The 52,139-nt window shown below is 40.0% G+C and overlaps 2 protein-coding genes across 5 annotated transcripts; one reads left to right on the top strand and one right to left on the bottom strand.

The window, feature by feature from the left end:
- Positions 1 to 9,695: 9,695 nt before the first annotated feature.
- Positions 9,696 to 11,901, top strand: TCEAL8 (transcription elongation factor A (SII)-like 8). 3 transcript variants are annotated; one of them, XM_011954417.1, is made up of 3 exons: positions 9,696 to 9,811; positions 10,208 to 10,280; positions 10,878 to 11,901. In XM_011954417.1, the coding sequence occupies exon 3, from the start codon at positions 10,916 to 10,918 to the stop codon at positions 11,267 to 11,269; it is 354 nt and encodes a 117-aa protein (XP_011809807.1). In that variant the 5' UTR covers positions 9,696 to 9,811; positions 10,208 to 10,280; positions 10,878 to 10,915; the 3' UTR covers positions 11,270 to 11,901. The 3 variants fall into 3 exon arrangements, with proteins under 3 accessions (XP_011809807.1, XP_011809808.1, XP_011809809.1); XM_011954418.1 differs by lacking the exon at positions 10,208 to 10,280; XM_011954419.1 differs by lacking the exons at positions 9,696 to 9,811; positions 10,208 to 10,280 and adding an exon at positions 10,460 to 10,500.
- Positions 11,902 to 48,990: 37,089 nt separating this feature from the next.
- BEX4 (brain expressed, X-linked 4) lies at positions 48,991 to 51,057 on the bottom strand. Of its 2 annotated transcripts, none has more exons than XM_011954421.1 (2): positions 50,911 to 51,057; positions 48,991 to 50,014 (listed from the first exon to the last, which is right to left on the bottom strand). In XM_011954421.1, the coding sequence occupies exon 2, from the start codon at positions 50,007 to 50,009 to the stop codon at positions 49,647 to 49,649; it is 363 nt and encodes a 120-aa protein (XP_011809811.1). In that variant the 5' UTR covers positions 50,010 to 50,014; positions 50,911 to 51,057; the 3' UTR covers positions 48,991 to 49,646. The 2 variants fall into 2 exon arrangements, with proteins under 2 accessions (XP_011809811.1, XP_011809810.1); XM_011954420.1 differs by lacking the exon at positions 50,911 to 51,057 and adding an exon at positions 50,398 to 50,481.
- Between the last annotated feature and the right edge of the window lie 1,082 nt (positions 51,058 to 52,139).

Here is a 52,139-nt window from a genome sequence, read left to right as displayed (position 1 = left end):
GCGCTGGGAGTTGGAGACTGGAGCTGTTCCTATTGGGCCATCTTGCTCCGCCCCCGTCAAATTCTTTTAAAAAAATTCCAGTTGGGATTCTGATAGGGATTGCATTGAATCTATAGATCAATAAATTTAGTGTATTCCTTATTATTATCTATATGCAAGACCATACAATTTCCAAACAGATATCATTTTTCTTCTTTCTTTCCCATCTGGATTTTTAAAAATTTCCCACTACTTTTATTAGTACAGTAATCTAAGTTCCAGTCCATGAAGTAAGGCAAGAAAAAACAAATAAAAAACATACAAATGGGAAAAGAAGAAATAAAACCGGGTTCACAGACAACATGATTATCTATGTAGAAAATCCTAAAGAATTCTTGAAAAATTCTAGAACTCTTAGGTGAGTTTAGCAAGGCTACGGGATATGAGGTCAACCTGTCAATTTTATCCCTATATACAAAAAATGAAAAATTAGAATTAAAAAAATTTTAAATGCCATTTACAATAGCACCAAAAAATGGATCACTTAGGTATAATTCTATCTAAGTGTGTGCAGGACCTATTTACTGAAAACAATAAAACACTGATAAAAAGAAATTAAAGAAGACATTTTAAGAGGGAAACATTGTGTTTATAGATTGGAGGAGTCAGCATTATTAAAAAGTCAGTGCTTCTCAATTTGGTGTATATTCCAATGAAAATCAGAGCAAGTATTTTTTTTAATTAATTTTTATTTATTTTATTTTATTTTACTTTAAATTCCAGGATACATGTGCAGAAGGTACAGGTTTGTTACATAGGTATACATGTGCCATGGTGGTCTACATCACCTATCAACATACGTCATTTAGGTTTTAAGCCCCGCATGCATCACTATTTGCCCTAATGCTCTCCCTCCCCTTGCCTCCACCCTACAATTGGCCCCAGTGTGTGTTGTTCCCCTCCCTGTGTCCATGTGTTCTAATTGTTCAACTCCCACTTATGAGTGAGAACATGTGGTGTTTGGTTTTCTGTTCCTGTGTTAGTTTGCTGAGGATGATGGCTTCCAGCTTCATCCACGTCCCTGTAAAGGACATGGTTTCATTCTTTTTTATGGCTGTACAGTATTCCCTGGTGTGTATGTGCCACATTTTATTTATCCAGTCTATCATTGATGAGTAGTTGGATTGGTTCCATGTGTTTGCTATTGTAAATAGTGCTGCAATGAACATATGTGTTCCTGTGTTGTTACAATAGAATGATTTATATTCCTTTGGGTATATACCCAGTAATGGGATTAGAGCAAGCATTTTTGTAGATATCAACAAGTTAGTTGCAAAATTGAAATGAAATGTCAAAGGAAATAGAATAACCAAAACATACAGAAAAAGAAGGACAAAATTGGAGGACACACACTAACCAATTTCAATACTTTCTATAAAGCTACATTAAGCAAGATGGTTTGCAAACAGAAAAATAATAGGTACATGGGTCAATGAAACAAGACAGCTCAGAAATAAACCCATACAAATACAGTCTACTAATATTTGACAAATGCACAAGGGTAATTCAATAAAGAAAGAATTGTCTTTTCAACAAATGACACTGAAACAACTAAACATCTGTCTGCAAAAAAAAAAAAAAATGAACCTTATCTCATACATAATATCTTGCACAAAAATTAAGTCAAATATATCAAAGACCTAAATGTAAAATGCAAAATTATAACATGTCTAGAAGAAAATATTGGAGAAAATCTATATGATCTTAGGTGTGGTGATGAGTTTTTTGATGTAATACCAAAAGCTAACAACTTTAAAAACTGGATATCATAAAAATTAAGAACTTTTGCTCCATGAAAGACACTGTTATGAGAATGAAAATACAAGCCACTCACTAGAAGAAAATATTTGCACATCACATATGTGATAAAAGATTTTTATCCAGAAGAAATAAATGACTCTTAAAACCCAATAAAAGAAAAGCGAACCCAAAAAAAGGGTATGGGAAGTAAAGATATGAACAGAGACTTCATTAAAGTATATATTCAGACAACAAATATGCATGTGAAAAGATGCTTAGCATCGTGAGTAATGAGGGAAATACATATTAAAACCACAGACAGATACTACTGTACACTTAGGATGCTATAAAGTGAACAAACAAATGAAAATCCTCAAATGAAAAAATAACAAATTCTAGTGAGGCTGTGGAACAAAAGAAATTCTCATTCATTGCTCTTTGGAATGCAAAATGTTACAGCCAGTTTAAAGATCATTTTGACAATTTGTTATAAAGTTATACATACAATTGCCATACAATCCAGCAATGCCACTTCAAGGTATTTACCCAAGTGAAATTAAAATGTATGTTCATACAAAAACCTGTACTGAAATGTTCATAGCAGCTTTATTCATAATTTCTCAAAACTGGAAATATCCCAGGTGTTCTATAGCTGGTGAAAATATAAACAAATTGTGGTGTATCTGTAGAATGGAATACTATTCAGTAATTAAGAGGAACAAACTACTGATTCAAATATGCATCTCAAATGTATATTGCTAAGTGAAAGAAGCCAGATTCAAAAGGATGTGTATTGTACAATTTCATTTACATGACATTATGAAAAGGCTAATTTATAGGGATGCAAAACAGAGGCTGTCAGGGGTAGAGTTGGGAAGATGGGTTGACTACAAAAGCACCACACAAGGGAAATTTCAGGATACTAAAACTCTTCTGTATAGATACTATGGTGGTAGATGCATGACTTTGTGAATGTGTTGAATTCCACAGAACCGCCAAAACATGAAAGGTGACTTTTGCTTTATGTCAATTAAAAATGTAGGGGGAACCCAAAATGGAAAGCATACTGTGGCACATGAATCTCACTGTATCACAGATGTATGACATAACTTCATTAAAAAGGGTGTGGGAAAAAGGAGCTGATCTAATTTGCTTTGGAAACCACTGTTTTGACTGCATACTGTAAAGCTCAAGAAAAAACTGTACATAATGTTGTATTCTGGTTGGGAATTTTATTTTTCATGGGGTACATGATAGCCATTTTAAACTACTTTATACACTAGAATTAAATAAGTAAATAAATGACAGACAAGAAGAACCAGGTTTCTCACTGCCAGAGATAGAAGGTGAAAATAAGCAAGAGATGATAAAGCTAAATGAATACTTGTGGTAATGGATTAGAGTCAATGTGTCAGTATGAGCTTATATATGTGTATATATAATTAATATATGTGCAAGTATGTGTGTATAAACTGTTTAGTATACAGGTACACATGTATCTACTTGTTCTATCAACTGAGAAGTCCTAGAATCAATGACACCCCAATAGTAACTAGCACAATCAATGCCCAGATCTTAATTACTAAATATGATTATCCAATTAAAGTAACTAAGACTCCCTGGATAAATGGTTGATCATGGGGCTGGGAAAAGGAAGATAAAAGATGAATCTGGTACATCTTTCAGTGCCAGAAAGCAAGGAGACAGAAAAACGATGAAAGAAAGCCCACCTGAAAGAGCTCCCAATGGCCAAGGCTCAAACAATTTGAACAGCAATAGCAATAACAAATGATAGTATTGGATTATAGCCCAAAGAATTTTTACAAATCCGTGAGTCATACTGACAGAAAGAAATAATTGTATCAATAAATAAAGGGGGCGGGGGAGAATGGGAAAATCTTCTTACAGGGTAATTTGAAATATTCAATGTAAAAGGAATGAGGGATATTTTAAAAAATCACCATCAGCACATCATAGCAGTAATTGCTGCAGGCAAAATTCACAGTATATTTGCGTAGTCTTAAATTATCTGCCCCCAAATATTTATTGATTACTGTAGTTGTTTTCAAGCATGTATTCACAAATTCATTGACACTCCTCTCTCCAGGAGGTAGAGTTTAATTCCCCACCTTTTTACTATGGGTTACAGTTAGAAACTAGCTTCTAACAAATAAGAGTAGTATGAAAAGGGAAAAATAGTAACTTTACAAGTGGAGAAACCCAGAAGGGAACCTTAACCAAATGATCAAAGTTAACATCACCAGTGACAATTCGTTCTAATATCATATAATCCTGACATTAGATGAAAAGGGCACTTTACCTCTGTAGTATTCTTTCTCAAAATCAAAAATCCCAATCTAATCATAAGAAAATATCAGAAAACCCAAACTGCGGAACATTTTACAAAATACCTGACTCTTAAAGTGTGTCAAGGTAATGAAAAACAAGGAAAGACTAAGAAACTGGCACAGGGTAGACTAAATAGACATGTTAGCTAAATGCAACATTGTTTCCTGAATTGAATCCTGGAACAGAAAAAGGACATTAGTAGAAAACCTGGTGAATGAATCATTTTTATTTAATAGCAGTGCATAAACAGTAACTTCTTAGTTTTTATAAATGTATCATAATTACTAGGCAAAGTTGGGTGTAAGGTATATGGAAATTGCGGCATTCCTTATAGCTAAAGTTATTTCAAAATGAAACGTTCAAAAAACAGACCAGACTTTTTTTTCCTTCTCTTTGGGTGCCTTTGGTACAGACTGAATCTTAAGAACTCAAAATAAAACTCTAAATGAAAGAAAGTGACCTAATAGTTGAGGAAATAAGTGAACATGAACATGTCATTAAAGAAACTTATTATCTAGTGAGAAAGGGGGGTTTGACAGATCACAATTGACAGCAATTTCTAGAAAAAAATGAAACAATTCCATATTTATATCAAAAATTGGAACTACTTACTAAACTAGCTGTATACATATATATGTATGTGCTATATGTATATATGCATGGAACTATTCTCTAAATATTTTTCTGCCACTTTTTTCACTAAAAAATATAGCTTTAATAAAATTTCATGTCACTACATGTGCATAATTTTACTCCTTTTTATATCTGAAAAATTTCCACACTATAATTTATTTAACAATTCCCATACTAATGGAAATTTTAATTTTTTCCACCAACGTGACATTTCCACATTGGAATGGTTTACAAAGTTGAACCAGATATAGTTTTTGTCCTTGTGGCACTTCAAGACTAGTGAGGGATACACAGTAGAAAGCCAACAAAACAGGGTGGAAGTATTAGGATGGGTAAATACGGGGTCTAAAGAGTCATGTGGCACTGGCAACTAATGCAGAATCAAGAGGTCAGCAAAGCTTTCTTTGCATTATAAATTGAATTTTTAGAAGCACCTGATCTGCAGCAACAGCACACTCTCCCCCACAACTGTGCTTCTGCCACAGGAAAGAGTTGCCTGGCCAGCGAGATGTGCTTCTTCACCAACCCAGCATGATCCTCCACATAGATGCAGACCTCAAGCCTTAAGAAAAGCAATCTCAAAAATCTTGCTGAGGTGGATCTTGAGCATGCTGTTACATATTAAAAGTCTAAGCAGTCAGGCATGATGGTCAGGCCTGTGATTCCAGCACTTTGGGAGGCCGAGCGTGAGGATGGCTTGAGCCCAGCAGGTTAAGGCTGCAGCGAGTTGTTATGCCACTGCATTCCAGCTTGGGCAACAGAGGGAAAATCTGTCTCAGAAAAATAAGCAAACCCACTCAGGGATATTTGAAATGGCAGTAGTTACAACGCAGCACTTTAGGTTCATAGCAATTCATAAGTATTATGCTCTGGATAACTAGAAACTTCTTGCCACAATCATCTACAATGTATGCAGCATTTAGCTGTGAGTTCAGGCAGTGTGCAGAATCATGTGGAAAAGATCGTAAGTATCATAAAAGCTGTGCTTCAAGTTATATTCACTTACCTAAATGTGGCCAATGACTTTTCTGGATATTTTGCAGAATTTGTGAAATGTATTGTTGCCAAACTTGAAAAACATACCATTATGTCAGGGAATGTGGTGATGGGGGATAGCAGAAGAGTTTCTTCTTTCTGGAGCACAATCTAAGTAGAAATAAGCCCAGGCTCTGTGTGTACCAGTTGCACCAAAACATGGCTACCCTTGGTTGTGCCAAGTGATGGAATGTAGTGAATCTGCTTTCATTCTGAAGGGGCAAATCATCTCAGATGGAGGCTGCTGGAGTGCACACCTTAGGATCTGGTAGCTAAAGCTTTGGATCTGGGGAAGATTTTGCCATGTAAGGAGTGATACTTTCAAGCCATACAGATCATGCTAAAGAAGTGATAGATAAGAATGGTCAGCTCAAGTTCTATGGGATGAGCCTTGAAACAGCAATGAAAAACATATGCAGGAGGAGTTGGTAAATATAGAGTATCAGAACACAAGACTATGGAAGAAACATAGAAAACTCTATTCTGGATACTATGGTCTTATATAAGAGCTTTCTGGATACTCAAATGGTAAAATGCTGACTGCTTTCTCCTCCTCTCACATAACCTGGAGGACTTTGGACTTTGGAACTATTTCTAGTGCTCTCTTGGTGCACAAAAACAGGACATTGATTGGCTCAGAGGCCCAGGGTTTCTACTCTCCAGAACTCATACCCTTATTGTTAAAATTAATGTGTACACCTTTTTCTTTCCTTTTTAAAAAGATACAGTTTTTACTTCAGTAGAATGCTATTTTCAAAAATTTACTTATATTTAAAATCTACTCTGATTGACTTAATTTCAAAGGTAGCTGAGTGTTATATTGACACACTGAAATTGCGCAGGAACAAGGATGAAGGTGAAGGCCTGTATCACCTGACTCTTTGTCAGGTGTGTACCAGTGAGCTAACTAATCTCTACTGTGAGTATTTAGGAAGACAAGGTCAATAACCTTTGCCAATAGCTCCATAAACATGGTATTAGTATTGCTGTGGCTATGTGTAAAGCAGAATAAGTAAAAGAGAGTACAATAAAACTTCTGCTTCAATTTTGTGCAGGCAAAATGAAGTTTGTCTGTGAGCCAAATGGCAAATAGCTCTTTCTGAGACCCTGAGATGCCTGAGAGACCCAGTGTTTAACAGTACTAGAACCACCAAAGAAGCATAATAGCTGGAGCCTGATCCTTCCTCCCTACCCTCAACTCACATCTGACCATCTTCCTGGTTAGATACCCTCCACTCCCAACACACACACACACATGGAAAGGCACAAGGTAACCTTTGTTAAGGGTTACATGAAAGGTGCAGATCTCATGTGCAGCAATGACAGAGGAGGGAGAGATCACTTCCAGCTTCAGAGGCTGGATGATTAGGTCTTGGCCTCTAAGAACAAGCAGGACCAGGATCTAGGAGGAAGAGGAGGGCAATCAGGAAGAAGAAAATGGCAAACAATGACAAAGAGAAAAGTATAAGGCATGCTTGGGCACAGTGACTAAGGGTTTAATATTATTATTTCTTAAATTTTTAATTTGATCTCACCGTTTCTGTAGACACTGAAGTAAGGGTTTATTTTGGATGGGGCAGAGAAGGAGATGATGAGGCTAGAAACATGTCCTGAGGCTCAATTCTGATGGAGGCTGAATGTCAAGATAAGGAGTGTAGGATTTATGTGGTGAGAGGCTGAATGTCAAGATAAGGAGTGTAGGATTTATGTGGTGAGTGGTGGGGTTACCATCCAGGGTCACTGAGCAGGAGAATGACCATTGAAAGCAGGGACAAGGTAATGTATAAGGTGGATTAAAGCAAGAGAGGGAGGCACTGGAGGTAGGAAGTCCAGAAGTGAAGCAATAAGGGGCTAAATCTGTACATGGATGTTTATAGCAGTTCTTTTCATAATTGCTTAGAGCTGGGTACAACTCAAATGTCCTTCAGCAGGTGAATGAATAAGCAAACTGTGGAATAGCTAAATAACAGAATACTACTCAGCAGAAAGAGAAGAATAAACTATTGATACATGCAACAACTTAAATGAATGTTCAGGGCATTATGCTGAGTGAAAGAAGCCAATCCCAAAAGAAGCCAGTGCACAGAAATTTGAAAATGAAATCATTTACATAATATTGTGAATAAGACAAAAGTATAGTAATGGGGAATATATTAGTGGTTGCCAGAGTTTAGAGAAGGCAGTAAAATAGGACTACGAGAGACAGCATGCAGGAGTTTCTGGGGGTGATTGAACTGTAATCTGATTGCAGTGGTGGTTAAACAAATCTATACATTGGTTAAACTTCATAGAAGTGTACACACACACAAAGTCCATTTTGCTGCTGATAATTTTTCTTTTAAAAGATCAGAGTTGTTCCTCACTAAATTGGTTACATTTAAAAGAGTGGAAACATTTGGTGACAGGTAATGATTAAATCTTTATAATTTGCTAGTTATACTTATATTAAAAAGCTCTCTCTCAAACAATAGAACATTTATCCCTCAAGTGTGGAAGAAATTTGTCATGCTTCAACTATGAATCATTAAGTCCAAAAAATATTTATTTTTTCCAACCCTTCCTTTCTCTTCTCCGGTGGGTGTTATTGTTGACTGAGGTATCCTGCTGTGACCACCCTAGACAAAAGACCCCCTCTGCCTTCTTCTGACTCTCCAGCTGGCTCCATTGGCCAGAATGCCACTCCAGGCACCACCATCCTTCCAAGTACCAGTGGATTCTGAGTTGCAGGGATATCAGTTTCCTGTTTAATATTAGTTTTTACAGCAAGGTTGTTCTCTTTGCTTTCTAATCATAACAATTATGCATGCCAATAGTTCTTTTAATGGGACACAGTGGATGATACCAGACTATCTCAAGAGTGCCATGAATGAATGAAAATGCCACGCAAAGAAGCCTCATGCCTGATGGTGAGATACAGGGAACTCTTTCTTTTCTGAGTGTTTCATGAGTATATATTTCCCAACAACAAAATGTTTTCCAAGAAACATATTTCTTTGAGTTCCAAAATAATTTTACTCAGTGGAAAGCAAGCTTTTCTGTGGACTTATCTGATTAACAAGATACTGAATCCTACAGAGGAAATGGGGAGGAAGTCTGTCTGAAGCCTCCAAGTGAAACCTTAGTGGATGCTACCAGCGGTCATCAATGAAAAAGATCAGACATCGAACACTTGATAACTTGAGTTCTGCCAGAAATAGAAAGAGTAGTAGATTACCTATACAAAATTGCCAACAAGAGAAAACTGGGCCTCCTTCCACACATTAATTTGGGAGTCAATTTTTTAAGTGCCATTTGGTAAGATTTTAAAAAATTCTAACACATCAATATGTTATGAATACTGTCATTTCATTTCCAGCCATTAGAAAACTTTTCCAAAGTCTTACACATTGATATAACTAATTTATCCTCCATATTAAGTGTTACATATTGCTTATGAGGCATCCGTTTTCTGATGCCATTTTTAAAAGTACGCTGATTGCTGAAAACATAGAACACAACAGAAAGCTATTCAAGAGGGCTAGTCAAATCCTCCACTTTCAACCTTAGATTCTTTTCCAGCCCCGCTTCCCGATCTACCACCTTTGTCCATTTCAATGCTGGATAGGATTCCAGGGGAAATGGTGGACTGTAGGGGTCTTGGAGGAGGGGAGGTGGGAGTATTGGGAGCAGGAGAAAGAGATGATTCCCCAAAGAAGGAGAAATGATCGATTACCCCTAAAAGGCTGATCCTCCTGGTAATCTGAGAAAGGCGAATAAATACTCCAGGGAGAAGATAACAGTTTATTGTCTCTGATTGGCAAATACGAAAAAAGATTGACAGTATCAAGTGGAGGGAACGCAGCGGGCGGGCTGCAGTGTTAATGGGAGGGGTAACTGGGGACTCGAGCTCAGTGATGACGCGACTCTCACGTGACCAGGAGTCGACGTGTGCAGAAGTCCTTATAGTCCAGGGCCTGTTTCCCTGTAGCAGCTCCCTATTGCTGAAGAAGGAGAAAAGTGCCCAAGATCCTTTCAGGTTAGTATAAAGGTGGGCGCTGACCTGGAGACCCTGGGGTCGAGGAGGCCGAGAGCAGAAAGCAAGCGGGGCCGGCACTGCTTTCCTCACTGCTGTTCCGCCAAACTCCCATTTTGTGCAGGAAATTTGGGGCTGTTTGGTGGGGGATGGCGGGTGGAGAGAGAGAAGGGTAGTTAATTAAGGGTCCTGAGAGAGAGGCATAGAAACTGTTTGGAAGAAACTTGCTTTTCCTACTCCCTGCTTGCAGAAAAACGGTGGGCACGGATGAGGGCGGGGTTGCCATAAAAGGAGGGCGAGGATGAGTGGGAAACTTTACACCAACAAGGCCTAGAATCATGAAAGAGACCCGTGATCCAGGTACTAGCCTGCTCACCAAACACTCCCATCTGTCTGCAGGATATTTGGTTTTTTGGGCGCGACACAAATCGAGGTGAGGGAAGAGAGAGGAAAATCCCCTGAATCCCTGCAGGTCAGTTTTTGTAAAGGTGCAATTGCTTCGTGTCTCTTTGGGTGGGGGTGGAAGTGTGAGTGACACCAAAGCACATCCCGGGGTCGCAACAGCCCCTCCCCATCCGGATTAAGCGCCAGAGGCCGGTGCCGAGCCTGCAGCGGAAATGAGGCGGGGGAGGGGGAGGTTTAAGAGACGCTGAACTGGGAGGGGAGACCAGAGACTGGACCAACCCTCTCAGGTGAGAGGCTGGAGGTTGAGAGAGCTTGAGAGAGCTTGGGAAAGTCTGAAGGGCGGGAGTGTTGGAGACCAGAGGCGGGAGAAGGGTTAATTGCTTCCGTACTGCTCCCATTTCAGTATTAGGAGAGGCTTGTAGCAGGGCCTGCTGGGAAGATGGTGGGCAGGAGCAGGAGGAGAAAGATGGAGCTGGAACGAAAGGGGGCGGGAAGGGAGGTGGAGTCAGGGGAGTTCTGAGCCTGAGGATCCAGCTTTCTCTAGTTGGAAAACTTTTGACAATTAGGGTACTGAGTCAGAAAAGGCCAGTCGCTAGGGGACCCCGTACTCTGGCTGCTGGTCTGTTTGCCTGGAATCTAGTAGTTTTGTTTCCTTGTTTTCTAGGATTAATTTATTCAAAAAGGAAATTAAAAATACTCAATATGCAAAAGTCTTGTGAAGAAAATGAGGGAAAACCACAGAACATGCCAAAGGCCGAGGAAGATCGCCCTTTGGAGGATGTACCAGAGGAGGCAGAAGGAAATCCTCAACCTTCCGAAGAAGGTATAAACCAGGAGGCAGAAGGAAACCCCAGAGGAGAGCCGAATCAGCCTGGCCAGGGATTTAAAGAGGACACACCCGTTAGGCATTTGAACCCTGAAGAAATGATAAGAGGAGTAGATGAGCTTGAAAGGCTTAGGGAAGAGATAAGAAGAGTAAGAAACAAGTTTGTAATGATGCATTGGAAGCAAAGACATTCACGCAGCCGTCCTTATCCTGTGTGCTTTAGGCCTTGAATTCATTTTTGCCTAATATTAAAATCTGGCCCCAGCTTTCTTTCTGTTAGCATTTTCTGATGTATCTTTGACCTCCATTTTCCTTTTAATAATCTGATGAAATTTTGTTTTAGATAGTTTGTTTCTTGGTACCAGCATCTCATTGGATTTTGGATTTTGACCCATTTTCCAGGTCTATTTTTCAATTGGAAACTTTCACACATTTGCATGGGAATGTGTTCATTCCATGTTGTAAAGTAAAACATAACAGGTTATGGCAAAGCAGCATATTTAATATCAGCTCACATATATAGGATAAAATTCCAAACTTTGTGTGCGTGTGTGTATACATACATCCATATAACATATATCAAAAACTTAACCAAGCTTATTTCTGTGTGGTGTGAAATTTTGTTTTCTTCTTTTTATTCTTTTTGCTTATATTATATGTGCTTTTTAATGAACACGTGTCTCACACACAAAAAGAATTAAGGATTTTTTTTACAAGTAAGAGTCAAATAATTTGCAACCAGCTTATGAGGGCAACGGGGGCATCCAAACTCTTGATGAAAGAACAATAAAAAAGAAATGTAAACCTCAAATTACCTCTGGATCTCTTAGCCAGAGGAATAAACTGGCAATTATTACAGATACACACGTTTAAGACTCAGTCTTTTCATGGGGAAAATATTTGCTTCACGGGGCTGCAGTGGGGAACAAATGAGGCAGTAACAGCTGTGCTCAGTGGGATCTCGTTCCCATCCATGCATACGGAATCCCAACCCACTATAGAAGCACCAATATTTAAGGGAGGGCCTGGCATGACGTGATTTGTACTCAGGAACAAGTCCTGTAGGCAGAGGTGGGGGCTTCCCTATCAGTCCTCTGCTAGTGAACCCTGTCTCCTCCCTTGGGTCCTGCCATGCCTGCCCAACATTGCTGCCTCTTCTGCTGAGTGCTGTGCTCTCTGCTGGCCCCACTCCTGCTGATGCACTGCAGTCCTTGGGGGCCAAAACTCCACCGAGTTCCCTGGAGTCCTCAGTAGGTTGAACTCTCACTGTCTTCTAAAGCTTCTCTCTGCTTTATAGTGATACTTAACACAGGTGGGACTTCTCTAGGGTTGCTTGGGCCACAATGTCCTTCGGAGCCCTTAGCAAAACAACCCCTTCTGTTTTCAATCACAAGACCCTTCCTCTCCACAGGAGTCAGATGTGATGACTCCATTTGGGATTTGGACTGGGGTATAAGTTTGAGTCAAAGACATCATGTTGTAATCACAGTTTTTGCTCTAAGTCTAAGGAATGAGGATTTGTCCTCTTGGGATGATCTCTTCCTGAAGGCTCCTGGGCAGGCCTTACTAGTTCAGAAGACTGTTGGGGAACATATATAAATTGCACAAAGTGATGCAGGGAACAGATCTAAGGAACAGTCCCCTTAATTCCATCTCTTCTCCTGTTGACCTGTGGTTAAAAAAAACTTTCAAAGTCGGTAAGAACCTTATAAATATACTTGAAGTAGAATACTATTATATAAATATTAGAGATTATATTTCCCCTGTAGAACAAGCAAAGACTACCTCTTCCTCTTGGTATCCCACATATGGATACTTGTAGGTGTTTAACTGGCACATTGTGTTTTAATATTTAATTGATTTTTTGATTGCTACTAAGAGCTAGCAGGTTTGTCCAAATCAGATTACTCGCTGAATAATCTACAAGTATTTTTATTTCTCTAGAGTTATGACAAGCAATTCCAAGAAGAAACAGGGTAGAGAATAGATTGTACTCTAAATGTTTTATTATCAAAGTATCTCACATAATCACCTGCATCAGAATCTGCTGGGGAGTATCTTGAAAATGCTGATGTCTGGGCCCCACATAAGGCCCACTGACCCACATTTTCTGGAGGTAGGCTGTAAAATTGTAGCTTGCAAACTCCTGCAGGTGATAATGATACGGATTGAAGAATGAGAACCACTAGTAATACAATATGCTTTTCATTATTACAAATATTAAGTACATAATAATTGGCAGGAAATCTTGGTGAATGCTTGCTGACATTCAGGAAATAGAAGGCCTATATAAGCATTTATTGTTTTAAGTATGAATTTTTAAAGGAAAAGATGGACACATCTATACAAAAAATGTATAAGGTTCCTGTTAACAAAGAAAGACAACATAAAAAGCTATGGGGAGGAATGTAACATAAGATGCCTTTTTATTGAGTGAACACCATGTTTAGCCATGCATTGCCTCCTCCCAGTATGAGTAAAATGTATCAGAAATAAATTCAAAATTATCTTTTAGTAATCATCTCAAAAAAACAATTGAGCCAACCCTGCACCCTTGGCTTTCTTCTGTTTTTATTTTTTCACTATATGATGTCATTTTCAGGGAATCTTCATGTCTCCAGACCATTCTTCAAGGTGATGGCAGCCTGATAGGTACTGGTCGAACTGGAATTCTAACTGGAGTGAGATAAAGTTCCAGGTTCACCAGAACCAGTTTTACGAGAGGATAAATCCTCCCCCCAGCCCTCAGAGGATGGTGCTCAGACAGGATGTTAAAGGGTTGGCCCGAGCAACACTTCTGACTTTGTCCCTCCACTCCAGTCTGCAGCAGGTACTAGGCTCTCCTAAGGCTAACGGCCAGGCTATCCTGAACAGACATATGTGGAGGAGGATTACTGTCCTATTTCAGGTCAGAGCACTTTGCCTTTCCCTCCTTCTCCCTTTCTCTTCTGGGGAACATTTTGTAGGGGAAAAGAAAAAGCTCCATAACTTCCCAGTTGAAAACATTGGTTGGGATAATCTTTGAGCAAGCAGATGTCTGAACAGGTCTGACCAGGTAACTTGGGGTTGAAGCAGAAGGGTCTGACCCTTCTCTCAGAGTCCAGTGAAGTAGCCCACAAGACAACTGGGGCAAAAACAGAGTTAGACAGCACACAAAACCTCACCATCCCTCTCCCACCCACCTTGCGCAGACTCCCAGAAGGGCCTCGATGTGCACTGGTCTGTTTGGTTGGTTCTGCAAGGACTTTAGCTCTGTGTCTTCCTGGTGCAGTGCATCTGATGCCTGAGCCAGCTCAGGCCCTGAAGCACAGGAGACACCACGTAAAGGGAACTTTCAAAGACATGCGGTCTAATAACTCAGGAGAAAACAGGTGTCCCCTCCTCTCTGAAAACCCACTTGTACTGCAGGCCCAGCTCACAACTTGGGGTTCAGGACAGTCAAACTGCGAATTGGTGTGAAGATGCCTTTTTAAGGCATTGATCATGCAGAAAGTAATCCAACTGTGAGCCTTGCTCTTTAGGTCTGTCATTTGAGGAAACATTATGAAATTTCTGACAGCCTAAAGGATTGTTTGAACAATAAGACAAAGATGAAATTCAAATCCTTGGGTTTAGGAAGGAAAAAAGTGATTTAAGTATATGGCCGTAGTGTCAGATAAACCTGGGTTCCAGTTTGGGCTCTTCTCCTTATTGGTATGTGACCTTGTATAAATTGTTTATCCTCTTTCTTGGAGGATAACTACCTTCTTGGAGACCTGGCCATTCATGGGGTCCCCAGACATAAGACTCTTAGATCAAACAGAAAATGTCCTCTCTACCACCATCATTGCTGTCAACATCATTATCATCATCATCATCATCATCATCCAGGGATGGTATTGAGTAAATATTCAATGGATTCTGGTTGGGGACAGGTCACATACTGAGAAGATTTGACATAATCAGTTACTTTGCCCTGGAAGTCCATCATCTAAAAAGGTGGACCCAATATAATAGGAAAAGAATGGGATTTCCTGCTCATAAGAAGTGTGAGGTCAAATTGGTACATTCATCTATAAAATGGGTATGACCATATATAACCTACAAGACTGTATTGTGAGAAATAATGCAGAAAACTGTATGAAATGCCTGGCATATAATAGGACTTCAGAGAATGTTAGATCTGCAGTAATCATTATTATCAGTGTCATCATCATCATCATTATCATCAGATGATGTTAAGATAATATTCAAATAGGAACTGAGAAAGTCTGTGCTTTCTTGACCCCATGCCACCCTTCTAAAGCAAAAGCCTAATCTCATTCGTTTCATCCAACCTCCTTTCTTGCATAAAAGAAGCAACTTTTGTATAAGCTAAATATAATAATGGTCATTCATTTGGAATTGAAAAACAATAATTGAATTCTATAAACATTTACATTATTTATGCACTCTGATGCTGTTTCTTTATTGCAGGATGAGAAAAAAATTCCTCCACATTTCCATTTTATTTAGTTACCTGCCAGAAAAATTTCAAATCGTGAGGAAAAATCTTAACTATCATGAATTGCAAAATATAATATAGAAATATATCATTAACATGGAAAAAACCTGCTTCAGAACACACACACACGCACACACAGTTTAAGGATAAATATCAAAATACTTGAAGTGGATATTTCTAGATGGCACTATTATGGGAAATTTGTAGTTTCATCTTCATCCTCTGTATTTTCAGTTTTATTTTTTTCAAGGAGCGTGTGGAGCTTTTACAATTAGAAAAAAAGTCATAAAGTTGAAAACAGTATAATTCCGTTTCTCCTTTTGCTTTAGCTGATACAGGGGCTGTTGGCTCTTCCAATTCGTCATTTGCTACCTGTTTCATCTTACTTCTAAGAATAACCTGGTAAAATGTTAGATTTCTGTGGGTCCCGGCTTGCCACTTTTCCTTGTCAACTAAATTAATGCTGTAGTTCTGTCTTTGGTCACATGGTGGCAATTCATAACTACTTTCTAAATATTCTCCAATAAATGTATGTTAATTTTCAAAAATATACAGTAGTAATAAACATAAATTTCAAAGACCATTATGAAACTGATTTCCAGTACCGCTTTAAAAATATGTAAGTGTAGAGAAATAATGGAAGGCTATGCCTTCAGTTGCATTTTCTTGAGGCTCCCAAGTTCACATTTCATTTATTTACTCATTCAACAAATATTTACTGGAAGCCTACAATGTGTAAAACTGTGCAAGCCAAAATCCATTCATGCATCGTAAACTTTTCTCCTTAAACCTCTATATTCGGCCCGGCGCGATGGCTCAAGCCTGTAATCCCAGCACTTTGGGAGGCCGAGGCGGGCGGATCACGAGGTCAGGAGATCGAGACCATCCTGGCTAACACGGTGAAACCCAGTCTCTACTAAAAAAAATACAAAAAACTAGCCGGGCGAGGTAGCGGGCGGCTGTAGTCCCAGCTACTCGGGAAGCTGAGGCAGGAGAATGGCGTGAACCAGGGAGGCGGAGCTTGCAGTGAGCTGAGATCTGGCCACTGCACTCCAGCCTGGGCGACAGAGCGCCAGACTCCGTCTCAAAAACAAACAAACAACAACAACAACAACAAACAAAAAAGAAACCCTCTATATTCAACTGCCTGCCCAAATTGACCACTTGGACCAAGATAAATATTATCCAGCCATATGGACATGACCCTGTATGGACACATACACAGCTCTTCTAGCCAATCTATCCCTTAAAACTGGAGGTTCACCATGTAAAGTGGAGGCAGTATGAAAAGGCAGGGAAAGCCTGGGATTGAGAGTCAGGAAAATCTGTTGATATAGCCATTTTCTTACTTCAGAACTCTTGTAATTGATCAACAGGATTCTTGGTAACCCAGAAAGTAGATTAATAACATGGCTTATTATACATGGTTTTAAAATACAAGACATACCTATATTATCTAGGATTGAGAGTAAAAATCTCTATTATGCATTTCACAACCATTGATGTAGATGATTTCCAAGGCCTGCTTCTTGTAGTTTTGACATTTATTGAGCTCCTGCTAACTGCTTTGGCCTTTGACTAGGTCTTGAAACATAGTGTACAAAACAAAGTTTCTGCCTTCATGATGCTTGTATTCCAATTTATACTCTTTTAAAAAATGAGGTAAAATTCACATACAGGGAAATGCACAGATCTTAAGTGTGCAATTATATACAATTAACTGTGTAAAATAGAATATTTCTAATCACTCCAGGAAGTTTTCTGCCCCTCTTCCCAGCCACTTTTTCTCCAGTAACCACTTAGGTTATTTCTACAAATTTTTCTGTTGTAGAACTTCAGATAATTGGAATCACACAGTATGTATTCATTTGTGTCAGCATCTTTCACTCAATATAATGTTTTTAAGATTCATCCTTATAATTTTATGTATTAGTTGTTTATTCTTTCAAAAAATTATTGTTGTATAGTACTGCATAGTGTGAATATACAAAATTTGGTATATCTATTCAAGATGTTATTGGACATATGAGTTGTATCCATTTTTGCCTATTATAAATATAACCACTGTGAGCATTCTTGTGAAAGCTTGTTTGTGAATATATGTTTTCATTTCTCTTGGGAAATACTTAGGAGTGGAATTTCTGCATTATAGAAAAGGTAAACATTTAATTTGATATGAAATTGCTAAACAGTTTTCCAAAGTGGTTGTATCATTTCATACTACCAATGTATGAGAATTTCAGTTGTTTAACATCCTCAGCAAAATGTCAATGTCATGAAAGAAAGATGGATAGAGAACTGTTCTAGATTAAAAGACATACCAACTACACGTAGTGTTTGAATAAGGATTGTAGGTTATATAATGGTATTATATCAATTTTAAATTTTATGAATGTGATAATTGTATTGTTGTTTAGGAGAGTGTCCTTGTTGTCAGGAGATAAAATGCTGGAGTATTTTGATGATGTCTACATCATCTACAGTTGGTTTTCAAATAGTTCAGCAACGTTAAATATATATATTATATATTATATGTTATATATATATAGAGAGAGAAAGATAAAGCAATTGGCAAAATATGAACTGGCAAACACAATCTAGATGAAGAAATTGAAAGTATATTTCAATTTACTTTATTATCCTTGAAACATTCTGTAGGTCTGAATTGTTTTCAAAACAAAACTTTGATGGGGAGGGAGGCAATGATATCTGTCAGCCTTCCAGAAGAAAAGGTGGTTGAATGAGAACAAGCATAAGATTGACAAATTAGGTCATATGAAATCGTGAAAGGATAGTTTGCTGTAACACCTTTATAGAGTAACAAAAAGAGACAGCAGGTTGATACCTGCTTCTGGTGGTAGTTTAAGAAATCATTCTATAGGCCGGCTTATTGAAACAGACTACCACATGTCATCAAGACTTTTTGTAAGAATTAAAATAGCAGTATTTATATATTATAGATATGATCTTATTCCTGTGGGAAGAAGAGAGTTGGAGAGCTTGAGAATATCTTAATATCAATTTAGGTAGACTGGAAGCAACCATAAAGAGTTATGACAAAAAAGATAATGTTCTAGTAAGAAAAACCTAGTTTATTGTATCAGACTTTGACGTGGAAAGACAATGTGTGAGCTGCTTTGCCAGCAACGAGAACATATATTGATATATTGGTCACAGGGACCAAGGCTGGCCTTGTCCCATTCAACCACCGTCTATTATGGGATGAAAACAGTGATCTGCAGCTCCAGAACAAGTGTTCAGAAAGAGAGTGGAAGGAAACTTAAGAATGATAGGAATGGACTATCAGGTGGTGTGAGGATGTAGGAAGGATGGGAATAGAGCAAAACTCCAAAGTAAAAGTAACATAATCTGTATTTACACAAGGACCAGAGGTGAAACTGGATTCAGACTAAAAATGTATCAGGGATATAGTATAGTAATCCCTCAGGACATAAAGTTGTTTCCCAAGAGCTATATTTTTCCTCCAAACTTCTAAACATTCCACAAGTGGAGTTCATCTCCAAAAACAGCTGATATAAGAATACATGAAAGTATTCTCCACAAGTCACTTTTTGTCTTGCAGAAGTCTACTTTTGCAGAATGAGGATTTTGCAAAGAAATATCAATTTCATAGTGTTGTTTTAAGGATTATTGAATGTGATATCTTTTCATATGGCATTCTGGAGTCATTCTTTTATGTGATGGGACAATACTTCAGGTAAGGACACCAGGAAGGAGCTGTTGCAGTAGTTTATGGGAGGTAAAAACAACAGGTCTTGGTGGTTGATTGGATGTGAACACTAAGAAAGTCTGGCATGGGGAACTAGTTGAATCTTGGTGTCATTAATATAGATAGAGACCCAAAGTGAGATTTGAGGTGCAGTGAGAGAAATGAAAGAGAAGATTATATTTACTTCAAAGTGAGATATTTGTGTGTCAAAGTTCAAAATAAGTTGGATAAAATATTATGGAGCTCAAAAGAGAGATATATGCTGGAGATGCAGATTTGGGAGTCAACGCTTAATATGATACTGAAAACCATAAGATATTTGAACATTGTGGTAGGCTAATGATGTCCCCCAAAGATATCCACGTCCTAATCCTTGGACTAGGTTAATTTTATCTTATGTGGTAAAAGGGACTTTGCAGATGTGATTAAGTTAAAGATCTTGAGATGGGGAGATTACTCTGGTGGGCCCTATATACAATCACAAGCGTCCCTTATAGAGAGAGGCAGAGGGAGATTTCACTTCAGAAGTAAAAAACCCAATACGATAATGGAAGCAGAACTTATAGTAATGAAACCACAAGCCAAAAAATGCTGGCAGAACCAAAGCTGGAAGAAGAAAGGTACAGAAGGAACCAGCCCTGCCAACACCTTGAATTTAGCCTTGTAAGACTCAATTTACAGTTCTGTCTTCCAGAACTGTAAAACAACAAATTTCTGTTGTTTTAAGCCACCAAATTTATGGTCATTTGTTACAGCAGCAATAGAAACCTAATACAAACATCTTGAGAAAGAAGAAAAGGTCTATGAAAGAATACCTGAAGGATACTGATATTTCAGTTGGGTTACAATATAGTTTATTGGCTATGACCACATGCAGTGGTGTCAAAGAGATCTGTATTCAAATTCAACTCTATACTCACTAGCTATGTGACTTTGTACAAGTTATTTAAGTAATATATTGAGTTTTTCTATCTGTAAAATTGGGATAATAATAGCATATACCTCAAGGGACTTTTGTCAGGATTAAAGGCTAATATACAATTAATGCACTTTGTACATAGCAAGTGATTCATAAGTGGTTGCTTTGGAGATGCAAGTGTGTTAGCATGATTTACAGCTGATAATCCCTGTGTAGTTAATAAACGTTTTTAATGTGGCAATAAACCAACACTGAATGCTATTCTTTTAGAGAAGTTGTATTGAATTATCCATCTCAGTTCAGCAATGTAAGAGACTACATGAAGGCTTGGGACCAAAGCCTGCATTGTTAAAAATAATGCATCTGGGCTGGGCGCGGTGGCTCACGCCTGTAATCCTAGCACTTTGGGAGGCCGAGGTGGGTGGATCACGAGGTCAAGAGATCAAGACCATCCTGGCCAACATGTTGAAACCCCGTCTCTACTAAAAATACAAAAATTAGCTGGGTGTGGCGCTCCTGTAGTCCCAGCTACTTGGGAGGCTGAAGTAGGATAATCGCTTGAACTGGGAGGCAGAGGTTACAGTGAGCCAAGATCACGCCACTGCACTCCAGCCTGGTGACAGAGCAAGACTCCATCTCAAATAAATAAATAAATAAATAAATAAAAAACAATGCATCTGGCCAGGCATGGTGGCTCATGCCTGTAATCCCAGAGCTTTGGGAGGCCAAGGCGGGTGGATCTTTTGTGGTCAGGAGTTCGAGACCAGCCTGGCCAGCATAGCGAAACCCCATCTCTACTAAAAATACAAAAAAAAAAAAAAAAAGGAAAAAGAAAATTAGCCGGGTGTGGTGACACATGCCTGTAATCCCAGCTACTTGAGGGGCTGAGGCAGGAGAATCACTTAAGTCTGGGAGGTGTGGAGGTTGCCAGAGCCAAGATCACATCACTGCACTCCAGCCTGGGTGGTAGTGGGAGACTCTGTCTCAAATAAATAAATGAATAAATAAATAAAGCATCTATGTGAACTGCTCTCTCTCTCTCTCTCTCTCTCTCTCTCTCTCTATCTCTGTGTGTGTGTGTGTGTGTGTTGCATTTATACTTTTGGGACCAAACAGGCCAAAATGCAGCTTGTTGAGGATTTGAGACAGTAGTAAAATATTTTTCTACTTTGATAGTTACTTTATATCTGTGAGAACAATGCCACATTCTCTATTAAGGTCTTTCTCCTTTCTCCTCTCCTTAGAATTTTCAGGTAACATTTACATTGAAATGGTTACATGGTTACATTAACGATAAATTATCTCTTCCTAAGAGCATAAACTTGAACTGTTTTTCAAAACTCTTGCTTCTAACTAAAGTTTCTAAAGTAAAATATACAACAATGACCAAGAAGTGTGAAAGGAGTAATGCAAAAATTGAATCTGGAGCTAGTGGAATGTTAAATAAAGGCCTTAAGAAAAACCTTTTCCCCTCCCAAATGAAAGTAGCTTTATTATATTTATGATTTTTAAAGAAACTATGTAGGAAAATATTGAGAATTACTGAAAATTGCACTATAGATCCCTGACACTGTGCATGACAAAAACAAGGAAGTTGGTGGGCACTGGTGGCTTGGGGTGGGGTGAGGAGGAAGAGTGGTGATAGGAGGGACAGGTAACAAGAAGCAAGTCCTGGTGGGTAGGGTGTAGGAGGATTGGTTGGATAGGGGGTGCAGACCTTCATTAATAACCAGAGAAGGGCAAATGCCAACCTTCATCAGTGATGTCATTTGTGGCCCCTCAAGATTGGCAAAGACCAGAGTGACAGGGTGGTGTGCACTGAGGCACTGTTCACAGAGGGGTGGAGGTGGGTCTCTCTGTGTGTATGGTGAGAGTGTGGTGGGGGTTTCTGTTGCACTGCCTGCCAGCCTAGAGGTGGAGTGCGGGGGTTGGGAGATTAAACTCTGCCGTTACTTGAGACCCTCACGTGACCAGAAGCCAAGGTGTGAGTAAATTCCTCTTATTCAGGTCTCTTTTATTTTTGCAGCACTCCTCTTTTCTGTTGAGACAGGCTAGTGTCTGGCCCAGAAGATGAGGGGGGAGAAAGACATTTTCCCAGAATGGAGCAGGTCTGTGTGAGCAACTGGACTTGGAGCTGTGTGTCAGTGGTGGTGGTGTAAGGGGGTACATGTGAAAGGGAAGGAAGGCAAAAACTGAAGCAGGTACAGGTCTGTTTGCTTTGACACCTCTTCAATATTTTGAAACAGATATGATATGCCTTGGGATGGAGGGAAGGGTTGGAGAAAGAGGGCCAGGAGGAAACACATAGACCTGGGGGTAGCTTGTAAATAATTCACTTCTTTTACACCCTGCCTGCAAAGGAGTGCTGCATAAGCACCAAGATGAGGAGTATTGAGATGAAAGGGGAAGGACGTAAAAGAAATGGTGGTTATGTAGGGGGTGCAGATGTGGGCAAATGGATACTAAGAAATCGTTGAAACTATTTCCCTTAATCCAATGTGGTGGGCATTTTAGAGCAGGAGATGGGGATGAAACAGGGGTGGGAAGAGGAGCTTTGAGACTTGAAGGGGTTAGGTGTCCAGTCTTCAAAGAGGCCCTTGTCTAGTATACTGGTCCATCCACCAAGCACTTCAGTACCACTATCTTTCTTCTGTCTGCAGGTCCAAATGCCTATTAGGCTCAAGAAAGGAAAGGGGAATAGGAAACTGACTGGGGTTTGGGCAGGTCACTATGTGCCATGCTCTGGACTAGAACCTCTGAGGGTTGGGGGTGAAAGGATGGAAATGGCCCAGGCCAGAACATAACTAGGAGGAGACATTGCTCCTACTTACGTTTCATCCAGTCCAGGGAGAGGCTGGTAGAATGATCTAGAGGAAAAATTGTTGAGAGAGACTGAGAGAATATGTATGTGTTCCTTAGGTATGGGAGAAGGGCAAAAACCTGGAGGGAATAGAGGAGTAAATTAGAGCAAAGGTGAGACCTTTGCACTCATCCCCCTGATTCGGGAAAACACATGGGTACTGGAATGAACAGCACACATTCAGTATTTCATCTCTTTTTTCTCCAAGGAGTAATTGCAGTCAAAGAGGAAAAGGGAAAAACAACTTTCAACATGGAAAATTCCCACCAGGAAAATGAAGAAAGGGTTCATAATGTAGAGGAAGAGCTACATTTGGAAGAAATTGAAGGCCAGGAAGCTAGAGGAAATAATCACCAGGAACAAGCACCACCTGCCCAGGAAGATGGAGACAGGCATGTCCCATAGGCATGTCAATAACAATGAAGGGAGAGAGAGGAGGAGGAGGAGGAGGAGAAAAGGAAGAGGGGGGAGGGAGACGGGGAGGAAGAGAAAGAGGAGGAGAAGAAAAGTGGCCAGAACAGATTTTTAAAAATTAAGAAATAAATTTAGAGTAATGCATTGGATGAAAAGACAGTCCAGGAAGTGGCCTTATCCCATTTAGTGCTTTTTGTCTTTAATTATTTTTTCTTATATTTTTAGGGCTTCACTTTTATTTTAGGTTGCATTTTCTAGTCATACTTTTGCTCAGTTTTGTGTTTTTAACCTTTTGATGATATTGGTTTTAGATGTTTTTGTTGTCACCAGTATCTCACTAGATTTTGCTTTATGGTTTTATATGCAAGTCTGCATTTTAATACGGGATTTTTCCATTTGCATAGAAAAAGTTCACATATGTATACACAAGTACACAGACACACACACATATATATGATATCCCAATTTAAAATAGGTATATTTATATGTTACATGTGTGCATAGAAAAAATTTTTCTATGTACGTGAATAAATGTACGTGATAAGATGTACGTGAAAAGCTTAATAATATTGGTTTCTCTTTAAGGGGCAGATTTATGGAAAATTTTCTGTTTTGAATATCTGTATTCTTTCATTTTTTCAAAAGAATATGTTTAACTTGTGTCACAAAATTAACAAAGAGTCTAAAAAGATAAAAATGAAAGTAGGTCAGTTGGCTTATAAAGGCAATAGAGAACACTTCAATATATACTTGAAAACAACTTTGAAAAGGATAAATTTCAAGTGATGTTTGAATCTCTAGGCTAGAAGTACAAACCAGGTTAATTTTGCACATACATTCACTTCACAATCAGTCTTTTATGTACTGTATGGGGAAAATATTCCATAGAACTGCTGAGTAGATCAAGTGAAGTAATGAGTATGAAATGAATATGAGCTGTTTGATTAGCTCCCTTCTCCCAACCTCAGTACATGCAGAGTCTCAATTCCCTTCAGATTTCCTTCAGTTATTACTAGGGGTAGAAGTCAAGATATATGCTTAGGAACAAGTTCAGACAGCAGAGGTGAGTAAACACTTTTTCATTCCTCTGGTACTATACACCATCCAATCCCACCTCCCGACTTACCTAAGGAACTACCATGTGCTACTTGGCAATGTTGCAGATTTATTGGAGTCTTCAAGATGGCACAAATTTTACTGATTTATCTGGAGGCTCTGGTGGGCCAAAGAAGTAAGGAATGTATTTCTTTCCACTTTGACAATATATTTACCCAGATAGGTACTGTCCCAATGTTTCTTGGGACCTGATGTATTACCAAAAACCAAAAAAAAAAAAGTCATTTTTACGTACAGGGCCCTCCTTTCCATAATGAATGCATTGGGGGTAGGCGAATAGAGAAGATGATACAGATACATTGAGCAACAGACACCCACCACGCTGTAGTAAGGATTGCTCCTACCCTGACACTCTGACATACATAGCCTTATTTGCCTGTTTCCTTAGAAATCATCTCATATATACATATGTGTGTGTGTGTGTGTGTGTGTGTACTCTTACATTTTAAGAACCACTAGCCTAAAATAATGCCTGGTAATTGGTAGGCACTCAGTAAGTTTGTTGAATAAATGAATAAAATAAATTAATTTTAACAACAACCCTTTGAAATATATCACAATTACTTTTTACAAATAAAGGCAGCTGGAGGACAAAGAAGTTAAGTGAATTGTGCTAGGCAATAATTGAACCCAAGTTGCCTAAATCTAAAGTCACACTTCTTAACAACTATGTCCTGTTGCACCCTCAGTGCCAAATCAGTGGCTTTTACCATTAGAATATTAGAAAAGGTTTTAGCACACATCAGTATTTGATTTTGTTTTTACAGTTAACATGTTCAAATTTTCTTTTTTGCCATAATCATGTGCTAATATTATAATCTGAAAATACCATACCAAGTATTACAAATGCCTTAAAAATAATATCGTAATGCATGTTAAACTACACATAAACAATGCAATGCAATATTTACAGCATGTATTACAGATTTTGGTTATAACCTTACTATTTCAGCAGCTCTTACAACTAAAGAGTAAAATGGACAAGGGATATGAACAGGACATTTAAATAAGGGAAACATAAAGGGCCAGTAAACAAATAGAAACTAACAATGAAAGAAATACAAATGGAAACAAACAAAATTCTTCCTTTGCCTCTCAAATCAGAAAGAATTTAAAAGACTGATAAGATTCTGTGTTTGTCTGGGTTTCGGTAAACAGCATTATTGTATGCTGCTGGTGAAAGTTTTGCATTGCCACCAGCAATGAATGAGAGTTCCTCTTGTTCCACATCCTCACCAGCATCTGCAATTGTGGAAGATTGTTTTTATTTGATCCATTCTTATAGGTCTGTGCTGATAACTAATTGTAGTTTTAATATGAATTTCCCTAATGACTAACAATATTAAACGTGTTTTCATTTATGCTTATTTGCAATCTGTATATCTTTTTTGGTTAAAGTGACTGTTCAGATATTTTGACAATTTTTTAATTGGTTTGTTTTATATCGGTCAAGTTTTATGAGTTTTTTATATATCCAGGACACAAGTCGTTTATTAAATATGTAATCTGCAAACACTATTGCCAGTGTGTCTTATCTTAACAGTGTCACTTATAAAACAAAAGCTTTTAATTTTCCTAAAGTCCAATTTGTCTTTGTTTTTCTTTTATGGATAATGCTTTTGGTGTTATACCTGAACCCATATTGTCAAAGCCAAGATCACACAGTTTTTCTACATTCTCTTCTAGAAGTTACAACATTGTTTATGTTTTACATTTACAGTTTCTGTTTTTAATTTATACTTAACACATTTACATTTCAATATGTGATGCATTTTTAGTTAATTTTTCTGTAAGCTGTGAGGCATGTATTGAAGTTTGTATTTTGGACTTGCATCGTTGTTTCACTTGATTCCTTCTTTTCAAATCTGTATTTCTTGGGATTTTACATAGACAATCATGTCATCTGCAAATAAAAAAAATTACTTTTAGTTTCCAATTTGTATGCCTTTTATTTCTTTTTTTCCCTTTGTTGCACTGGATGAGACTTCTGTTATGATGTTGAATAAGAGTGCTCAGAATGGATACCTTTGCCGTGTTTCCAGTCACGGGGGAAAGGATTTGGTCTCTTACCATTAAATATTATGTCAGCTTGAGGATTTTTTTGTAGAAGCATCTCACCAGGTTGAAGAAGTTTACTTCTACTCACAGTTTGCTGAGAGTTGTTGTCATTAATAAAAGTTGAATTTTGTCAAAAGACTTCTCTGCATCGATGACTATGCTCATGTGGTTTTTCTTCTTTAGACTAGATTGTATTGATCGATTTTCAACTATTGAACTGGCTTTCATTCCTGGGATAAATCCCACTTGGTTGTGGTAAATTATTCCTTTTATATATTGACAAATTCAGTCTGGTAATATGAGGGATGTGGTGGTTAATATTGAGTATCAACTTGACTGGATTGGAGGATGAAAAGTATTGTTTCTGGGTGTGTCTCTGAGGATGTTGCCAAAGGATATTAACATTTGAGTCAGTGGACTAGGAGAGGCAGACCCACCCTCAATCTGGGTGGACACTATTTAATCAGCTGCCAGTGCATATAGGATAAAAGCAGGCAGAGGAAGGCGGAAGGACTAGACTAGCTAAGTCTTCTGGCCTCCATGTTTCTCCCATGTTGAATGCTTTCTGCCCTCGAACACCTGACTCCAAGTTCTTCAGCTTTTGGACTCTTGGACCTACACCAGTGGTTTGCCAGGGGCTCTTGGGCCTTAGGCCACAGACTGAAGGCTGCACTGTTGGCTTCTCTACTTTTGAGGTTTTGGGACTCGGACTGGCTTCCTTGCTCCTCAGCTTGCCGAAGGCCTATTGTGGGACTTCTCGTGATCTTGTGAGTCAATACTCAGTAAACTCCCTTGGCCAGGCGCGGCGGCTCACGCCTGTAATCCCAGCACTTTGGGAGGCCGAGGTGGGCAGATCACAAGGTCAGGAGTTCGAGACAAGCCTGGCCAACACGGTGTAACCCTGTTTCTACTAAAAATACAAAAATTAGCCAGGTGTAGTGGCATGCACCTGTAATCCCAGCTACTCGGGAGGCTGAGGCAGAAGAATCGCTTGAACCCGGGAGGTGGAGGTTTCAGTGAGCCGAGATAGTGCCACTGCACTCCAGCCTGGGCAACAGAATGAGACTCTGTTTCAAAAAAATAAATAATAAATAATAAACTCCCTTTCATATATGCATATATCCTGTTAGTCCTGTCCCTTAGAGAACCCTGACTAATACAAGGGATATTTGTCTTAGTTTTCTTTATTTGCACTATATTTGTCTTCACTGGTGTCAGGGTAATGTTAGGGCTGTAAAATGAGTTGGGAAGTATTTCCTCTTCATCTGTATTGGTTTTGTATTGCTGCCATAAGAAATTACTACAAGCTTAACATATTAAACAATACAAATATATTATCTTACAATTATCTAGGTCAGAACAACATAGGTCTCACCAGGAAGAGACCAAGATGTCTCATTTCTTTCTGGGGGCTCTAGGGAAACATCTATTCCTTCTTCACTGAAGTTGTTGGCAAAATTCAAATCCTTGTGTTTGTAGAACTGAGATCTCTGTTTTGTTGGGCAAATCAACAACATAGATGTTGTAAATATCTGACAGACTTTAAAGCTAAGAGCCATTCCCAGTTTCCAAAGGCTAACCCACATTTCTTGGCTTATGACCCTCTTCCTCCATCTCCAAAGCCACAATGGCTGGTTAGGTCCTCACATTTTGAATTTTTCCTCCTCCTTCCTTCATCTTATCTCTCTAATCAATCTGGGAAATGCTCTCTGCTTTTAAGAATTAGATTGGGTCCACCTGGATAATCCAGGAAACTCTCCTCAACTCAAGTTTCAAACCCTTAATCAAATCAGCACAAAATCCATTCTGCAATGTAGTGTAGAGTTTGCAGAAATTAGATGCGGATCTATTAGAAATTAAATGTGGACCAAAGGAACATTATTCTGCTACCACATACTCTATTTTCTGGAAGAGTATACACAATTAGTGCTATTTCTTCTTTAAATGTTAGTTTGCATTTGCCAGTGAAACAATGTGGGCCTTGAGTTTTGTTTCTGGATAGTTTTTAACGATGAGCTGAATTTCTTTAATAGTAGTAGGGCTTTTCAGATATCTATTTAATCTAGGGTGTTGTTCAAACTGAGCAGTATCTCTTGATCTATCTTCAAGTTAACTGTCTTTCTCCTCTGTCATTTCCATCCTTCCACTGAGTCCATCCAGTGAGATTTAAATTTTGGTTTCTGCATTTTCAGTTCCAAAATTTCCATAGATTCTTTTTTATGTCTTCCATTTCTTTGCTGATAATTTCTATTTTAAGAGTGATGGCTCTTATTAACTTTTTTATAGTAGCTGCTTTAAAGTCTGTAAGATATTTACAACATCTGTGTTATTGATTTGCCCTTTCCCATACTTTTTGAGATTTTTATGGTTCTTTATATGCTGAATAATTTTGGTTTACCTGCTGAACATTTTGAACAATATGTTCCAAAATTCTGGGTCTTGTTCAAATCTACCAGTTTGATGGTACTTCAAATACTGATCTTCTTCTCTGATACATCTTCTAGTTAATATTTACTTTTCAGATATCTCAAATATCTATACCACACATTCTGTCTGGTTTTCATAGCTGTGTTCACTGCTACAGAAAGTTGAAATGTGTTTATTCCATGTTACCTAGAATCAGAACTGCACTGTATAAATTTTTATATTTCCTTTTTTTTTTATTTTGAAGGAAAAGAATAGTAAACTTATAAAAAATTGCAGGGACAGTACAGATAATTTTTCCCTGAATTATTTGAAAGTAAGTTGCCAGCCTCATGTCCCATCTATCCTATGAGAGACAGAATTTTAAGATAATCTCTATGACTTTCACCTCCTGGGGTTACTCCTGTCACTATGTTACATTACACAGCAAAAAGGAAATTATCTGGGTAAGCCTAATCTAAGCCCGTAAGCTCTTTAAAAGGAGAAAGTTTTATCTGGCTGATGGCAGAAAGGGAAGTCAGAGAGATTGAATCATGATAAGGATTAAATGCATCTCCATTGCTGGCCTTGAAGGTGGAGGGGGCCACATGCAAGGACTAGAAAGAAGCCTCTAGGAGCTGAGAGCAGCTGTCTGTCAAAAACCAGCAAAGAAATGGAGCCATCAGTTCTACAACTGCAAGGAACTGAGTTCTGCGAACAACCTGAATGATCTTAGAAGAGGATTCTTCTCTTGGACCAACAGATAATAGCCCAAGACAGCCAATACCTTGATTTCAGTCTTGGGAGACCCTAAGCAGAAAACCAGCCAACCCTACTCAGAATACTGACTTGCAGAACTATGAGTTAATAAATGAGTGTTGTTACAAGTTGCTTAGTGTGTTGTAATACGTTACAAGTGATAGAAACTAAATGTAACCCCAAATATCTTTAATGCATATTTCCCCAAAACACAGACATTTTCCTATATAACTGCAATACGATGACCAAAATTGTAAAAATTAACATTGATATATTACTGCCATCTAAGCTTAGAACCCAATAAATTTTCACCAGTTATTCCAGCAATGTTCTTTATAGCAAAAGGATCCAGTTCGCAGTCACCTGTTGCATTTAATTGGTGACTCTTTATCATCCTTTCGTGTAGAGCATGTCCTTAGGCTTTCGTTGACTTTCATGATCTTATAGTTCCTATTTTCTAGAATGTCCCTTATTTTGGATTTGCTTCATATTTCCTCTTGAATGGGTTCAGGTTATGCATCTTTGGCAGGACTATTATGGAAGTGATGTTGTAGTATTCTTTCTTTCTTTCTTTTTTTTTTTTTGAGACGGAATCTCGCTCTGTCACCCAGGCTGGAGTGCAGTGGCACGATTTCTGCTTGCTGCAAGCTCTGTCTCCCAGGTTCACACCATTCTCCTGCCTCAGCCTCCCAAGTAGCTGGGTCTACAGGCGCCCGCCATCACACCTGGCTAATTTTTGTATTTTTAGTAGAAACGGGGTTTCAGCGTGTTAGCCAGGATGGTCTCCATCTCCTGACCTCGTGATCCACCTGCCTCAGCCTCCCAAAATGCTAGGATTACAGGAGTGAGCCACTGCACCTGGCCTGTAGTATTCTCTTTCTGTCCTATCAGGTGGCACACAATTTTGATTTGTCTCGTTACTTATAATATCCTCACTGATCATTTGTTTAAGATGTGACTTCCAGGCCATTTCGGTATTCTTTTTTCCATTGTAATTATTAATATTTTATGGTAAGGAATTTTGAAATTATGTAAATATTTATTGTGTATTTATATATGTACATTTATTTATATACTGACTCATGTTTTCCTTTTTTGATTCAACAGGCTATAATGTGTTCCATATATCTTTATTTTGATGCTCACAGTATCTGCTACTTGACTTGTAGAAACTTCTTCAGGCTTGCTTCCACGTTCTTTTGGAATGCCTCCATCATCTCTTTAGCACTTTGCTTTCTGGCACATCAAGATGTTCCAGATTCATTGTGTTATTTTCCTGTCCCATCCAACATTCCATCCAAGGAATTCTCCAAGGATTCCTTGTTCCTTTTATTTAATAATGGCATTTTGAAAGCAAGATATGAACAATTAGGTGTGCTTATTGCTATTGGGGTGTTGTGGCCCCAGGCCCTCTAAGTGGAAGGAATCAGGCAATATTTGTATATACACAGAGAAAGACACATACAAATTCTCACATAAATATACATTCATACATTTACATCTATATTTCTGTCTCTCTATCCATTGAAGCCATGACTTCACACTGATACCTAACTCCAATACTATACCACCAGGTTCATTCTAGTTTTCTCCCTTTCTATACTTGTAACTCTCTTCTACTATGACAATTAGAACCTTGGATCCCATTACCTTTATTTGATCAATCACCCTATATGTAAACAATCTCCCATTTCCTGCACTCCTTCTTCCCTGCTTGGAAGCTCCACTTGACATCCTCCCAACTGTGGATTACAGTCCCTGCTTTCCGACCCACTTTGTAAATCTGTTCTGGCTGAGACATAGTGCAACAGACTTCCTCCCTACACAACTCATACCATACAGGTACCTTCCTCACACTGTTGGCAGCATGGCCATGCTTCTTAACCTGCTCAGACTCTAAAACCCTGCTCCAGTCTGCTACACACTTCCTCCACATGGACACCCTTTTCAACCAGATAAAACTCCAGTATCCCTCACTTGGCTGTGTCCTGTCTGGGAAGCCCTCATCATAATTCTTAGGCTCTGACACCCTGCAATGAGCTGCTCTTCCAGCATGAATGCCTTCCTCACCCTGCTCAGGCAGACACAGCTCCCTTCTCTCATCTGATAAAGACATCTACTTTGACCTTCCCCATCTGACGGTGTTAGGACTGAATTGTGGGAAAGGAAAGGGAAGGGCTGAGGACAAGAAAAACAAACGCATATTTCTGTTTTATGACTGAACTATGTAACTATATTACCAAGCTAAAAGATGTAAGCAGCATTGGGCTTAAGTTAAATTCAAAAGTACGTATAGCCCATGTGTGGTGAAACTGCTCAGAAAACAGCACTTGATCACAAACGGATCACCATCTTCATGCCCAATTGAGGATATCCTCTGTCAATAACTCCATTAAAATGATGGCAAGGTTGCCTCTGACTACATGTAAGCAGCAGAGGAGTCAATAGAATCTTTGTGTTTAACTTGGCACAGGAAGAAAAAAGGTATATTTGTGAGCCAATCAGGAAACAGCTTCTCTCAAGCCTCCGAGATTTCTGGAGACACACCAAGTAAACACTACAGATGCTACTAAAGCAGAATGAGAGTGGGCACCTGCCCACTATCCTGGCACGTAACTTTCTGAAGAGGTGGGCTTTCTCTCTATACACACACACACACGCACGCGTGCACACACACACCTAAGATAAAAGAGACAGGGCAGCTTTTGTTAAAGGCCACAGAAGAGGTCAAGGCCCCATGTGCTGTGCATCAATGACAGAAATGGAAGAGATTGCTTCTAGTTGGCATGATCTCAGACACTCTATGTTCAGGGTTGGGCCTTAAGAAATGAGTAGTACAAGGAAGAGGAAGCCAAGATAGAGAAGGGGGAGAATGGAACTCTGCTTCAGGATACCCCTAGGTCAACCCTTATTAGGTCTTTCTTAACAGCTTCCTTCAACCCTTATTAGGTCTTCCTTACCAGCTAAATCAACTCCTCCTCCCCTATATAAGTGAGGCTGTTTCTACTTTGTTTGAAGATCCATAACAACCTGCCTCAAGGTCCCTTGTAAGGGAGACCAATTATCCTCATTCCCTCCTCATTGCCCCACAGATGTACTTATTTTCTGTAAATCTATAATTAGAATCAAATCCCAGGATGCTGGAGTGTGGGAAAATGGGAAGATTGAAATTAGAAAATCAAATAGCTCACACACCAGATAAATTACAAACTTTTAAATATTTATATTGTTATAATGAGAAATATAACCTTACCTATTTCAGCCTCTTTTTTGGTTGGGGCCCCAAGACAACTGGGTGTCAACTACTGCTAAATTCCAAAGTGGAGAGTAAGGTGATAAAAGCAGGTTTTGCGATGGACATGAATGAGCACTGATTTTGCTGCACTTAAATAACCACCGACTTGCAGCCTACAAAAGACATTTGAGAGGCCAGGAAGATTGCTGGAGATTAAAAGAAAGTTTGTTTTCTTTTTTTTTCCTGTCAAGAAAAAAAAAAAAAAGGTTGGAGTGCACTGGCACAATCTCAGCTCACCGCAACCTCCACCTCCCAGGCTCAAGTCATCCTTCCACCTCAGCCTGCCAAGTAGCTGGGACTACAGGCTTGCACCACCACAGCTGGCTAATTTTTGTGGGTTTTTGTTGTTGTTGTTGTTGTTGTTTCAGAGATGGGGTTTCGCCGTGTTGCCCAGGCTGGTCTCCAACTTGTGAGTTCAAGTGATCCACCTACCTCAGTCTCCCAAAGTGCTGGGATTACAGGCATGAGCTACTGTGCCTGGCCTGGAAAGGAGTTTCTAATGAGAGCTGTTGGTATTCCATGAGTGCCCCCACATGAGGAAGGCACAGGGGCTTTTCATATCGCATCAAGCTTGCAGCAAAAATCTTCAATTTGACCATTCAGAGTTCCTGGAACTTGATAACATAGTAAGCATCCGAATTATCCCTGAGAAATCCAAAACACAAGAGACTGGCTGACCAGCTACCTTGATATCAAAGTGAAGAAAGTTTGGGGAGAGCCTGGACTCTTTGAATTTGAGAGTCACTTTGGGCAAAGGATGTGTAAGTGCTTCCCATAGACTTGACATGGGCCATATGGAAGACAGAAGTAGCTTGGAGATGTCATAGATTTAGATCATGATGGTCTTTTGGAGAAGAAAAAAAAAACACCTTAAAATAAAACCTGGAGATATACTGCTGGAAGGTTAAAGGCTAAATAAGGAGTCAAAAGCAACTAGCCCAGGGATATGTTTTTCAAGAGAACAGCAAGGGAGAGCTCCTCAACAATGGGAGACTCCCTATATACTCTGAAAAATGTCACACAAGAGGAGGAGTCATAGAAAGTGCTGATACTGGATGGCTGTAACAGTATCAATTATATAAGATTTTAATTTCTTCTCACATCATCTCTGCCGTCATTGAATAGAAACTGTTTTATGACTGGAACTGTCAGAAGGATTTTTTACTTTACGTGAGCAGGCAGAAAAGTTATGGAGCATGCCCTAGATTTCACCCAAGGGGCAAGAGTAGAACTAGTTCCAAAGAACAGGTTTGCATAGGCAGCAGGAAAAAAAAAGTTGGTATATTATTCATCCTACAGGTTCTGCTTATTTAATGTATTTGCCACATTGCCAATAATCTCCAGAATATGTTTGAGAATAGTTCTGAGGATATTAGCTAAAGGTAGGAAAGAACATAATTTTAGCTACTGTGGTCAGGCATCCTTTCAACTTAGAGCCACTGCATTTGTTATTTCTTCTGCCTAGAAATCTAACCTGAGATATCCACCTGTATCACTCCCTCACCTCCTTCAGCTGTTTCCTCACAAGCCTTCTTTTGTTTTTTCTTCAATAAGAATTTAAGTTCCAAGAAGACTGAAAATATTTTGTTTTGTTTTGTTTTGTTCAGTCCAGTAATCCTCAACACCTAGGACAGCACCAGACACATAGTGCCGAATAATAATCTGTTAAATTATTATTTAATATTAATTAGCTATTAATAATAATTATTTTATTATTATGTAATATATATTATGTTATATATAATAATTAGCTATTAATCAGTATTTGTGCATACAGCAGAGATTCTAAATTCGATCTGTTATCTCACACAGCTGGATTCTAATTGCTCAGTTGGTTGACTGAAATATAGGTTTCTGATGGATCACACTAAACGAAATTGGTATACAAGAGATTGCTTGGTATGCTGTAGAGGCAAGAACCTGAATAATCATGGAAAAGGGAATGTTGTTGTGTATTTATCATGTATTATGAGTACATCTACTTCCTAACTATGCCCGGAGAGAGGGCCATAAGATGTTACTGCTAACAAGAAATTGAGTAATGAACAGGCAAGTATATTTTTAAAGTCTTAAAATGGCTATTCTCCTTAGGCAGAGGATGCTGAGAGTGACTCTAAAGCTTGATATGTCATTTTCATTTCAGCAGTGATGCCAGGATCTCACATAAAGTAAATTAAGAGGCTGAACTTAATCACTTGGGTGATTAACCAAGGAAGGTCTGGTTACCTTAATATGCACCAGGAATGTCATGATAGACAGAATAATTTGAGTTGGAGGAATTTTTATCTGCAGCTAACTGATCCTGTGATACAATGGTAGAGATAGTATGTTTGTTAACTAAATTATGTTCCATTTTTCTCTGAAGTTCATACTCAGGTACTGCTTTTCACAGACTGTGTTGCAGTTAGGTGACTGGTTTCTGGCCATTGGAATGTGAGCAGAAGTTATATTTACCAACTTCATGTCTCTTCCGTATGAAAGCTGCAACATAATCTTCCATGAGTCTTCTCCCTTCATCTGTTTTCCTGATGAATGTAAACACCCAAGGCAACCTTGGAAATCACATTTACAGATTGTGAAGCTTCCTGCCACCATAGTCCCTAAACGATTGCACGAAGCTGGTCTCATCCCATCCCACCTGCATCGAACTACTATCTGAATGAAAATTAAAAATTAATTGCTAAACCTCTGAGATTTTGGAAATGATTGTATAGTAATTAGCCTACCTTGTCATCTATGTATTACCAGGAGAGAAATGAATAGGTGGTGTGATGGTTAATATTGAGTGTCAACTTGAGTGTATTGAAGGATGCAAACAAAGTATTGTTTCCGGGTGTGTCTGTGAGGGTGTTGCCAAAGGAAATTAACATTTGAGTGAGTCAGTGGACTGGGAAAGGCAGAACCACCTCAATCTGGGTGGGCACAATCTAATCAGCTGCCAACATGGCCAGAATAAAAGCTGGCAGAAAAACGTGAAAAGACTAGACTGGTTTAGTCTCCCAGCCTACATGTTTCTCCTGTGCTGGACAATTCCCGCCCTCAAACATCAGATTCCAAGTTCTTCAGCTTTGGGGCTCTTGGGCCTTTTACCACAGACTAAAGGCTGCACTGTCAGCTTCCATACTTCTGAGGTTTTGGGACTCAGACTAGCTTCCTTGCTCCTCAGCTTGCAGATGGCCTACTGTGGGACCTCACCTTGTGATGTGTGAGTCAAAAATCCTTAATAAACTCCCCTTTATATATACATCTATCCTATTATTTCTGTTTCTTTAGAGAACTCTGACTAATATAGGCTGCCCACTATTTTTTTTACTTGATTGGGTGATCAAAAACTCCTAATCATAGCAAACAGAGGGCTGATATAAGCTACTAGATAGTCTAGGTTCTCTCTTAATTACAAGACTCAGGCCAGTTCAACTATCACACCCAGAGCCCCTTGAGGGAGGACCTTACTATAACATCATAAGTATGTGCTGGGAATAGTCTTCTCCAAAGAACCTGCAGCCACAGTTAAATATCATTGGTCCCAATTGATAGATGAGAAAACTGAGACTCAGAAAAGTTTTTCAAGATTATACACCTAATAAATGGTAGAACTGGGATTGTAGCTTATATTCCAGATTATTAGATGATGAGATTATTTATTACAAATTTTTATTATATGGTTTATTACATGTATGACAGGGTATCCATACCCTGTCATACATAGGTGGGGATTTTTTCAGCAACACCTTTTAATAGGGAGGGAGGCTGGAGATGAAATGCTTTCTTTTTGGGCTGAGAAGCTTAGTTCTGGGAACTACATTAATTACCTGGTTCCCAAGTCAGCATAACATAGAAGAAAAAGAAAATTTAAGAAATGACACATATTTTCTTTTTAATTTGACATAGCAACATTATCATATAGTAAAATTCTTCTTATACTTAAATATGTCTATATTTTTCATGCTACTGTTTACATACTTTTGTATTATTGGGAGACAACCAAACTGTTTTATTTATAGAAAACAGTCCTGTCTGGCTATTGCTGTTCTTCTTTATAATAGTATTTTTGCTTTGTTTTGTTTTGTTTTTGTTGTTGTTTGTTTGTTTTGAGATGGAGTCTCACTCTGTCACCCAGGCTGGAGTGCAGTGGCGGAATCTTGGCTCACTGCAAGCTCTGCCTCCTGGGCTCACACCATTCTCCTGCCTCAGCCTTCCAAGTAGCTGGGACTACAGGCGCTTGCCGCCACACCCGGCTAATTTTTTGTATTTTTAGTAGAGACAGAGTTTCACTGTGTTAGCCAGGATAGTCTTGATCTCCTGACCTCCTGATCCGCCCGCCTTGGCCTCCCAAAGTGCTGGGATTACAGGAGTGAGCCACCGCGCCCAACCTGTAATAGTATTTTTTTTAAAATAGAGATGGGGTCTTGCTGTGTTGCGCAGGCTGATGTCAAACTCCTGGGCTCAAGTGATCCTCCTCCCTCTGCCTCCCAAAGTGCTGGGATTACAGACATGAGCCACTGCACCTGGCCATATGTTATTTTTAATAACAATTTTTAGAAGATGTAACTCATATGCCATAAATACCTTTGGAATTATATAATTCAGTAGTTTTTAGTATATTTACAAGGCTGTATAATCATCACCACTATCTAATTCCAGAACATTTTCATTACCCCTGAAAGAAACTCCATACCCCTCAGTAGACACTCTTCATTCCTGCTCCCTTCAGCCAGCACCTACCACTAATCTACCTTCTGTCTCAACAGATTTGTCTGTATTAGACATTCCATATACATACATACATTCCAAATACAACTTCAAAATGTTCATGGAAAAAATGGAATTAAAAGTTGAAAATCAAACATATAAGATGTATTTCTCAACATAAACTCCATCGAGTTCAAGACACTTTTGTAAACAATGATAGCAGTCATTTAGTCTATTCCTAAAGAACTGAGGATCCCAGGAATTTAACCATGCAATGCAGTCTTTTTTACATTATTAACTGAAGAAAAATGGGTACCGTTTAAAGGTTTTTTAAGATTAAGAAACAAGAAGACAGGCCGGGCGCGGTGGCTCACGCCTGTAATCCCAGCACTTTGGGAGGCCAAGACGGGTGGATCACCTGAGGTTGGGAGTTCGAGACAGGCCTGGCCAACAGGGTGAAACCCCATCTCTACTAAAAATACAAAATTAGCCAGGTGTGGTGGCGCATGCCTGTAATCTCAACTACTTGGGAGGCTGAGGCAGGAGAATGGCTTGAACCCAGGAGGTGGAGGTTGCAGTGAGCCGAGATCGTGGTGACCCGAGATTGAGCCATTGCATTCCAGCTTGGGCAACAAGAGCAAACAAGAAGACGATGGAAGTAGCTAAATCAGGACTGTAAGGTGGATACCTAAAGACTGATTTCCCATCACAATTCTCCTAAAATTCCCCTTGTTTGATGAGAGGAATGAGCAGGAGCATTGTGGTAGAGAAGGACTCTGGTGAAGATTTCCTGGGCATTTTTCTGCTGAAGCTTTGGCTAAATTTCTCTAATACTCTCATAATAAGCAAATGTTATCATTATTTGGCCCTCCAGAAAGTTAACAGGCAAAATGCATTGAGCATCTCAAAAATCTGTTGCTATGACTTTTGCTCCTTTTGCTTTGACTGGGCCACTCTCACCTCTTGGTAAACATTTATTTGATTGTGCTTTGTCTTTAGGACCATCCTGATAAAGTGATGTTTCATCTCCTGTTACAATTCTTTGAAGAAGTGCTTCAGGATCTTGATCACACTTGTTTAAAATTTCCCTTGAAAACTCTGCTCTTGGCCAGACATAGTGGCTTACACCTGTAATCCCAGCACTTTGCTAGGCTGAGAAGGGAGAATTGCTTGAGCCCAGGAGTTTGAGACCAGCCTGGGCAAATTGGCGAGATCCAGTGTCAAAAAAAAAAAAAAAAAAGAAAGAAAGAAAGAGAAAGAGAGAAAGAAAGAGAGGAGAGAGAGGAACGAAGGAATGAAGGAAGGAAGAAGGAAGGAAAGAAAGAAGGAAGGAAGGAAAGAAGGAAGGATTGCAAATGGGAAAAAAGAGACTTTTGGAAGTGATTAAAGTGTTTGCTATTTTGCTAATTTCAAAAATTTTTAGTTTTGCTATTTTGATTGTGGTCATGGTTTCATAGGATTAAATATAGACAAAATAGTTTAAATTGAATACTTTAAATATGTGCTTTATAAACTTTAGTTATATCCCAATAAAGCTAAAATGATTACTCCCATGTAGATACAGACTGAAAGAACTCAAAGAGGCAAACTGTTTTGGTATTTTATTGTGTGTTTTTTTTTTTTTAGCTGTTATTTTAGGTTCAGGGTTAGATGTGCAGGTTTGTTATACAGGTATACTTGTGACTTGGGAGTTTGGTGTACAGATTATTTTGTCACCTGGGTACTAAGCATAGCACCCAGTTTTTTTTCTCTTGAACATCTCCCTCCTTCCACTCTCCACCATCGAGTAGGATGAGTGTCTGTTCTTTCCCTTTTTGTGTCCACATGTTCTCATAATTTAGCTCCCACTTATTAGTGAAAACATGTGGTATTTGGTTTTCTCTTCCTGCATTAGTTTGCTAAGGATAATGGACTCCAGTTCCATCCATGTTCCTGCAAAGGACATGATCTCATTATTTTTTATGGCTGTGTAGTATTCCATGGTATATATGTACCACATTTTATTTATCCAGTCTGCTGTTGATTCCATGTCTTTGTTATTGTGAATAGTGCTGCAATGAACATATGTGTTCATGCGTCTTTATGGTAAAACAATTTATATTCCTTTGGGTGTATACCCAATAGTAGGATTGCTAGGTTGAACAGTAGTTCTGGTTTTGTTCCTTGAGGAATCACCACACTGCTTTCCACAATGGTTGAAATAATTTACACTCCCACCAGCAGTGTACAAGCATACCCTTTTCTCCACAACCTCACTAGCATCTGCTATTTTTTGACTTTTTAATTCTAGTCATTCTGACTGATGTGAGATGGTATCTCATTTTGATTTGCATTCCTCTAAAGATTTGTTATATTGACCATTTTTCCCATATGCTTCTTGATTGCATGTATGTCTTCTTTTGAAAAGTGTGTGCTCATGTCCTTTGCCCACCTTTTAATGGGGTTGTTTGTTTTTTGCTTGTATGTTTGTTCAAGTTCCTTGTAGATTCTGAATATCAGACCTTTGTCAGATGTAGAGGTTGCAAATATTTGTGTAGGTTGCCTGTTTAATCTGTTGCTAGTTGCTGTGCAGAAGCTCTTTAGTTTAACTAGACTCCATTTGTCAATTTTTGCTTTTGTTTCTATTGCTTTTGGTGTCTTTGTTGTGAAATCTTTGCCAGTTCCTATGTCCAGAATAGTATCACCTAGATTGTCTTCCAGGGTTTTTGTAGTTTGGGGTTTTACATTTAATCCATCTTGAGTTGATGTCTGTATGTAGTATACGGAAGGGGTCCAGTTTCAGTCTTCTGCATATGGCTAGCCACTTATCCCAGCACCACTTATTGAATAGGGAATCCTTTCCCTATTGCTTGTGTTTGTCTAGTTTGTCAAAAATCAGATAGTCATAGGTGTGCAGGCTTATTTCTGGGTTCTCTATTCTGTTCCTTTGGCCTATGTGTCTGTTTTTGTACCAGTACCATGCTGTTTTGGTTACTGTAGCCCTGTAGTATAGTTTGAAGTTGGGTAGTGTAAAGCCTCCTACTTTGTTCTTTTTGCTTAGGATGGCCTTGGCTATTTGGGCTCTTTTTTTGATTTCATATGAATTTTAAAATAGTTTTTCCTAGGTCTATGAAGAATGCCATTGATAGTTTGGTAGAAACAGCCTTAATCTATAAATATCTTTGGGCAGTATGGCCATTTTTATAATACTGGATCTTCTTATCCATAAGTATGGAGTGTTTTTCCTTTTGTAGTTCTCCTTGTAGAGATCTTTCACCTTGCTAGTTAGCCAAATTCCTAGGTATTTTATGCTTTTTGTAGCAATTGTGAGTAGGAGTTCATTCCTGATTTGACTCTCAGCTTAACTGTTGTTGGTGTATAGCAATGCTAGTGAGTTTTACACATTGATTTTGTATCCTGAAAGTTTGCTGAAATTGATTATCAGCTTAAGAAGCTTTTGGGATGAGACTATGGGGTTTTCTAGATATAGGATCATGTTATCTGCAAACAGGAATAATTTGACTTCCTCTCTTTCTATGTGAATGCCCTTTATTTCTTTCTTGTCTGACTGCCCTGGCCAGAACTTCCAGTACTATGTTGAATAGGAGTGATGAGGGAGGATTTCCTTGTCTTGTGCTAATTTTCAAGGGAATGCTTCCAGCTTTTGCTCATTCAATATGATGTTGGCTGTGGGTTTGTCATAGATGGCACTTATTATTTTGAGGTATTTTCTTTCAATATCTAGTTTGTTGAGAGTTTTTAACATGAAGAAATGTTGAATTTTATCAAAAGCTTTTTCTGCATCCATTGAGATCATCATGTGGTTTTTGCCTTTAGTTCTGTTTATGTGATGCATCATGTTTATTGATTGGTGTATGTTGTGTATGTTGCATCCCAGGGATTAAGCCCACTTGGTCATGGTGGATTAGCTTTTTGATGTGCTATTGGATTTAATTTGCTAGTATTTCTTTGAGGATTTTGCACCAATATTCTTCAAGGATATTGGCCTGAAGTTTTCTTTTTTCATTGTATCTCTGCCTGGCTTTGGTATCAGGATAATGCTGGCCTCATAGAATGAGTTGGGGAGGAGTCCCTCGTCATCAATTTTTTTTGGCAGAATTTCAGTAAGAATGGTGCCAGTTCTTCTTCATACATCTGGTAGAATTTGGCTGTGAATCTATTTGGTCCTGGGATTTTTTTAGTTGGTAGGATATTACTGATTCACTTTTGGAGCTCATTATTGGTCTGTTCAGGGATTCAATTTCTTCTTGGTTCAGTCTTGGGAGGGTGTTATGTGTTCAGGAATTAATCCATTTTTTCTAGGTTTTCTAGTTTATGTGCATAGAAGTGTCCAAAGTATTCTCTGATGGTTATTTGTATTTCTGTGGGATCAGTGGTAATATTCCCTTTGTCATGTCTGATAGTGTTTATTTGGATCATTTCTCTTTTCTTCTTTATTAGTCTAGTTAGCAGTTTATCCATCTTATTAATTTTTTTTTCAAAAAACCAGCTCCTGGATTTGTTGATGTTTTGAATGATTTTTATTGTGTCTCTGTCTCCTTCAGTTCAGCTCTGACTTTGGTTATTTATTGTCTTCTGTTAGCTTTGAGGTTTGTTTGCTCTTGGTTCTCTAGGTTCTTCAGTTGAGATGTTAAGTTGTTAATTTGAGATCTTTCTAACTTTTTGATATCCACATTTAATGCTATAAATTTCCCTCTGAACACTCCCTTAGTTGTGTCCCAGAGATTCTGGTATGTTGTATCTTTGTTCTCATTAGTTTCAAAGAACTTCTTGATTTCTGCCTTAATTTCATTATTTACCCAAGTGTCATGCAGGAGTGAGTTGGTTAATTTCCATGTAATTGTATGGTTGTAAGCAATTTTCTTAATCTTGTTTTCCAGTTTTATTGTAGTGTGGTCTGAGAGAGTGGTTGGTATGATTTCAGCACTTTTGCATTTGCTGAGGATTGATTTACAGTCGAGCATGTGTTTGATTTTAGAGTATGTGCCACATGGCAACGAGAAGAGTGTATATTCTGTTATTTTTGGGTAGAGAGTTCTGTAGATGTCTAACAGTCCATTTGGTCCAGTGTTGAGTTCAGGTCCTGAATAACTTTGTTAATTTTCTGCCTTTATAATCTGTTTAATACCGTCAGTAGACTGTTGAGGTCTCACACTATTATTGTGTGGGGTTCTAAGTCTCTTTGAAGATCTCTAAGAACTTGCTTTATGAATCTGGTTGCTTCCATGTTGGGTGTGTAGGTATTTAGAATAGTTAGGTCTTTTGTTGAATTGAATACTTTGTCATTACATAATGCCCCTTTGTCTTTTTTTTTTAATCTTTTTTGGCTTAAAGTCTGTTTTGTCCGAAATTAGGATTGCAACTCCTGCTTTTTTCTGTTTTCTCTTTGCTTGGTAAATTTTTATTCATCCCTTTATTTTGACCCTATGGTTGTCATTGTATGGGTTTCTTGAAGACAGCATACATTAGGGTCTTGGTTCTTTAGCCGGCTTGCCACTGTGTGTCTTTTGATTGGGGCATTTAGCCTGTTTACATTTAAGGTTAGTATTGATATGGGTGGATTTTATCCTATCATCATGATGGTAGCTGATTATTATGCAGACTTGTTTGTGTGGTAGCTTTATAGTGTCGTTGGTCTCTGTACTTAAGTGTGTTTTTAGTGGCTGATAATGGTCTTTTATTTCCATATTTAGTGCTTCTTTCAGGAGCTCTCGTAAGGCAGGTCTGGTAGTAACAAATTCCCTCAGAATTTGCTTGTCTGAAAAATATCTTATTTCTCCTTCACTTGTGAAGCTTGATTTGACTGGATATGAAATTCTTCATTGGAATTTCTTTTAAGAATGTTGACTATAAGCCCCCAATCTTCTGGCTTGTAGGGTTTCAGCTGAGAGGTCTGCTGTTAGTCTGATGGACTTCCCTCTGGAGGTTACCTGTCTTTTCTCTCTAGCTGCCTTTATCATTTTTTCCTTCATTTCAACCTTGGAGAATCTGATGATTGTGTGTATTGGAGGTAATCTTGTAAAGTATTTTATGGAGGTTCTCTGATTTTTTGAATTTGAATATTAGCCTCTCTAGCCAGGTTGGGGATGTTCTCATGGATGATATCCTGAAACATGTTTTCCAAGTTGCTTCCATTCTCCCCATCTCTTTCAGAGATGTCACCTGAGTCATAGATTCAGTCTCTTTACATAATCCCATATTTCATGGAGATTTTGTTCATTCCTTTTCATTCTGTTTTCTTTATTCTGATCCAATTGTCTTATTTCAGAAACTCAGTCATCAAGCTCTGAGATTCTTTCCTCAGTTTGGTCTATTCTGCTGTTAATGCTTGCAATTGTTTTATGAAATTCTTGTAGTGTGCTCTTCAGCTCTATCGGGTTGGTTACATTTTTTTCTATACTGGTTATTTTGTTTGTTGGCCCCTATATCTTTTAACTGTGACTCTTAGCTTCCGTTGATTGGGTTTCAACATTCTCCTGGATCTCAATGATCTTTGCTCCTATCCATATTCTGAATTCTATTTTTGTCATTTCAGCCATCTCATTCTGGTTAAGAATCCTTGCTTGAGAACTGCTGCTGTCATTTAGAGGAAAGAAGACACTTAGTTCTTTGAGTTGTCAGAGTTCTTGTACTGGTTCTTTCTCATCTTTGTGTGCTGACGTTTCTTCAATCTTTGAAGTTGCTGTCCTTTTGATGTGTTTTTTTTTTCTTTTATCCTATTTGATGACCTTGGGGGTTTCATTGTGGTATAGTTCAGTTGACTGGCTTCATTTCTGGAAGATTTTAGCGGGGCAAGGTTCAGCTCAGGGCTCCTGGACTATGTGCTATAACACTGGGAGACTGGCATCAGCCCCCACTTTGTTCTCTGGCTCCTTGAGGTTAGGAACCTGCTGTGCTACAAGGGCTGAGGTGTTCCCAGACTGCTGGTTATCACATTAGGATGGGTGGTGCCAGCCGAAGCACTTCCTAGGGCAGTAGCAGTGGTATCCATCCTTGTTCGTATGTGGCAGTAGCATCTGCAGCTACTGCAGTAGCATCTGCAGCATGGTAGGGTGCACACTCATCTGCTGCAACCAGGTACTGACAGGTGCTGTGTTGCTGGCTTCTGTGCGGGCCTTCATGGCAGCGGCTAGCATTGACAGCAAGGCTATGGGGGCAGGGCAGTGACAGGGCCCATCCAGTGACTGTGTGCGTGTTCACACTGGTGGTGGTGTTTGTGCCCTTTGTGAGCGGTCCAACTGGCAGCACTGGCCTCTTAGGGCAGGGGCGGGTCCACTTTTCTCTGTCCTTAGTTTCACACCTGGAGGCCATTTCCACGCACTGGGGTGGGGCACTCTGCCTGCCAACTCTCCAACAACAATGGTGGTTGGGGAAGGGGGCGGGGTGCACTCACGCCAGCAAAAATGGCATGGCCGGGTGTATAGGCACACCCCCGCTGGCGTGGGAGGGAAGGCAAGGTCAGCCTGCCAGCACACACACACTAGCAAAGTGATGTTGGGGGTGGCCAAGGGTGAGTGTATGTTGGAAAAGCGGCCTGGTGAGGCTACAGTTAGGGGAGAGTGCGGACGAGCTAGTGCGTGTAAGCTGGAGCCATTCTGCTGGGGCATTCTGCTGTTTAGGTGAGATCCGCCCGCACCAGAGCTATGATGTGGCATGGGGGCTGCATTGCAAGCAGGCATGGCTATGCTGGGGCCCTGCCAGAGGCCAGCGGATTGAGAGGTGCTCAGGTCAGACCGGTTCCATCTCCTGGGCCAGATTGTTTTGCAGAGTTCAGGTCCCACAATTGTCCTAGGGCTAAGGTCTCCTATAGGAGCGAGTCCAGCTTAGGGGGATGGGCAACACTGACCATGCTCCCACTACAGATGCTCCTGCACCAAACCCTTTGGCCTCCACTCTAGCTGGAGTTCTACCCCTACCACTTCTCTGAGCAGCTCTCCCTGCCAATTCAAGTGTCCATGGTGGTCAAGGTTCTCCTCCTGCCAGGATTCCAAAGGCCTGTGGGCAGACTTCATTGTTCTTTGCCTGTTCATCTCACCTCTTCCCCAGGAGTAGTTGGGGACTAGGAATGAGTCCTGGTGTACCTGCCCCGGGCAGGGTTTCCAGTTTCCTCTGCCTTTAGTGCAGCATCTGTGTCTCTTCCCTGTCTGCTCTCAATGCCTTTCCTCAGAAGATCTGCTAGGAGTGTGCCAGTCAATGCACTGTCCCTCCATAGGAGATGTTCCTCCTGGCTGCATCTAATTGGCCATCTTACCCCCAATCCTGAGATTTTATTCTTGTTATATTTGAATTGTTTATTTGTTCTTGCTTTTTTCATTAGAAGTTCACTTTTTTTCTTGCTGGCTGTCCTGGATCATATGGGCTGCTCTAACAAAATATCATAAACTGAGTGGCTTGTAACAACAGAAGTTTATTTCTCACAATTCTGAATGCTGTGAAGTTCAAGATTGGGTGTTGGTAGATTCTGTGTCTGACGAAGGCCTGCTTCCCGGTTCACAGAAAAGGTGAAGGAGCTTTTTGGGGGTCTCTCTCTTTTTTTTTTTTTTTTTTTTGAGATGGAGTCTCGCTCTGTCACGAGGGTAGAGTGCAGTGGTGTGATCTTGGCTCACTGCAACCTCTGCCTCTCAGATTCAAGCAATTCCCCTGCCTCAGCCTCCCCAGTATCTGGGACTATAGGCGGATACCACCATCCCTAATTTTTTATATTTTAGTAGAAATGGGGTTTCACCATGTTGGCCAGGATGGTCTCGATCTCCTGACCTCGTGATCTGCCCACCTCAGCCTCCCAAAGTGCTGGGATAACGGGTGTGAGCCACCATGCCCAGCCTGGGGGGTCTCCTTTATAAGGGCACTGATCTTATTCATGAGGACTCTGCCTTCATGACCTAATCACCCCCCAAAAGCCCCACCTTTTAGTATCATCACCTTGGGAATTAGGTTTTCAACATTTTAATTTTAAGAGGGACACAAATACTCGGTTCATAACACTGGCCTTTTTAAAGACTTCTTCAGTGATATCTCCAATTTCTGTAATATGAAGACAGCAGCATATGCTGCTGTGTAAGATTAGGCTGACTCTCCTCTTCTCAGAGGTCTTATCAGTCTTGCTCCTCTTAAGTTCTGGAAGATTTGCCAGACATTAATTGCCACGCATCCATCCCAAGCTTTGCTCCAAAATCCATAAAAACATACACATTTTCCTCAAGAAATTAAAATTTTACAAACATGAATGTATAAGCCACTGATAGGGATGAATGTGTTAGCTCTTTTTCTTCACTCTTGGTTTATTTGCTTTTGGTGTTTTTCTAAAAGAGTCATTATATTTTCTTGCTAGTCTCTTTAGAGGCATTCACTGACATTGCTCTGTTGTCACCTTAAAAAGACAAAATGTATTGCCCACCAAGATCAAGGAAAGTGGACCCTCCCATGGGATGTATAAATGTGTTCACTGTGATAGCTCTGTTCTTTAGTTACCTTCTGATCCAGCCCCCTTTTTCTAGAAAGTTCTCTCTTTACCACTCCACCCTTGCAGCAACACAGAGGTAAGGGAGTTTTCTTCAGTTCTTCAAACAATCATGTTCTGATCATGTTCTGGTCACTGAACTTTATGTCCTCTAAAGTTTTGTGCTCATCGCCTACCATCACAGAAACTCCCAGGATAGCAGTCTTTAGTTCTCCTTCAACCAATTACATTGTGACCCCGTTCTCTGACCTTTACCATTTCCAGAAAATTCTGTCCTTATCATCCCACTCTCCCAGAAACACCAACGAGACAGGGCTCATTTTGGTCCTTCAAAAAACCATATTCTGAACCCAAGCATTGACACTTATTTCTTCCAGAAAGTCTGTCCTTATTCCTCATCCTCCCTCAAAAACCCCAGTGAGGAGGCTTCAGCTTTCTTTCAACTAATCATATTCTGATCTCACACCCCCAGAGCCAGCTTTTATTGTGAGGGAGGGAGATTGAGGCTACTTTGGGAAATCCACAATTGGTGGTTGCCAGAAGGCACAGTACTCATTTTCAGAGGAACCAAAAGATCATTCATGGACTCTACTCAGTCAGCTACTCAGTCAGGCACCCTTTTGAAGTGCCTGAGTTCACCACTGTGCATTTTCAAATCAGACTCTATATCATCCTCTTCCTCTACACAGATGAAAGATCACTTCAGCTCCAAAATTATCTGAGGCAGAGTTTCCCTTGAATGTGGTTCTCAGTTGAATATGCAGGAATTCTGATGACTAAATAGTGTGAACTTCAAATAAAGTGATTTTTGCATAAGTTGTATATGATTTTCCATTTACACTGACTGGCAATCAGTACATACTGCAAAAATTTCCAAATAATTTTTTGTGGAGGCAATGTGGTGAGAAGACAAGCACCCTGAAGCACTGTGGCTTGGTGGGTGGTTACAGGTCTTTCACTAATTGGCTGTGTGGCCTTAGGAATAATTGCTTTCTTAACAATTCCTCACTTGTGAAACCAAGTTTGCACCAAATAAGTGATTTTCATTCTTTTTTTTTTTTTCACTGTGACCTAGTTAGAAATACATCTTAAAGGTGGCAATATTTACTACATAGAACACATTATTTTCTCAAAAACAATTCTTAACACTACTCATGGGTGACAGGATGAGTTTTGTTCTCTTTTTAAAAAATTGCTTGTTGTAACCCACAAAACTGATTTCAAGAGCCAGAGTGGCAATCCTAACTTTGAACAACACTGGAGGGTCTTATTTTTTTTATCCCTCAATATTCTAAAAATTAACGTGTCTGTATTTGAGATGTAGAAAAACAATGTATAGAAAAACAGCCCCCTTCTTGCTGAGTCTCTTTCACCATCCTCAGCCTGTCATCAAGTTACAAAAGTCAAATATTCTGCATCTCCAGATGGTAAGGTCCAATAGAAAATGGCCCAGGCTGGATTCCCCCACCCCAAGCAGAGGTTAGCCTTGGTACTTAACATCTCTAAGACCCAGTGACCTCATCTGTAAAAGTGGGATAACAATACAGATTTTATAGGTTATTCTAAGGATAAAATGAGATGCTGGATGTGAAACTGCTGACAGGGGTGATGAATTCTGAGTTCCTCAGGCTGTGACCTTCAGGCATGCTTTGTTCTGCACAGTGAATAATTTTGCCATTGTCCCTACCGCTCCTATAATCATCAGTCTATTTTAAGGTCTCATACTCTTTTAATTACTTGCCCACCGAAGTCAGAGATATTCATCTTGATATTCTTTATTGTTTACGGTTATGACACATTATATATACACACACACATACATAGTTACATACACACACACCAATGGCACTGATTTTGGTACACATCAGAGACTTAGAGTTTGCTAAAAATGCAGATTCTGGAGCCCCACTCTGTGAGTCTAGATGATAGGTCCCACATTCTTAAATGCTCCTGTCCCCAAGGTGTTTTTATACAGATGGTAGACTCACTCTGAAAAACACTAGAACATACATTCTTAAAATATCAAACACTGAATTATGGGTATGATCATTCTTTTTTGGTCAGGGACAAGAAAAAAATTGTCAAAGACAACTGAGATTTTGAGTCCAGGTAGCCGGAGGAGGAAAAGTAGTATTTACAAAAAACAAGGACTGGAATGAAAGAGGAAGATGATGGAATACAGACTGCTTTTTGAACTGCTTTACGCATTTCACATTATGAAAAGAGTATTTTTCCTAAAATGGGTGAATTGCCATGCTGACAGTAACTTTTTGGCTGAGACAAATATACAATTAGAATTCTAATTTCCATTAGAAACTGGTTAAGTGGAACACCAAAAGGCTTACAGAAAAAGTAAATCACAAAAATACAAGCTTGTAAAGCAGTGTTCACATTAACCTCAGCAAAAACTTTTAGGATTCAAGGTATGAGACAAAAGTCATAATGGTTGTCAGGTTCAGGAGTTTGGAAGCGCATATAGTGCCTCATCTGCTGTTCCCTAGTCTTTCTCTTGATTTCCATCATCTGCCCTACAAACCTTTCTACATCATCTCTCGCTTCATTGTGCTCAATATGCCTATTAGGTATGGCCCATCGAAAATTAGGGACAAGTCGCCTAACTCGCCCCCGCCTGATATTTCCTCCAGGCTTCTGGCCTTCACCCCCTCCCAAATGGCGGGATTCTTCTTCACTCGGCATGGGGGCCTGCTCCCCTCCATCGTTTCCTTGTTGGGCATTTTCCCCGTTGAGATTGTTTGCCACTAGTTCCTCTTTGGACTCCATTACTCCTAGGAGACAAGAGAGAGAAAATGGGCTGAATTTGTGGACTGATAAGCACTGAGGACAGAGGCCCTACTAGGCACCTTTTAAAATTCAGAGCCCTGGATTTGACTTTACATTCTTTAACATTTCATTTTTTTCCACCTGAGAAGCCCGTGTGCCCTGTGGGGTGCCCCCAATCCGAGCCCCTCCCTCTCGCAAAGCCCACCATTTTCCCTGTAGATCCATCTCCATGCTTCTGCAGGCAGTAAAATGGAGGACGAGGATGGGGTGTGGGAAGGGGAAGGTTGCATGCAGTAGAGGGAGTCGAGCATGAAGGCATGGATTGGGGTCTCAGACTGGGCTTTCCTTACGTTCCGGCCCCCGCCTCACCACCGTCCCTCGCACCGACCTGGGCCTATCCTTGCAGTCACTTCTTCCTCCTCCCGATTCTCGACGCGGGGTGCGCCGCCGGGACACTTAGCCTCGCAGACCTGCAGACGGCCGGAGTTGGGGAAGTGGGGGCTGCTGCAGCGGAGCGCTAGCTAGGACCCACCGCCATCCGGCCCCTTCCCCGCCCCGCACCGGGCCCAGGCACTCCTTGCCGCCCTCGCCCCGCGCCTCAGTCACCCCGCCCCGCAAGCTGTCCACCATTTTCTGCACCAAGAAGGGCGGGGCAGGGGTGTCGGAAAAGCTTGCGCTGGTGGCGGAGGCAGGTGTTTCCGAAAGGTTGTAGCCTCAGGACCGCCGGCTCCTTCGGGGACGGGCACCTCTCCGCTCAAGGAAGGCTCGCGGGCCCGCGGCTGGGCCCGGGGGCTGCATCGCGGACCGACTGCGTCTCCGCGCGGCTCCCCCGGGGTGGGGCATCTGCAGGCCGGAGCCGCTCCCAACACCAACCCCAGGGACCGCACTCCGGATCCCTTACCTGCTCACCCTCCGCTTCCTACTTTCCGGGCCGCCCCTGGCCCGCACGTCCTCAGGGCCACCGGGAGCAGGTACCGCCGCCGAGAAGGGAACGAGCGACGATGGCTCTGACGCCAGAGCCAGACAAGACTCAGTGTTGGCCGGTCACGTGGGGCTGTTGTCATCGCCAACAGCTCCGCCCCCATCCCATGCCCCCTCCAGCAGCCGGGAGTCAGGCGGGGCTTTCGGGCCAGCCCCATCCTCATCCGGAGTCTCTTTCAGTATCTCCAGCCTGGCCGGCCTTTCCACTCTTCTGTCTTTGTGTGTTCTTGGGCCTTCCTCTGCCTCCCCAAGAAGGAAACTGTCTTCTCAGGGAGCTGCTGGCCATTCCCACTTCCGTGGGACTTGCCTCTCCTTGTGCTGGGCTCCCAGGATTTTCCCCACCTCTCGCAACCAGGACATGGGTGCAGAATTTAAAGGGGTGCAAATTTCCTTAGCAGTCAAGAAAAATAACATCTTAATGCAACATCTTAAAAAACAAAATTATTGCAAGAAAATTTATGATGAGCAAGATGCCAAAAATTTAAATAAAGAGAGCATCTGTCCCGCCCACCCCAGTGGAAAACTGTGGTCCTTGTTACCAATGCTCCCCCTTTTGTCTACACCAGAACGTTTGGCGGGAATAGGAAATGAGTCAAGGACAGTGGATTTTTTCTAATTCTTCTTAATAACTTTTTGTTCTTTTTTTTTCCCTTTTTTTATTATATCATGTTCTAGGGTACATGTGCACAACGTGCAGGTTTGTCACATATGAATACATGTGCCACGTTGGTGTGCTGCACCCATTAACTCGTCATTTACATTAGGGATATCTCCTAATGCTATCACCCCCCCCACCCCACAATAGGCTCTGGTGTGTGATGGTCCCCTTCCTGTGTCCAAGTGATCTCATTGTTCAGTTTCCACCTATGGGTGAGAACATGCACGTTTGGTTTTCTGTTCTTGCGATAGTTTGCTGAGAGTGATGGTTTCCAGCTGCATCCATGTCCCTACAAAGGACATGAATTCATCCTTTTTTATGGCTGCATAGTATTCCATGGTATATATATGCCACATTTTCTTAATCCAGTCTATCATTGATGGACATTTGGGTTCGTTCCAAGTCTTTGCTATTGTGAATAGTGCCACAATAAACATACGTGTGCATGTGTCTTTATAGCAGCATGATTTATAATCCTTTGGGTATATCCC

Source organism: Colobus angolensis, unplaced genomic scaffold, assembly GCF_000951035.1.
Source record: "Colobus angolensis palliatus isolate OR3802 unplaced genomic scaffold, Cang.pa_1.0 Scaffold382, whole genome shotgun sequence".
Classification (NCBI taxonomy): Eukaryota; Metazoa; Chordata; class Mammalia; order Primates; family Cercopithecidae; genus Colobus; species Colobus angolensis.
Note: the sequence above shows the minus strand (reverse complement) of the source record. Positions and strands in the feature narration are given on the sequence as shown.

Coding starts and splice junctions, on each gene's coding strand:
- BEX4 (XM_011954421.1), bottom strand. CDS start 50,009: ATGGAGTCCAAAGAGGAACTAGTGGCAAACAATCTCAACGGGGAAAAT.
- TCEAL8 (XM_011954418.1), top strand. CDS start 10,916: ATGCAAAAGTCTTGTGAAGAAAATGAGGGAAAACCACAGAACATGCCA.